The sequence below is a fragment of the Grammomys surdaster genome, unplaced genomic scaffold (genome assembly GCF_004785775.1).
Source record: "Grammomys surdaster isolate TR1022 unplaced genomic scaffold, NIH_TR_1.0 62, whole genome shotgun sequence".
Taxonomy (NCBI): domain Eukaryota; kingdom Metazoa; phylum Chordata; class Mammalia; order Rodentia; family Muridae; genus Grammomys; species Grammomys surdaster.
In genome coordinates this window covers 13,380,523-13,452,611 of record NW_021604564.1, presented here as the reverse complement: position 1 = coordinate 13,452,611, position 72,089 = coordinate 13,380,523, and the positions used below count along the sequence as shown (strand labels likewise).

Here is a 72,089-nt window from a genome sequence, read left to right as displayed (position 1 = left end):
CATCCCCTTTTCCACATTCCTCCCCCAGAAACCCCTTATTCTATCCCCCCTCCTCCTTCTTGCTTTTTTTCTTTATTAGTATTTTAAGTTAACATACAAAGTACTGGGTTTTATTACAGCATCCTCATATATGTGTCATTAGAGTTCTGATTTGTTTCCCTCTGCCCCTTCCCTTTCTTCCTCCAGCTAATTTTCTCATCTGATTTCTTGTCACATGTATTCCATCACCCTCCCTCCTCATCCTTTTTTTATTAGTAACTTTTTTTAAATGTTAATCAAAGACTTTATAAGTTTGGTAATGCTCAATAACAAGATGTCCGTACAATCAGAAGTGTAACCCAATACCCCAACCTAGTATACCAACTATCTTTGACTGACGGAGACACTCGAACATCCGCCTCCATGTTCCCTACCTCTCATCTCCTAGTTCCTCCTCTCATTCTCCTGCTCCTCTCCTTACTCCTCCCCTTCCTCTCTTTACTCCTCCCACCTTAGCTCCTCCTACATATCACCCTTCCTGTTAAAATAAAACTTTTCTCTCAAAATACAATTAGAGCATAACTATACCAATTTGTATCAGTAAGGTACAAGATAGACCTAATACCCAGTCCAACATTTTGTTGACTAACCAGAACCTCTGTCATCTCTCCTAACTAAAAGACTTAGTTCTGAACCTGGCTTTTTTCTTGGCTTTAGAATGAATGTCAGCTGAAAATCATCCTCTCAAATCTTTTCTCTCAAAGTAAATGGTTGGGATTGGCTATGAGACTATAAGTCTTCAACCCCGTCAGAAATCCAGAATGACTGAATTAACTGAAATTATGGGAAGCACAAAGCATAGCTTCTAAAACTTAGCCAATTTATAGAGACCACTGAACACCTGGACAGTCCCTATACTATAAAACGTCAGAGCATCCGATCTTCAGCCTTCTGGCCCAGGATCATCTGACAGACCTAGTGATGCAGAATTATTAAGGACTGATTACTCTGTCTTGGCAGATATAATCATTTAACTATTCTGCAAGTGTGCCCTTTTCTGGACAGTAATTTGTCTGTAGATGAAAAGAGGCAATTCTTGCCTAGTGGCTGTCTCACCACAACTGGAGTAATTCCAAAGATGCTCAGTTTCTTCTTAGAATCCAAGACAGGAAGCTGTCAGGAGCAGACAGGTCTCTAAGCAAAATGAACATTAATACAGAAATGAGTGTAACATTGATTCTGTGGACTTCTGACGTTTTGAAAACCAACTATCCATTTAAGGCACTGCTATATGTTAACTCCTCTCAGCTATTTCTAAATAAAATATAGAAAACACCCTAACAATAAACTCAGAGCCATGAATTTGCTATAGGCCCTTAACTCACAGGCTAACCATCTTAAATCAGTTAAGAGTTAAAGAAGGACTGTGTCTAAGCCTTGTATTCCTAAATGTGTTACATAGGCATAATGCCTATGAGAGTAACAATATTAATCTCAATAAGAAACTCATACCAATCCAAACTATTGGGTACCAAGGCCCTCTACTTCCACTGATGCCCAACAAGGCTACCCTCAACTACCTATACAGGTGGAGCCATGGGTCCCTCCCTTTGTGTTCTCTAGTCTATTTGGCATTCTGTAGGCTGCTTTTATGTTTATGGGCATCTCGTTCTTTAGGTTAGGGAAGTTTGCTTCTATAATTTTGTTGAAGATATTTATTGGGCCTTTAAATTGGGAATCTTCACTGTCATCTATACCTATTATCCTTAGGTTTGGATTTCTCATTGTGTTCTGGATTTCCTGGATGTTTTGTGTTAAGAACTTTTTGGATTTTGCATTTTCTTTGACAGTTGTGTCAATATTTTCTATGGTATCTTCTGCACCTGAGATTCTCTCTTCTATCTCTTGTATTCTGTTGGTGATGCTTGCATATATGACTCCTGATTTTTTTCCTAGGTTTTCTATCTCCAGGGTAGTCTCCCTTTGCGATGTCTTTGTTGTTTCTACTTCCATTTTTATGTCCTGGATGGATTTGTTCAATTCCTTCACCTGTTTGGTTGTGTTCTCTTATAATTCTTGAAGGGATTTTTGTGTTTCCTCTTTAAGGGCTTCTATCTGTTTACCTGTGTTCTCCTCAAATTCTTTGAAAGTGTTATTTATGTCCTTCTTAAAGTCCTCTATCATCATCATTAGAAGTGATTTTAAATCTGAATCTTGCTTTCCTGGTGATATGGGGGATTCAGAATATGTGGGAGAACTAGGTTCTAATGATGCCAAGCACCCTGGGTTGCTGATGCTTATGTTCTTGCGCTTGCCTTTTACCATCTGGATCACCATAGAGCTACCTGCCCTGTCTCTTACCGGAGCCTGTCTTTCCTATTATCTTGGTTGTTTCAGAACTGTGTGGGATGGGTGTTACTACTGGAGTTAGAGCTGGGGCATAAGATCTGCTCAGTGCTCGAGTCCAGACTGGAAGGAACCAGTACTCCAGGCTAGGAGTGAATTCCTGGGTCCCAGTGGCTCCCAGTTGCTCCCTGTTTGGGGCAGGTGTTGTTGTCTCCTTACCTAAGATAATGCCCAGGTTAGAGCTCCTGGGAGGCCTGCTTCCTCTGGGTTTTGTGAGATTGGGTGCAGAGCTGCTGCCCGGGATCTGCTCAGTGCTCAGGCCCAGACCAGAAGGACGTCCCGTGACTTTTATTCCACACCCTTAAAGTTCTGTTCCCTTACTAACAGCTTCTGTGTTATTGGTCTGTGTGTAGTCTGTTTCACAGATGAGGGAGAGGTTCTTCTGGTCTGACTTGTCTTGTTTAATATGACATTTTCCTGAGCATGATAGAATGTCATTTTTCTTTGTAAATGAACAAAATTCCTTTGTGTTTCTATCCTACATTTTCATTATAATTTCACCTGTTAATAGATGTCTGTGCTGGCTGTTGTGAATAGTGCTGTAACAGACGTAAGTGGACAAGTGTCTCTGGAGGATGCTGATGGAGGGTCATTTGAGGATATTCCCAGTAGTAGTACAGCTAACTCATATTCAGTTCTGTTAGCTTTTTAAGGAGTGGACGTTGGGGCAATCATCCCTTAGTTTTGTTTGTTTTGAGACAGGGTCTTATTATGTAGACTTAGAGGACTTAAAGAACATCTGGTATTTCCTGGAAGCTGGTTACGATAGTGGGATGGTCTTAGGCAATGATGCTTGCCTAAACTTCCTGTTTTGCTATGCCTTTATAACCTGAAATTAAAATTTGAGAGCTTGATCAAAACCCTTGACTTGCTCTCCTTTTTTGTGTCTCTTGTCCTTTCATTCGTCCGCTCCCTCACTAGGTCCTTGTTGAATTCCCCGCAGGTCGGGGCAAAATATTAAAATGATTTGTCCTTCCTGATTAGGTGGATCTCACCTAATTGAAGGCCTGAGTAGAGCAAAAATATTTCTGACCATCTTTGAGCTGAGCCATCTGTCTCTTCTGCCTTTAGACTTATAAAATTGGCTTTCCAACTTTTCAGGCCTATGGATTCTAATTAGCAATATCCCTTTGGTTGTATTTTTCTGGATAACCATTGTATATATACTTCCCAAATAAATTTACAAGGCTAGCATTAACTTAACATGCTACCTATAAAAAGCTATAGTCTCTTATAGAGTAAGAATTAGTCACAAACATCTATAATGAAATATTAACACATTAAATCCCGCATTATATAAAAGCATGTGTATATAAATGATATAAAACATATAATCTCATAAATACATGAGAAGTCATTTTTTATTTTAGAATTAATTAAAAGTTGGCTTAATATTTTAAAACCTATATAATTCACCATGTTAGGAGAAAAGTAGGACACTATGAAGCAAAAAACATATGTTGGCAGACTTCATTTGTTGTCAGTGAAAAACTATTAGAAGTTGCAAATGAAAAAAACTTTTCATGTTATTATTGACATATAAACATCTTGGAGCCAGCACCATCCTTAATTGTATAATATTAATGTTTTCCCTGGAGAGAGATAACTAGGCAGGTAGTATACCCACTGTCATTTCTAGTCTCTGAGGTTCTCACCATAGCAATAAGGCAAGAAACAAATGTTAATGCTAAAAGGTCAAGAGAAAACCTTTGTGTTTTCTTTCCTCTGTCTTTCCCTCTCTGCTTGCCCCACCTCTTTCTGTAGGACACATAACTATATAGACATTGTAGGGAATTTATAACACAACTATCATCAGGGTTTCAATATACAAAGTTTATGTGTGGTGGCTCAGCAGGTGATGGTACTTTCCATTAAGCCTGACTACCTGAAGTTTATTCCTCCCTCTGACCCAAATGGTGGAAGAGGAGAACCAACCCCTGCTAATTGTTCTCTGTCTACCACATGTATGTTGTGGCATGCACATGTATACATACACACACACAAATATGTATGCGTATGTGTATGTATATGGTGTATATGTATATGGTATGTATGTATATAATAAACAAATATAACTTAAAATGTATTCTTTATATAAGCAACATTTCTGGAAAATTAATTTAATTTGTAATAACATCAAAACATAAATACTTAGTAATTAGAATTAATTTAATAAAGTCATCCAAGACTTTGGGAAACAAAAAAAAATAGCTCAAGGTTATTTACATGGAAATACATCTCATGTTGGTGGATTAGAGGAATAAATATTGTTAAAATGTCAGTTCTGTCCACACTGATAATAGATTAAATATAATTCTAGTCTTAATTCCACCAAGCTTTGTGTAGAATTAGCAAATACTTTCAGAAATTTATTGAGGTTACAGAAGATCTAGAACATAAACTTGAAAAGGAACAAATTGGAAAGCTTTCTGCTTAGCTTTAGGACTTTTTTTTTATAAGATAATAGTAGAGTATGGTTGTGATATAGATTGACAGGTGACTTAAAAACCAAGGACCAGCTTTGGCTTGGAGAGGAATTCCTGAGAGAAGGGGTGTCTGCGAGTGGTGAAACAAACGGCTCAAAGTCAAATTGTGGGTTACAAGATGGCTATCTAGACTGACCCCTCCCTCCTTCCCTCTCTCCCTCCTTCCCTCCCTCCTTCCCTCCCTCACTCCCTCCTTCTCTCTCTCCCTCTCTTTCTGTTTGTTCTGCTCAAGTTAGCTTTCCAGACTTCTCTCTTTTTGTTCTGCTTGAGACAGATTTCTCTTACTATTCTAAAAACTCTTAGTAGCTCATTTCTTGCAGATCAAAAGCTCAGTCTTTTATTTACATACAATTCAGTCATCACCCCAGGTTCGATTTTGATTGTCCCTTGGATCAGCGTCCCACGACCCCAGCTTCTTGAATCTTAGAGACTGCGAGCACAAGCATAGACAACTAATATACCTGGGTGGGACCCCCACCCTGAAATTACCATGCCTATGCCACCTGGGCCTGCACTAAAACTCCTCTGTCCCAGGCTGACCTTGAACTCAGGAATCTGCCTGCCTTTGTAAGCATAAACAAAAAAAAAACCTTAGCTGAGTGGGATCTTGCCTTGCAATCACCACTCCCTAAATCGCTTTATCTTTTTTCTTAGTATTTTTCTGACCATCTGGCTCATAGTATAGCTGCCTCTGTTTCTTTAGACCTGTGAGCTCCTTCTACAATTCATATTGCATCCTTATACTTTGCATAGTTTAGAAATTATGTATTTTAGAACTCATGTTTTCAGCATTCTTTCCCACAGCCTTGAGGGCTGTCCTAAAGATCACAGTGTTTACCATTTTGCTGAGACATTAGACACACCCTCGATTCTCAGACTCATGCTATATTTGATTACCATGGAGTCATAATCTTAGTAATATATAAAATATGTACACTATTACACAAACAAGCCTTATATCCACAGCAACCAGTGACAGTTGTGGATGCCCACACACTGTTGGCTCTGTTCCATGTCCCTTACGTATGGCAAAGCAGGACTTGACACTGAAGCAATACAGAGAGAACTTGCCCCATCTCCTTATTTTGAACAAAGTTGCCAAAACAACATTTTTGTTAAGATTTACTTTTTTTTCTTTTTATGTATATGAGTACACTATAACTGTCTTCAGACACACCAGAAGAGGGCATTGGATCCCATTACAGATGGTTGTGAACCACCCATGTGGTTACTGGGAATTGAACTCAGGACCTGTGAAAGAGTAGGCAGAGCTCTTAACCACTAAACCATCTCTCCAGCCCTGCCAAAACAGTTTTTTAAAAACTATATTTCAAATTTACTTTTTATTTTACGTGTCTGAGTATTTTGTCTGAATGTATGTCTGTACATCACATCTGCACAGTGCCTGCAGAGGCCAGCAGGGGGCATGAGGATTCCTAGAACTGGAGTTAGAGGCATTGTGAGCCGCCATCTAGGTCTTTAGAACTGAACCTGGGTACCCTGCAAGAGCAGCATGTGCTTTTAACTCCTTAGCCATCTCTTCAGCCTCAGAGATTTTTTAATGGATATTCGTGTGTATCTGGGAGTGAGTTTGTGCCTGAGTATAAGAACTTTGAGAGAGGCATGGATTTCCCTGGAGCTGCAGTTACAGGGTTGTGAACTGCCTGACACATCTGCAGGAAACTGAACTTGCTTGGATCCTCTGCAAGGGCAGAGTACATTCTTAACTGTAGAGCCATTTTCCAACTCTCTTAGGGCAATGTTTTCAACTAATAATTTTGTAGTTACTGAATGTCCACAAAAGAACCTTAGTGCCTGTTTCACATCAAATAAAGAAATTGAGACCAACCATACACAAACCTTATACATAAACCTAGAAAAACTTAAATTTAAATATATATTGAAAATTAAATATATTTAAATTGTCTTTGGGGGTAGGCAAAAGCTTTTTGGGCAGGATATGGAAAAGTATTGCGATTAAAACAGATTAATTCAATTACATCATTATTAAATGTTTATCACTGAGAGTATAGAAGAAAGTAGTTGGTTTTAGATGAAAGAAAACAACCACACATATCTGATGATTAACTGTATCTTCCAAGATCTGATAAAGTGATCCCCTGTCCCAGAGGACACTGTGATCACCACTGTTTTCAAGTACAATGTGTCATAACATTTTTCTCTACATCATTTTGTGTGCACTTTAGAAGAATGTATTCATTTGTTTTGTTCTATAGTACATGTAAAATAATCTCAGGATTATAATATTGATGTGATTACACAGAGTGTACCAAGTTCTAATTTTTTCTTTTATCAGGAGAATAGATTTGCCAGGGATGTTTAGAGGATTATCAATACCATAGTTGTCTGCTCTGTTTTATCATCCTGGTTTACAATTAGGCTAATCTGTTTTGGTTTGACCGTATATCTTACCAGAAAATTGCCTATTGTTCTGCAACCCCCAGTGTTACAATTGACTTAAGCAAGACTCATCAACATATGGCCAAACCTTGTGTAAAAATGTGTTAGGTGTCATATTCTCTAAGGAACACACCTCTTACAACACTAGTTTACAAATTTTGAGGTCACACCTTAGCCAAATGACCAAGTAGCAGCACCCAAAGTAGAACAGTCTAGCACTGCATTCCCTGAGATGCTGCAGTAAGAAGTCCAAAACCTCAGTTGTGCAAGATTCTTGACAAAATATCCCATACTGATTTACTCAAGGGGTGATGACTGGACAGATCCAGAAAGTGAGCCATTTTACAAGCTGGCTGACCTCAAGAATTTACGTGTCATGGGAGGCCCAGAAAGTAGTGAGAATATTCTGGATTGACAGAGACCTCCAGAGTACATCAGCAAGTATGAAGGAGGAAGCTTTACTGGATCCTGGTTTACAGCTTACAAGCATAAAGACAGATACTCTGTGGCTGAGCACTCCACAGACACTTAATCTCTGTGAGTTTCTGTGTTAACCACCATCTACCACACAAGAAGCTTCTCTGAAAGGATCTGAAGTTCCACTTATCCTGGGTAAAGAGATACATATTTAGAGGGTGGTTTGGTACTACATCCATTAACAAAACAGCAGTGGTATCTTCATCCCTGGAGCCTATGAGCTCAGATTAAAAATGACCAGGCTTGGGTTTACTCCTTCAGAGCCTGCCTTTAATTAGAAAGTGCTTGGTTGCCCTATAATTGATATTCATGACATTTTAGCATCTGTAATCTTTTTGCAAATGTTTATTAGCACACATATGCCAATATATCAGAAGGAATATGGAAAAATAGCTGATAGCCATGGTTGAAGGCGTTAAAAGTGTTTATTGTAGCCATCTTCCCCATTTTATGCCTGTCTGAAACTTTCAAAGATCCTTGCTTCAGGACTGTGGGGTGGTTCTGTCATGTTGACACCAGGGGGTGCTAGTGGCTTTCAAATAGGGCTGAGCAGGCAAGCAGCTGACGCACATCCCTCAGGAGACACCTGGGTGGACACAGACTTCAAGCCTTAGTTTTGCAGCCTTCAGCTCTTGCTTGCATTAATATCTTCTATGAAATTTAAAGAATTGCAGGGATGCTGGGTTCTTTTATGTATTTTTATTTATTTATTAAAATTTCGGTGGGTCCCTTCTGACCCTTCTTATTCCTAGGCTTCTATTGGCATCCCATAAGGTCTAATAAAATAATTCCCTGTCCCAGATGCCATGGTGATTCATACTGGTCTAGAGCAACTTCCCTTCCCTGTCTGCTCTGTATTTCCCTAGGAGTAGTTTCTACTCTCAGCAGTGTTAGGGCTATAATAACCATTCCATGAATTTCCCATCATTCCTTTTCATTAACCCTGCTTCTCCTGAGACCTCAGACTGTCACTGTGGAGGGCAGAGGTCAACTGTTGAGAGATGCTTCTCTTCTTCCATCACGTGGGTTCTGGAAATTGATTCTTGCAGTCAGGCCTGGCGACGAGCACCTTTACCCGATGATCCTGACAGAAGAGATGCACACCTAAGGCTGTCCTCTGACCCTTACGTGCACAAATGTGAGCATGTGCGCATGCTCACACACAGATTAACAAAGAAAGAAAAACATTTGGCCCCCACAGCCCCTGACAATGAAGGTGCTGCTGTCCAGCACCCAGACTTTTTTTTCACACATGCTGGCCCACCATTTACAATTTTCCCTTTGTGAGATGTCTGTTGTCTGTTATGGTCTTTGGTATCTTCCTGACTTCTCTCTATCTCTGTGGAGGTAGAGAAGGCAGGCATTAGAGGAGTACTGAGGGTTCTGACTGGTGGAACTGTTTTCAGACAGTGGAACTCAAAAGTAACTTTTCAAATTATAATAACATGTTAAACTTTCTCACTGAATTATAGAGTATGGATTGTTCATATCAATCAAATACATTTCATTTTTAGAAAATTGTCATTTTATTAATAATTCATTTTTACTTTATCACAGTGGGGCCATACTCTGCGGTGCTCAGAATCATCTTGTGTTAACAACCAGGGACTCCCTTCCTTTTTGGAAAGGGAATCTGCAACAAATGAGTGACTGTTTATTAATGTGCCTGTGTATCTGGGGCTTTCTTATCACAGCAGCATCTATAGATAAGGAACCCAAGGCTGGGAGAGCAGGTCTCAGTTCCCAGAGCTTCGAGGATGTCATTCAGTTCTCTGGCTCCAGAACCGCACTCTTGGTAGCTAGTCCACCAAGGACACTGGACAAGCATTTGCTGAGTGAGAGAAGGAGGTGTGTGTGTGGGGTGAATGGTCCATGGACATGTTTGTGCTACAGCTGTTGTAATGGGACAGTAGATGTGCTCACCTGAAGGTGCTGACATGATAGATGTATTATAATTATTTAAAGAGATATATGATACAGGGGCCTGAGAGGTGCCTCAGTTGTAAGAGCACTTGCAGCAAGCCTGATGGCCTGAGCTCTATCCTCTGGTTCTAGATTTGATCCCCTCTTCCCACATGTGATATGGCCTGCTACTCCTCAATAAATGTAATAAGACTATATCTTAAAGGTTATCTGACACATAGCAAACAATTTATACACTGGTTGTCTTAAAAGTGAACTCAATGGCAGCCAAATGTATGGATTGTTAAGAGTCACCTTGGGGCTGAAGGGGTGGCTTGTGGTGGTCTTACAGAGGACCCAAGTTCAGTTCCCAACACCCATGTCAGGCAGCACACAGCCTTCAGCTCTAGAGCGACCCACCACTGCTGGTCTCTGGAGGGTACCATACACCCTGCACCCATACATATACGTAATGTAAGAAAAGCCACATCTTTAAAAAGTCTCTCTATTATAGGCTGAACTTGAGCCTCCATAGATTTTTATCTGGAATATATTCCCACCTGAAAATGGAAGCAAGGTAATTCCAGTTTCATTTAACGAAGTAGTAGCCAACATTTAGAACTGTCTATCTAAAAGAAGTAGACTCTTTTTATCAGGGATAGAGAGGTGGTTTTAAAAATAGCTTTTTTTTCTGCAGTTGCAGATGACTGTTAACTACAATATTGGTGCTAGGAACCAAACTTGAGCCCTCTGCAAAAGCAGTAGTTGCCTTTAGCAATTGACCCATCCATCCCTCCAGCCTGTAGACTTTATTCTTCAGTTATTTATTTGTTCACTTAATTTTGGTTTCAGAGCAAAGTTGAGAGGACCCTTAAAGGCGCCTATGCAGCCTTTGCCTCATATAAGCAAGGCCTCCCTCATTGCTAGCATCCCCCACTCCCTGCCCAGAGTGCAGTGCTTGCTGCAAAAGACCTTACAGACCTTACAGGTGCTAACTTACAGACAGGTCCTCATCACCCAAAGGCCATGGGTTACGCTGGGGTTCACTCTTGGTGTTGTGTAGTCCGTAGCTTTACAAATGTATCGATATGTATCTAACAGTAGAGTACAGTACAGGGTAGTTAGTTTTAATGTCCTATAATTCTTTGTGAGTGAGATCCAGTGGTTTCACAAGACAAACAATCCAGACACTTAGTTGCAAATGACCTGGGTAAAAATCCACAATGAGAGATTTCAGGCCTTATCTGGGCAGCAAGTGGACTCTGAGATGCACCAGGAGAGCACATGAGCAGCAGCACAAGCAACTTCGCTTTTGGCAGAGTGACACTGTTAATCAGCAGGCTTCAGATTAGCATCAGGGTGCATGCACGTTCCAGAGAAAGGAGCATCCCCACAACTCTCAGGCCAGACTCTGCTCCCCAGCAGGGAACTGGAGACCACTCTCCATTGCTGCTCTTGCGCCTACCAGAGAGATTAGATTTAGACTGTGATATTCCAGTCAGGACGAGCCATCTGGAGTGGGGAGACAGCACAGCGGTAGAGTACTTGCCTCTGAAGCATGAGGAACTGAGATAGGATCCCCAGTGCTCATGGAAAAGCCTTGGTGCAGTGGGCGCACATCTGTACCCCCAGCAGTGGGGCTGAGCAGTGATGGAGACAGGTGAGTGTCAGCACTTGCTGACAATTAGCCTAGCTGAAATGGTAGGCTTTAGGACTTGTGAGAGAGCATGTGTTAAAAAAACAAGGTGGAGTGTAATAAAGGGAGATCAGTGCCTTTGGTCTCCATGCGTGCATGCTCTGCTGTGCATGCACCCCCTCCCCCAACAGACATACCACCTTCTATCAAACATCCTTTAAAATATTTTCCTGCAACGAGGATACATTGAAAATAAGACAGAACCATGTGACATTTTATTAAGCTCATTTCCAAGGCTAAAGTGAATAAATGTGCTTGCTACTGAGTAAGATTGTCATGGTGGGTTTCCCAGTGACATTTTGGATTAATGGGAAACTATTCTGCTTTGGAATAGATTTTTAAGTGGAAGTTGATGTATTTTGATTGGTTTTGAATTGATTTACAATTCATGAAGCCCTTAAGATGCCAGAAAATAATGACTGCTGTGTGAGGCAGCTTGGTGAAAGTCACAGGCATCATCAATAGAGGTTAAAAGTGTATCAAGGCAGGGAATGGCTGTGGTAGAAGCTTCCAACTATGGCTGAGCAGGCCATTTGGTAACAGGGAAGGGCTGGCTCTGGAACAGGTCTCATTCCTGCATGATATTTTAATATTCAAGATGTAACTCATTTTGTGTAACTGCAGTTTATTTTTAGGGGATATTGTTTAAAATAAATTATTTGTAAAGTCAACATAATATAAAAGCTTTGACCTATGTGGTAATTTACACTGGACAATTGGAATTAGTGTGGTATAGGATATTATGTAGGATAAGAATGTAGTGTAGGAAGGGATACCATCGATTATAGTATTGGCTAGAATGCCATAAGAACATAGTGTCGTATAGACACCATTACAATATACTGTATTTTTTATTTTAATAAATAACCCTGGCCAGGTAGTTTGTCTAACTTTGACCAGGAAATGATTTTATTATCTTCCTCACTTCTTGGTGAGGGTCAGTTTAAGCTAGTCCAAGCTCAAATCTGAGTCTCAGCACCATGGTGCCCCCGAACTAAAATGGATCTTAGTGACCGTCTGTCATCTGATGCTTCCACCCTTTCCATTACAGAGCTCAGGATTCCCCAAAGTCTCAGAACCTAATTGATACTAGGCACTGTGCTCATTCTACGAAATGAACATGTTTGCAGGGTGCTGAGCACCGTCTAGGAAGAGAAGCTCTGTTTATGATGAAGTAATGCTTGCTCTAGTGTGAGATGCAGCTGAGGACATTTGTATGTGACATAGTGAGTGCTTTGTGTATGTAAAGGTGAGGACTGCTGGGAGAGATGGGGTGCTCTGGTTAAGGGACACTCCAGAAAGGAGAGGTTAGAGCCTGTTTTGAAAAAGGGGCACCATAGAACAGCCTTTAAGATTGAATAGGTGTGTAGCCAGTTGGTCTGGTGCTGCTTATATTCAAGTGCTAAATTCTGTATCCCAAGATCTGGTTTTTTCAAGATGAGTGAATCCTCACATATACCAGCTTTTGTTGTGTAAACCTTGTCCCCCCCCCCCCCCCCGCCAAGTTATCCCTAACTGGTTAATAAAGATGCCTACTGGCCTAGGCTGGGGAGGAGAGGTAGGCGGAGCTTCGAGTCCCAGGAGGGACAAGGAGGAGGAGGAGGAGGAGGAGGAGGAGGAGGAGGAGGAGGAGGAGGAGAGGCCACCATGGGGTAGGTGGATCATGAGCACGTGGCCATGAGGGCCAGCCTGTTGGAGTAGGAGCGGCCTAGTAAGAACATTGCAAGTGATATCTCAGGGTTATTGACAGGAAAGTAGACAAAATAGGGTTGATATCTGATTCTAAGCTTATAGTGTGTGTGTGTGTGTGTGTGTGTGTGTGTGTATAAAAGTTTTGTGTCTCTTATTTGGGAACTATATGTTCTAGGAGGAGAAAATCCTCCCAAAATAATAGTTACCATAACATAGGCGACTAGAAAATTTGTGTGTATCAGGCAAGGAAACTGTAAAGGAGCACAATGAAACTTGATAGGACACATTCATACATTCACACACACATACACATTCATACACATACTCACACATACAATATACTCACACACATATACACACACTCATACACATGTACACTCTCATACACATATACACACATATACACATATACACATACACACTCATACACATACACATGAACACTCACACATACCCACTCACACACACATGTTCACACATACATACATACATACATACTTACATACATACATACATACATACATACATACATACATATGTGTGTGCACACACACACACACACACACACACACACGACATGAAACCAAGTTGGGAGCTAGGCTGCTAAAAAGAAGGGGCTCAGAGGGAGAGAGCATAGGAGGGGTAAATAAGGGGAGAAACATGACTAAAAATTATTACATATGCATGAAACTGTCAAAGAATAAAAACAAATTCAATAAAGTTTAAAAACCTCAAGAGAGTCTATGTCTCTCTCTGTCTTGTTTATTTTTTTCATTTTTTCATGTGTAATAGTATCTGTAGACATGTTGTGAGAGGAATTTGAAGATATTTGTGTTTACAATGGACATTGTCAGTGATTATGTAGTTATTGCAGCTGCTGTAGTAGATCAGTGGGAAAAAGTTACACGGTGACCAGGTATCTACAGATACCACCAGATAAATGCACTAACCAATCTGTAAGAGAAATGTCTGATCTGAAAAGATCATAGAGCCTGCTGTAACCAGGTAATTAAATCACAACACCGACATTCCATGTTCTCCTAGAACCACGGTGATTGGTGATTGAATTTCCTGACTCAGGGCAACCTGAGCCTCCAGCCGCTCAGCAGCTTTTCTCTCCCCTCTTATCTCACAGACCTTAGCACCCCTCAGCCCCAACTCAACAATCCCAGAAAGCAGCTCCTGCTATCATCACCATTGACCCACACAGAAAGAGATCCAGGGTGGCTAAGTAACTTGCACTGTTACGGAACTCAGAATCAGCCTGAGCCATGGCTCCTGACTGCTGTTCTTATCTCTTCATGTACTGGATCCCCAAGCCAGGCAGATCTGGGGCTTATTGGGGAGTCCTGAGTAGCCTGCAGGCCAAGATTGGGTGGTATGGTTAATGAAGCAAGACAAAGAAAGACCCTTAGCTGCAGCTACTCCTGGTGGACTTGGGAACTCCTCTTCCATAGCTCCAATTCCACAGGACACCAGCCTTGCACTTGGAGACTAAAGAGCAGAACATCACCTCTTACTTTTAAGCAATTACTTGCCTTTGTGGTGATTTTAGCTGACCTACATTGGATCCCAAGTTTTCCCTAATCTAGACCAAAGGCCCAGATTTCTGATAAAGAAATCGGGGGCCCATATCGGAACAGATCTTCTACTATATTCTGAATGTGGGCCTTCATTTCTCAAGGTTGGAAGTGGTTATTGCCTTCATATAGAGAATCTTAGAATTTGAATTTATCTTTGATTAAAACATAGGTGGTGAGCTGTGTAGTGATAATTTTGGTTTCTTTTAAAACACGGAAATGTTATGTAACTGTGTTTTGTTTTACTCCAGGGTGTGGGATGTGGGGCTGCTTTGGATTGTCCAGCTGTTTGTCTTGTGCTCTGGTACTGGTGTGATTTTGCTAGCTGAAGATAGCTTACATTTGGAATTCTGGGGACTCTTCAGAGGGTATTAAAAATACCAGAACCCCAAGAGAGGTGGCAGCTGCTGTTCCTCCTGTTTGCTGTTTGCTGGCTGCTGGCTCTGGCTGCTGGCTGATGATTTCATGACAATGAAGATCAAAATTTCCCCAAGGAACTTGATGTCCCTAGTCAGCAGGAAGTAGTCTAACAGCGTTGACCCTCCCTTCCCCTCTAGCCTTCTTTCTCTCTTACCTAGTGTTGGCCATTGGAAGGGTGGAGAAAAGTGGTAGGGACAAGAACCCAATAGTAGCAAAATGTCTGGCTACAGAGCAGTCCATCAGTATGGTCTCTGAGAGAGGCGTCACAAAGACAACTCACACAACACAGCACATTGCTCCTTCTAACTCCTATGAGGCATTCTGTCTTTGCTACATGTGGCTAAGCTATGTGTTGGCTTGAATTTCTCTATGTTGAGGTCTTTCCAGGGATGAGGCAGAGCTCAGCGCTTCCTGAGAATGCCAAAATCCTCTTAAGAACAAAGCTGAAGAAGCTAAGAAGCAAAAGACTGGAGAGACAGCCTCACAGAGCCTCTCCCACTATGCATGTGTGTCTGTGCATTGTGTGTGCAATGTTCATAGAGGCCAGCAGAGGGCATCAGATCCCCTAGAACTGCAGTTACAGAGGGTTGATGAACTGGGACTCAGACCCTGGTCTTCTGGAAGGTCACCCAGGACACATAACTGCTGAGCCATCTCTTCAGGACACACTAAGGGCTTTTTTTTTAAAAAAAAAAAACCTACTTCTGACTTACTAAAAACTGCAACTGCAAAAATCCACATTGAGTGTTGTTAACACTGTTTCTTGAGGGGGGATATGGTTTTGAGTGATTATGAATGTGGGAAATGAGGGACAGGTGATGTTTGAGCACCTGTTTGAGCCAGGCAGCTGGCTCATGCTGCCTAATAAAGAATAAATAAAGTTCTTATTTGCCCTTAAAATTCATAAGACCAGTTGTGACATATTACAGGAGAAGGAGTAAGAGACCTGAGAGTCAAAGGACTCCAATTCAAATCCCGCTTGACTGTGTACCAGTTGAGAAAGCTTGTACAGTTTGCTTACATGCCAGTAACCTGGAGCCCTCATGTTAACATGGTAGTAATGGGAGGTGGGGAGAGAGGTCGGTGGTGGTAAAGAGCACCTGCTGCTTTCCTGAAGGACCAAGGGTTAGCATACACATCAGGCTGCTCACAACTGCCTGGAACTCCAGCACCTCAGCACCAGGGGGACCTGAACCTGCACCCCCTGCTCTCTCAAAAATAAAAATTAAACTTTTTTAAAAAAGAAAAATCTGACCTAGCTGAGTCCAGAATGGTGGACAAGGAAGGACCGTGTGTGACAGCGGCGCAGGCTATTTCATAAGGCAAACTCATTTCCATAGCTGGAGACTTCCACACTTCCATCAGTAATCTTCAGAACAAATAAGATCTCAGTCCTTTCAAAGCGTCAGTAAGGATGCCGGAGACTTGACCAACATTTTCCCAGGGAACAGTCAGCTCATGCTACTGAGTTCTCAGCAGTCTCTCTGCCAGGGCCAGAGTTAGTAGAGGTTTTCTTTGCATCTAATTGTAACACAATTAGAATGGACATTTTATACAATTGCAGAACGGTAGGAGAACTGTTCTTGTTTTACATTATATGCAGCCCATTTTCCCTTCCCACCTCGGTCTTGCCACGTTTGCACCACTTCGATATCTTTAAGAAGCTGTGCGAGGGCAGGTGCCTTCTTTATGTACTCGCTGTGCCTTTTCCTCCTGAAACATGAGATAAGAAAGGTGGCGCTGGAGGGAGGCCGCATGTTTGAGGACTGGCTTCCAGAAATATTTCCTTGATATCAATCAGATGAGAGAAGAGGCCTGTCACCAAGGGTCACAGGCAGGGACTGCCGCTGCCTCACCCAGCGATTCTCAGAAATTCTCACCACCAGTTTCATAGGCCAGCAAAGTGGTGTTAAGTGATGCAGTAGTTGATTGCTAAGGGTAACTCCCTGTGTGTGAGACCAGCTCCTTTCCAGTTAAGCCTAAGAATGAGACAATACAGAAAAACATATATCATATGTCAAAATACACAACATATTATCTGATATGCAGTACACATGTCTGCACATATGCATATGAATAAATGAGGAGAAGAAAGTGAACCATTGCCCTGGAACCCCTGGGCTTCTGCTTGCTGCAGCCCTCGTGGTGACACAGGCAGAGTTGGAGATGAGTAAATAAGGTTGGGGCCGTGTGCTTTAAACAGCACAGCACATGTCAGTTCAAGAAGCACCCATGAAAAGTGTTCGAGTTAGGAACTAAGTTACTTTCAGAATTAAAGAATCAGAAGAGCAGTAGCTTCGGTTACTTATTTGATGAAACAGGAGAGAGCTGATGGAGCTCGTCTTAATGCAGGAGGAAAACAACCTCTGGGCCCCCGCTGACAGGACACTTTCTCCAAGTGCTATTAATTAGAACGGGTTATTAGCTGACAGCAGGGAGCACACACCCTTTGCATGTTAACTAAAGTGCAATCGCCATTTAGCTAGTGGGGCTTTCTCAGTCTTCAAAAGAGTCTTAATCATTAGTGAGTTAGTTAAACTATAACGTGAGATAAAAATAATCACTGGTGTCACTTGGGAACAAGTTTGAACTGGACTGGTCAGATGTTCTCAGTATAGTCAGTGCTGACTCTGTTGATTGCTGGGTGACAGTCAGCAATGGTCACATCTGGAGTATCCAGCTCCAGATGTAGCCACTTCAACCTGCTCTCCCAAGAGTGCACAGTATCCTGAGATCAGAGATCATTTTTGCTTTGTGCTGAAGTTGGGTGTGAAGGGGTGGTGGTACTGGGAGTTCCATCTACAATTCTTAGTCACTCACGGTTTTACAACATGCAGTTCCAATTCACGTATTTCTGATGTTTTATTTTCTCATCAATTATTATCAACCCTACCTTGGCACCTGTTGAAATGATGGGAAAGCTCATTCAAGCCTCTTTGGTAGATCTTGGGACGATTGCTTCAATATTAGCCCAGAGGTTGTGAGGAGATGCTAACATTTTCTTTCATGGATATCTCTTTTTTATTTTTTATTTTTTTTAAAAATTATGGATCTGTGTAAGGTATATTCAGAGATGAGGAATAACATGTGTGTATGTAAGATAGACTGAATAATGTATGTGTGGTCTGCATATCAATATTTGTCACGTTTGCCTTCCTTTTTCCACTTAATAAGATGACTTTCCCCATTTCATTTACTTTCCAGCAAATGACATATGTTCATTCTCTTTTCTGGGGGAAATAATGTTCCTGTGCATGTGCTTGTGCACGCCACATTTGTTTATTCCTTTGCTTCTGATGGACACCTAGGGTCTTTCCGTATCTTGGCCATTGTGAATACTCCTGTATAAACATGGATATCTTTGTATCTCTGTGCTCTTCTGTCTTAGAGGCCATCTTGTGTATGCCCAGGCGTGGGATATCTGGATCATGGTAGCCTTCCCTCACAGTTTTTGGGGAACGTTGCTGGTCACAGTGCTTGCGTTGATGCACACGCTCACACGGAGTGTGTATGAGACAATTCTCCTTTCGTGCTTACAGAAGTGGTTGGTTCTGACGTGGGGAAGATGGAATCTCTCTGGAGTTTTGGTTAAATCCCTTTTTACATATGTATTTGTTGGGCATTTGTATTTTTTTCTTTTTAGCATTAGTTTTCTGGGGCTCAGTAATGAAGAGCACTTGCTGCTCTTGCTGAGTTTTCTTCCCAGCATACACATGGTGACTCGTAAGTGTCACTCTGATTCCAGGGGATCCAGTGCCTTCTTCTGGCCTTTGTGTGCACCAGGCACACACATGTACACATACATACATACAGGGAAAAGCTTATACATATAAAAGAAAATAAATAATGTTCAAAAGCTGAGCTTACAAAGCTTTACAGGTTTTCTTAGGGATGTTGCATACATCCTTCCTTCTCTTAACTTGCTACTTCCATTCCCCCACCCCCTCTCCCAACCTTCCCCCCTGCCTCCAGCACCCCCTTTACAGTTCCTATGCCATGTAGTCATCTTCCTCCTGGTGCTGTTCCCATCTCACAGGCTCCTTTCTAATTTCCTGGCCTTTCCACTCTGTCCCCCCACCTAGACACACATTAAATGGTTAAAGCTGTGAGCTACAGAGGAAAGAGAAAAGAGGGTATTTGTCTCTCTGAGCCCAGATTACTTTGCTGTACTTAGCCATGCTCCTACAGATTTTATGTGTATATAGTATCTATTGCACAAATAAAATTCTGTTGACCCAATACTTAAATAAGCCAGTTAAGTGTTTGAATGAAATAGATGAAGTTCTGGACCATTTGTTATGAACTGACCACTCACCTCTCTTCACATTCAACATTCCAAATTCAGTTAGTGGCTTTGGCACAGTAGATGATAAAGGTATAATGAGTTCATACGTGGGGACCCCTAATCTAAGAGGGGCAGTGTACTTGTTAGAAAGCCCACATGCTAGAAGTCTCTTGCTCTCCCCATGTGCACACTGTGAGAAGCTGGCTATGGACAGGATGGGCTGAGAGCCCACAGTTGGTCTTGGACCCTCCTGCCTGCACAACCGTGAGAAACAGTACATCGCTGGTCTGGGTGTTTTGTCACGGCAGCACAGGCTGGCTGATACACCATTTGGGGACAGAATTACTTGCACATCACACAGTCACATTTGAGCTAATCCATTCTTTGAGGATGATTACTTGGGTCTAAGCATGATTAATGCTGTCTTTATTTTCATTTCACACAGGTGTGAATGACTGAAACTTAAGACTTTGTGACTTGTCCAGAATGATTCTGCTGAGAACTATATGATGAGAGTGCAGCCCTGCAGTGTGTGGCCTCTGTGGAGAGGGAGGGCACAGCCCTGCAGTGTACGGGCTCTGTGGTGAGGGAGGGCGCAGCCCTACAGTGTGAGGGCCTCAGTGCTTAATCCAGGAGTTACTCACCTCTAGGAATCCTGTTCAGAACACAAGCCCATCTCATTCTTTGTGTGCTGAAGGCTGTCTATCCAATATGAATAACCTCAACTTTTCTATGTTGTTGCAAATTTTTATCCTTCTCTCATTTCTGGTTTCTTCCTAATAGCAAACTTTGCCCACTGTTGTTGTTGTTGTTGTTGTTGTTGTTGTTGTTGAAATGAGTCTTGGTTTGTAGACTAGTCTGGCCTTGAACCAGCAATCTTCTTTCCTTAGTCACTTGAGTACTGGGGTCTCAGGTGTGTATCATATACCCAGTTGTTGCTATCAAACTTTCTCATGCTCTCTTATTTGCCTTTCTCTAATTCACCCTGAAGTTCTTTATCCCTCTTTTCTCTCATCCTAGAAACATTCACACATGGTTAGGGTTGGTTTGTAATGCCGGCTTGTCACAGACTTCAATGGCCTGAATAGAGAGCCTCATCTGAAGTTCCCTCTTCATCTTGATTGACGTGGCAAGACCTGCCCCGATGGTGGGAGCATCTTCTGGTAGAAGTCGAGATAAAAATCAAAAAGAAGTTGGCCTCCTTACTTATTGCTTGCTCGGCCTTCCCTCTTGCCTCCAAGTTAACTTGCCCTGTTGCTGTTGCTGCTTCCTTTGCTGAGATCAGAATGAACATTTCACACTTTCTTTGTGGCACAGGGACCACACATGCCCATTGGTTCGGTTCCTCTACAGGACCCTGACTAAGCCATACTCTCTTTCATCATAATAAGGTCTTGGATTGCTCTTCGACTTGCAAATGCATTTTTTGTCCCAGCATGCATCTCCAGGAGAAGGTAACCTGTTTCTCATTTCTTTTATATTGTTAGAAGCAGGGTACATAATGAAGAAAACTGGGAGAACACATTCAAATGGAGAACAGACCACAGCACACAAGTTCTTTATTTCTTTACTTCCTAAAATTAAATTAAAAGCCAAGACTGTTGAAAATTATTTTAAAAATTTCCTCTCTCTCTCTCTCTCTCTCTCTCTCTCTCTCTCTCTCTCTCTCTGTGTGTGTGTGTGTGTACATACGGAGGTCAATGAACAACTTATGGGAGTCAACTCCCTCTTTCCACTATGTGGGTCTAGGGATGGAACTCAGTTCATCAGACTTGGTGGCAAGTGCCTTACCCCTGAAGATATCTCACTGGCCCTGAAAATGTTGACAATTAATTTTTTGTGTCCTTTTGGGGCTATGTGTCAGGGTTCTCCAGAGTAACAGAATTTATAGAATGAATCTATCTCTTTCTTTCCCTCCCCCCTCTGTCTCCCTCTGTCTCCCTCTCTCTCTATATATATTTACACACACACACACACACACACACACACACACATATATATATACATACACATATACACATATATTTGTTCAGATCATGAGGCTGGATGTTTCAGTTTGTCTTCAATATGTGTTGGCATCTTGAAGAAGTAAGCTCTGATGTTAATGAAGGAATGGACTTGCTAGTGAGATAAAAGCAAACAGACAAAGGGCAATGACTTTATACTTTCATGTCTTATAGAAGATTCCAGAAGAAGACGTGGTCCAGATTAAAACTGGATCTTACCACTTTAAATTAAGCAAAAAAATCTCACATGTGCGCCCCATTTGGGTATTTTAGTTAATTCAAGTTGTAGTCAAGTCGACAACCAAGAATGACCACCACAGGCTGTAACTTAGAAATGGCTTGTTGAATTAAATAACATTGTTCGTTTTATTCCTATTTGTCTATCTACGAAAACATTTTTTATAAACAATTTTTATATGCTTATTTTTAAGTGTATGTTTGTGTATGTATGTATGTATGTATGTATGTGTGTATGTATATGCTGTATGTATGCAATGTGTCTGTGTGTGGGTATGTGGACATGAGTTTCCTGCAGAGGGATCTCTTGGGCCTGGAGATTCAGACAGTTGAGGCTGCCATGTGGGTTCTGGGTACTGAACCTGGTTCCTCTTCAAGAACAGCAACTGCTCCTAATTGCTGAGCCATTTCTCAAATCCTTCACAGTTTTTTAAACAACTCTTTAATAGACTTATTTTGAATTATCTGTATTTGTATGTTGAATATTATTTCAAAATATTATTTTCAATACTTAATATTTAGAATAACAATAAGTTGCCATTGAATTTATACTGAATACTATTCTATCTTATCAGTAAGAACTATTCAACTATTAATAGGGAGAATATTAATTCGGCTATGAGATATTGTATTAATCACAAAAATACATTACCCCATACCTTTCCCTTGTATTTCTCTTCTTATAATGCTAGGCTTATGCATACAAAATTGGTAGTATACAACTGGGCCACACCTCTAATTCCCCCCATACTTCTTGTTGAGATAAATTTATAAAATAGCTGATTATCTGATGAATTTTATTTTGTCATAAGTATAGGTGTTTCATCAACTGTATTTGTTAACAACCATACATTCTAGCACAGTCCAGAAAAATGGCTTAACATTTTGTGTTTGTGAACACAATAGGTTTTTATAGTTAAAATTAGACATTTGTGTTGCAGTGATTTATAATAATATGTAAAATATTAAAATATATATTATTTTAAGACAAAATTCCCTAGGAGAAGTAGAATAAAAATGATGATTAGAAATACAATAAATTTACAATTTAAAGAGAAGTTTGTGCACATTCCTTACAATGATAGCGTATGTATGAAGAAAGAGACATGGAGGAAAGGCTTATCTGTGTGTATTTCAGCCATTTATAGTAATACATTACTAATAATAATGAGTTGAATTATTGGATTTTATTAAATAGTACATTATTTGCTTTTATATATAATTGTTGTACACGTAAACTGCATATGTATGCATGTGTGTGTGTGTGTCTTTGTGCATATAGTGTGTGCACACGAGCGTGTGCACCATGGTGCAAGTGGGAGTCAAGGCACAACTCTGTCCATTGGTTCTCCCTGACAATAGAATCTATATCTTTAGGCTGATGGGGCAAGAACTTTAATCCACGAGATGTCAGCCCCAACAACAGTAACTTTAATGGCGATCTATACCACATTCTGAAAAGCTCTATCATTGTCACTTAGTGAGATGAGAAATTTTAACTGTCACATTAGAAGTGTGAGAAGGTTCTGAGGTGCAGTTCTGTCTTTTCCTCTGGTTGTACTTATTTACAGCACTGAAACCTTTGGCTCTCAGTCCTGTGATGAGTGTGCAGCTGACGGAGAATAGGAGTCAAGTTCTCCACTCTGTACTGTGCACAGGGCTCTACAACACTCTGCCCATGGCAGGTGTTGGAATAAAATGCTATAGAGTTGAGTCTGTTTCATCCCTCCTCCACCATGCCTAGCCTTTAAGATGAAAATAAAACAACTGCAGGTCGACATAAAATTCAAGCTTAAAGATAGCTCATCTTTTATCCCTAAGATAAGAATAAGGAAAAATACATACATTGAGAAAAAAAAACATGCACAGTAAACTAATATAACTATTTTTTTTATTAATGTGGGCACTTTCCATATAAAGTCAGCAGCACCAAGCATTCAGAAATGTATTTGTGGGCAAAAGAATAGTAGTTGTATGTGAGTTTCTAACTTAAGACCAGTTTCATATATATATTTAGAAATCACTACAGATGCCAGCAGAGTGAGCAACGTGGCGGCCAGCAGACTTTCCTTCTTGTATTCCTAATATAGAATTTTATCAGAAATCACATGTACATGTGTCTGCAGTTTATGCACTATCTCTATTTAGGACACTGGAAGCACAGATGTTGCCTAACAATTTTTTATTTTCTACATGTGCTGGCAAAAAAAAAGCATATTTGGTACATACACATGGGTTAGTAACATTTTTACAATTTTTAAGAATTATAAATATGGTTTGATTTTTGCCCTGTTATTGTAATCCCTTTATATACATTAAATTTAAATGCATGTTTTATTTTGTATGTAATATTATCCAAAGAAATAATATTAAACATAGGTCCCTTAATATAACATAACATAGGCAAAAGCACGTTTAAAAACAAAATAAAAACTCTGCCAGACTAACTTGGAAACACTGTACTTAGATTTAGGAGTTAGAATAGGATCTTCTGTGGCATTTTATCATTGACTTGTTTTGCAATATTTTATTCCTTGAAGTAAGAAAATATCACTTTGAACTTACAAACTCCTGTTATTTGAAAGGATTACTGGAGTCTTCCTTGCCACTACCTTTTTCTTGACAGCATTTCTGTGAACACAGTTCTAGGTACCATTGTGGAATATCCTTTATGCTTGGCCCTGTGGTTAGCACTCAGGATGTTTGCTGAGATAGGAAAGGATGTCCTTTCCATCTTCTACAAATGCTGCTGAAGGAAAGCAAAAGGATTCATGCACTCATGAATCCCCTTGTCTGTCTTAACTTGCTGTTAGACCATAAGCTCCCTGAAGTGTGTGTGAACAGTGTCTCTCTACAGCTCAGAATGTATTATAGAGCAGTTCATGCCCAGGAAGGCTGGGGATGGAAACTTAGACCAAACCCTTCCCCAAGTGCAGACAATAGCCAGGTGTAGCAGTCTGGTTGTACTTCAGACAAGGAGAGAGAAAAGTCAGGCTTGGATGGAAGTACTTCTACAAAAACAATACCAGGAAATTGACCTTCCATCTAATTTTTCTGGAAATTAATGTAGTAGAGCTGGTCTTGTTATTTACCACTAAAGGCCAATAGTTTGATGATGATGGTGGTGGTGGTGGTGAGATCAACTAGTATATTTGTCTTTATTCACTTTTTGTTTTCCTTTAATATTTCCCCAGCAAACACAGAGAGCTGCTTATTGATACTCGTGGTTCTGCATCCTCAGAGGGAGTTTTAAATTGCATCTGCAGTAAGCATGCACTCATGTTTTCCCCTGCATTAGTCTCTAAATAATAGAGCACAATGACTATTTGCATAGTGTTTGCATTGTCTTTTCAGTGATCTAGAGATGACTTTTGACTACAGAGGATACACCACTCTATCCAAGGCCTTGAGCATCTGTTGATCTCGGTAGGTGGAGTGGGGAATGAGGAATGCCCATCCCAGCCAGGAGCACAGTAGGCTACTTACATTTCTCTGAGACAGAAAACATCAAGATTGGAATATCTTGAATTTGGGGTCGGTTAAAAATAAATAGACACGTCTTAAAAGTGATCTTTGGGGGTTATTCTTTTGGAAAACTTTACTACTTTATTCTTTCAGAGATTGAGCCAGGGACCATGATTTGATAGAAAGCACAGTCATTCATGTAGAAACATTAAGTCTCTGAATCATTTGTTGGAATCTAAACTTCTCAGAAGCTGTCAGAATTCTTTAGTAGAGGATAAGAGCCCCTGCCATACTTAAGAGATTTGCATTTTTGCTCTGAATCCACAGCCTAGCACAAACATTTGCTGAACTACTTTAGCTTACTTTTGTTTGACTCCTGAAATGTCAAATTAAAAAAAAAATCTCCCAAACTGTCCCCAAAGAAGAAGAAAATCATCTCTCTCTCTCTCTCTCTCTCTCTCTCTCTCTCTATATATATATATATATATTTATTTCATGCTGGTTTAAACTGAATGTATATATGTGGATAAGTTTGACCAAGCAAAACGCCAAAAAGCACTAGAAAGTGTCAAGCACGGTGGCACATGCCTGTGTCTCCGCACCTTGGAGGCAGAGGCAGGAGGATCAAATGTTTGAGGCTAGCCTTGATTTCACTGCAGGTCCAGATCACAGAAGACTACAGAAGTTCTTTCTTAAATTAACAGAGCAAGAGGGACAGAGGAGGAGAGAAGAAAAGAAGGAAGAGACAGAAAGGAGAAAGGTCTTCACATTTAGAATTTTCACATTTCAAGAGTAATTTTTTTGAAAATGTGTTTTTCAGTGGGTGGGTTTGGTGGCGCATGCCAGCACTGGCCCTTGGGAGGTCAGTGTAAGAGTTTAAGAGCCCAGGCTAGAGTACATCAGACCCTGACCTGACCCCTACCCCAGATGAAAAGATTAAGCAGTTTCTTCAATATATATCTGTCTGTCCGTCTGCCTGTCCATCCTTCCATCCATCCATCCATCCATCCATCCACCCACCCATCCATCCATCCATGCATACATGAATAATTGATCTTCTGCTCTACTTTGTAAGGAAAACAGCTTGGAGACATTTTAGTTGCCTGATAAGCATTATACCCGTGTGTCCTTAACTAGAATTGGGGACAGTACTGCCACTCTGCCTGCACAGATCAGTGCTAGCTAGAGGGTCGTTTACATAGGACCTTCGTGTGGTAAAGATAAAGAGAACCAGGTGAAAGGGGTGACTGTGACACACCAGGGAACCCACGTGGTGTTTCCAGAGAAATTAAAGAGGAGGCTTAGGCCCAAGAGTTCAACTTCTTTTGAGATCAGAATTTAAAAAAAATTTTTTTTTTTTAACAAATAGAGCAACTTTTTATTCCAGATTTCCCTGTGATTGATCCAGTTTATTAGATTTTGGAGGCAATATGCAAAATGCCTGACTCCTAATGGTTTAAGTGTGTGCCATGGGTAGTTAAAAAAGCCAAGTAAAAGTACAACACAAAGGCTGAAGTGGCGAGAAACTAACATGCTTTAGAATGCTAATATTAATGGATAAGCTAGGCTCTACGGCTAGGAACAGCTCAAGCATTTAACCTTGCAAAATACATCAAAGAAACTGAGATGTTTTCTCCCACTATAGGAAGATTTTGGTAGCTATAAAAAAAGAGCTTTTCATTACAAATATAGTTGAACATACTCAGGAGTTCTATATAAAAATGCAGAAAAATAGTTTTAAGCAAAACACCAAGTCCGATCCACGTGAGAGAAGCCGAAGAAGGGTAACAGAAAAGTCAGTTTGAATGTGAGCCTTGCTGACACCAGCCATATTGTTCTTTAGCATCAGATCTGTGGCTAAGAAAACTCCAATGTAATTATATTTAAATATATAGATATCAGTTGTAGCTTCAGGTTTCTTAGTCACGTGCTTTAAAATTCATCGATAAGTTGAAAGCTCTTCAATTTAAGTAGAACAGGGCTAGGAAGATATAACATACTTTCCCTGTAGAGTAGCAAAATAACCTCTTTGGTTTACTTAAGAGTTTTACGATCAAAAATATAGTCTCTAAGTTTAAAAAAAATACTTTCTTTGGTAATAATATATGTTGACGTTTCTAATCGGAGTCTGTACACATTCTTCAGAAGGAATAAGCAATACTCCCGGGTATAGTTCTACTCCCATGAAGGAATCGCCTTAAGAGGGAGCACGTTGCTCCCTTCGGGTCTGTTCCTTGGTTTTAGACAGGTCATCCTCACACAGTCTCTGAAGACGCCAGAAATTCCATTTGTACAGCCGCTTTGCGTGGTGGGGCCGAACCACTCTTTTTCCGGAATTCTGCAGCGATTTCCTCAAAAGACTTTCCCTTGGTTTCTGGAACTTTAAAAAATGTGAACAGGGTGAAGGCTAGGACCACCCCAGCAAAAAGGAAGAACACGTAAGGCCCGAGGAAGTCCTGCAAGAGAGGAAACAATGGAGTCAGCAGCTGCATGGCCGGCCCTGTCCTTGTGGGCTCGCACAGTGTGTGCGCTTACCGCAATGTACTGGAAGCAGAGGGCGATGATGAAATTGCAGACCCAGTTGCTGAAGGCAGCCAGTGCCAGAGCAGTGGGACGGGGTCCTTGGCTGAAAAATTCAGCAACCATGAACCAAGGGATTGGACCTGGCCCAATCTCAAAGAAACTGACGAAGAGGAAGATGGCTGTCATGCTCACGTAACTCATCCAGGCGAACTTATCCTGAAGACAAAGAGAAAATCTTAAGTGAGACGGGCAGAGTTTAGCAGCTTCTGTGTTCTCTCAGGCTAAGTTCTGAGGTGGGCCAAGTTCTCATGTGTTCGTTTTCATCAAGTTTAAATGACTCTGGTTTGAGACAACTTAGTCCAACCCAAATCTTGCTTCTGTGTTAAGAGGTCCTGCCTGTCCAATCTCTTATTTTAGGGCATTTTGGTTTTTCTGTATTAGGTTCTGCCCAGACAGTCTCTTGCTTTAGGGTCTTTGGGAGTTTTTTCCATGGTCACTCTTTCTTTTCCTGTGACAAGCAAGAAGATCCAGAACCCTAAAGTCCCCTACCAAGATGGCCAGAAAAGGTTTGTGACTCGCTCTGAAGCTGGATGAGGGTACAGAGCTGAGAGGGAGGTTCAGGTACCTGCCCATGGTTATCCCAGCAGGTACACATGGAGCCTGTGCCCTGACCATGCAGCAATGGATAGTGGGTTGCTGGTACCCTACTCTGCAACTCCAAGAACATAGTTAGTTCCCTTTTCCTTTACCTGTCTCCTCTTTATTTCATAAGCCAGTCTCAAGCGCTTGTTATCACACAGAGCTCTTTAACATGGAGGCCAGAGATGCCTGCTTGCGATTTAAAACACCAGTCCAGGTACCAAACTCACCAGCAACACAAGTCCCACTGACATGAAGATGGTGCAGAAAAACATGCCAATCATCCCGGTTAGGAATAGGGTCCGCCGCCCTGCCTTCTCCACAAGCAGTACCTAGGAAGGTTTACAAAACATGATGTCAGCATCCTGAGCCAAGCAACAACACTTTCCCACCAAGGAGCTTGTTGTCTTGTATGTAGGGGGCCAAGGCAGTGTTGCGACCCCATTTTACAGATGCACAACTGAGGTGAGCTGTGATGCTTGTGGATGACTGTGGTGCTAGTCTCAGTACACAGTGGAAATTAAGCATTGGCTTAATTTGGCCATATTGTTTTGAGAAGTTCAGACTTGACATGGACTAGGGTGCTATGAGCACAGTAGTGAGAGGCTCTATGCCCTGGTGTCTCCTAAGATTACCTCTACAATGAAGCTGTGAACGAGTCATCAGGCCGAGGTGGTAGCCCACACCCTGGCCTCACATAATGAGGCCCTGGATTCAGTCCCCAACATTACAGAAGAAAGGAAAAGCCTTGTTATGCTAAAACCAGAAAGGTGGCCCTGGTTTCTCAGCTGCTGATTTTAATCATTGCAAGAGTCTGTGTGCCACAGACAGGGGAGACAGTGTGACAGTTCAGGTGTCAGCCAATCTTACCCAACTCCTCAGTGCTTAAGAAAGTCAAATGATGATCACTTATCTAGTGACATTTAGAGTCTGATCACTGTATTAAAATAGTGAGGCCTGTGTTTTCCCGTCGTGCTGATATATGGGGGTTGTGGGAGTGAACTGTGTATTTGTAAACAGACGACATCACAGTGAGACATTAGAGTGCTTCTTCATCCTGAGGGCACCTGGCATTGACTTATGAACTCTTGCATCAATGGGTGAGATTTTCTATTAACCAAGATCAATATTTGTTGACTAGAGTCTGACCCATGGAATCTTGTCAGTACTAGACACACACACACACACACACACACACACACACACTCTATAATTTCCCATCTCAGTGAGTAAACTGGCTATGTTCATCAATCTAAGTAAGTCCACAGCAAACCGACACCCCAGCATGCTGAGCTTTGTCTGCAGGCATCTGTGGCACATTTGTCTTTACCTGCAGTGAAAGCCTTTCTCATCTCGGGCATACTCATGCCAGGGTTTCAGATCACTCTAGAAAGGACAGTCAAGAGCCTACATTTAATTACTGAGAAGTAAGCAAGAAAAGGGTTCCTATATATTTCTTTAAAATTATATTTTATTTTCTGTGTGAGGTACTGTATCTACATGTAGGTCTGTATATCATATTCCTGCAGTCCTTGCAGACCTAGGAAGAGGACATCAGATGCCCTGGAACTGGAGGGTAAAGAAGGCTGTGAGCCACTATGTGGATGCTGGGAATTGAACTCGGGTCTGGTGGAAGAGCACTCAGTTCTTTTAGCCATTGAGCCACCTCTCTAGCCCTTTTATACATTTAAACAAATTATTTTACTTTTATGTGCATTGGAGAGAGGGTGTCAGATTCCCTAGAACTGTAGTTACAGACAGTTTTGAGCTGCTGTGTAGGTGCTGGGAATTGAACCTGGGTCTTCTGGAAGAGCAGCCAGTGCTCTTAACCACTGAACTATCTTTCCAGCCCCTATAATTTTTTTTATTCTTCTCTCATATATTACATCTCTTCTGTAGTTTTTTCTCTGTCCAGTCCCCTCAGGCCCCCTTCCCCACATTCACCCCCTTCCCCACGTCCACCCCCTTCCCCACATTCACCCCCTTCCCCACGTTCGTTCACCCCCTTGGGCTCCCCTCTTCTGAGCAGGCCTCCAAGGGACATCAACCAGACATGACATAACAAGCTACAATATGACCAGGCATGTTCCATTACATCAAGGCTGGACGAGGCAACCCAGCAGGAGGAAATGGGCTCCTCAAGTAGGCAAGAGAGTCAGGGTTAGCTCTGACTCCCACTGTTAGTGTCTCACAAGAACACCAGCTACTCAGGCATAACAAAATGCAGAGGACCTAGGTCAGACCCTTACAGGCTCCTTGATCTCTCTGATTCCCCACGAGTTCCTGTCACTTGATTCTGGCATGTGTTCTTGTGGTGTCCTTGAACTCTCTGATTGCTCTGACCTTCCTCCCACTCTCCCCACAGGACTCCCAGAGCACTCTAAGGTTTGGCCCCTTATACACTTTTTATTCTTTCAAAGCTGGTGGGATGATACATGGTATTGCCATAGGATCGTCAAAGTATGAGAAAACAGGTATGTTTTTGCAGGAACAGAGGCTCCTTTACATCTTTTTCCTCTGTCTATGAAAAATATTAACTAGATAATAGATGCTAAAAATGCAAGTTTTGAAAATTGAGTCGCATTCTCTCCTGAACATTGCTTTCAAGTACACACACACACACACACACACACACACACACTCTTTTGTTGTATTTTGATATGGTTTGGTTTGCTACAGTGTCTTGCTGTGGAGCCTTGAGATCCTCCTGCCTCTGCCTCCTGAGTGCTAGGTGTAGCCTGCCACTATTCATAAAACCTAAATTAAAAAACCTTCTGTGATTTCTCTAATTGTGGAGTGCTAATGAACTGCTTTTGTGTGTGTGTCAATCATCTACTTTAAGACTTTGTAAAAGAAAAGAATGAGCTCAAAAAATTCCATATTCAAAACAGTTAAGATGCTGAGTATAATTACAGTTTATAATATTTACCAATTAAACTGTTCCTCCATTTAAATGAGCCTGAGTACAGGGGGATGAAATAAAATTCTCCACAATTTTTTTCCTTTTTTCCTTAGAATTTGGTTACCCAATATTAACAACTTGATGTTGTATATAGAAAATGCTATTATAAGCATTTTTTATAATAGCATCCATTTTGTAAAAAAAATATCATTTCCAGGAGATAAAAAGGACAATGAGTTTCTTGGATTATGTCCCAGCAAGGGGCATTATTGATGGAAGCAGCTGTTGGCTTGGGCAGGTACTGTCTCTAAAGTCTAGTTGTGGAGCTGCAGCATTGTGATTTGTTTGTGTTTCTCTACTCCCTGAGATCTGGCACTATTTAATAAGATCTGGGGAGCCAGGCTGTAATTTATTGACCATCCCAAGGTAAACGTTAAAGTCCATGTACAGAGAAAAATCACAGGTGACCTAAAGAAGTGGAGTGTAGTATTATGGCCAACAAGAAAACTCAAAAGCATTTTGAACATGTTATACTCAAAGATAAAAATAAGACAAATTAGTCTCATTTTGAGTGAATTTCATTAGTTGAGAAATCTTTGTACTTTTTTTTTATTATGTCAAAATATCAAGCTACTCATAGGCTTTAAGAAAGTAAATAACTTCTTTTTTCTGTTGGAATTGGGGAAACAATGATAATTCACAGTTTATACGATTTCTAACCAGACTTCACATATTTGTATGTATCACCAGAGACTTGTGAGCTGCCTGGAAGTTCTGCTCCATGAGCTAACATCATAGGAATTTGCTGTTTGTTTAATTTCATGTAAAGGTTTAGTTATCTATTAGCTTTTTAAATATTTCTCCCCAAGATGCCAGAATGAGATATCTCTACCAGTCAGAGACAGGCTAGGGAATGTGCCCTATGTCACTACAATGGTAGCCTGTGTGCAGGCTCGAAGTGTTTAAATAGAGAAGAAGGACAAGAACCCAGAGTCTCCTACAGAGAGAAAGTCTTGCCAGTGAGTTATTAATTCACCGAATGAGTAAGTGACTGGCGCAATGCACATGGCTCTCCAGTGACTCACCACCTTGGTCAGTGGCTGGGGTGTGCACAGACCGTTCCCACCATTCACTTATCTCACACATCTCTTATGTGATACACACACAGTGCACGTGGACAGAGTTGCTGATCACTGTTTGACATAAGCCACCATCCCCCCTCCACTCCTGGACAAGTACTCTTCGAGACTTACAGAGACAGCCGTGAAGATCATGTTAATGGCACCAACACCAATGGTTGCGTACACAGGCTGGCTGATGCCAGCTGTCTGAAAAATGCTGGTTGAGTAGTAAAATATCTGCAAAAGAAGAACAGGCCAGCCTTAGGCAGGGAACCTCCCACTGAAGTCCTGGAAGCGAGACATATGGCTGCTTGTTTTTAGTGTTTGTGGAATCACGGTCCCTAGAATCTCCTAAGTTTGACCTCACCCTTTTCTCAGACAAGTCTTCCACCAGTGTTTAAAGCTCCTGGTTTCTTAAAAGTTCTTGGCTTAACCTGAAAATTCCATTACTTCATTTCCTTTATTTGTTTAATTTCTAAACCTTTTGTTAAAGTATAGCGTGCCTATAACGGTACCCATAAGTGACCAGCTCAATCATCTTAAAAACTGATTTCACCCATGTAAAGAGAACTCGGGTGAAGGAATAACTCACCGACAACTCGGACGAACCCTTCTCTCCCTTTGTTCATTTCCTAAGAGAATCACTTTCCTAACATCTCTCTTGATGGATGAATTTTGTCAAGTTCTATACTTGATATAAATGACAATGTATCCTACATGATGTCTTGTTCTGGCTTCTTTTGCTAACCATCATCTCCATGAGAATCCTCGCTGTCTTGTGCATTTGGACTGTTCATTGGCACCACTGTGTGCCATTCTGACATAACTGCATACTACAACTCAGTTACCTATTCTACTGATGGCTTTTTACGGATCTACTCCTTTAGGGTGTTTATAAATAGTGCTTCTGGGTATATACTTTTTTAATTTTTGGGGTTTTTGAGAAAAAGTCTCTGTGTAGTCCTGGCTGTCCTGAACTTGCTATGTAGACCAGGCTAGCCTTGAACTCATGGAGCTCTGCCTGCCTTTGCCCCCCAAGTGCTGGGATTAAAGGCATGCACCACCATTCCTGGCAGGCATACACTCTTACCAATTATTTTAGTGGAGTATGTGAGTATTTACAACCAGGATTAGAATTACTGGGTCATGGCGTTTGTTATAAATTCACCTTTGATACAGATGCTGCCTAACAGTTACAAAAAGGTAACGATGTTTTATATACTCACTCATGTAGATAGCATTTCTGGTTGCTATTGCATCTATCTGTCTGTCTATCATCTATCTATCTATCTATCTATCTATCTATCTATCTATCACCTATCTATCTATCTGACTATATATCTATCTGACTATCTGAAGTATACCATCCAAATGGAACCACATACTCCTTTTTGTGTAGATTACTAGAAATCTGAGATTTTATATTCTAAGAACCTTCTAATTTAGGCTGGAGGTCAGAAGTAACTTAACTAGTGTTCTTTCCTCTCTTTTCATTCATTATAGCGTTTGTCTTATACTCATACACTTACACCCCCAACCCTTGTGTTGGGTATATGCATGTGGACTTGCTTGTGTTTATTCATGTGTGCATTTGAATGTGCGTGCATATGTGTGTGGAAGTAATCCGTCAGTACTGGGTGTCTTCTTCAGTGGTTCTCCATCTTATTTTTTGAGACAGGGTCTTTCAAAATCTGAAGCTCATCAGTTGTCTAGACTATCATGTTCATGATCCAGGGATCAGCACATCTCCCACCCTTCAGTACTGGGATTTTATATACAGTTACAGCTAACCTCTGATTTGTATGTGGGTACTAGACTCTGAATTCAGATCCTCTCATTTGCAGTGGCAAGCAGTATACCAACTGGGCCCCAGTGTCTCCATCAAACATGTAAAAATACTTGATGTCAGTATTTACAAATGTTTTGTGGCTTAAGCCTGAGTCTCTGTCTCAGCTCCCTTTGCTCCTTAGTGGTAGGCATTCTTAAGCTTACCCCATTGATTCCAGAGAACTGCTGAGCCACGTGCAACATCAGCGCCACAAGGATTGGCTGTCGGTAATTCGAATCCGTGAAGAGCTGGATCACAGAGACCTTCTGCTCAGTTGACGCCTCTTCCTTTTCTTTCTTCATCTCATTAATATCTTTGGTAACATCCTCAGTTCCTCGTAGTCTCTTCAAACCTGTTTCCCCCAAAACAGTCAGGTTGAAACAACCCAGATCAAACAGAAGTAAGTATTTTTATTCTGGCCGCAAAGCACTATAGTTGTGCGTGCCTCCCCCCACCTTTTTTTTGACCTAACAGCACAGATACTATAGATTGTTGTTGTTGTTGAATTAAATTCTGTTTTTTGATTAAAGAAAGAAAAAAAAACCAGAATATCTGACTTTGGAAAGAGAGAGAGAGAGAGAGAGAGATCTGGTAGGCTACATAGGAGCTCCTGGTGTGGGTGAATACACAGCTCACCAGTCACTTCTAAGTAAAAACACAATTCTGTAGCCATAGCTAAGTTCTTTGTATTCTTCTGAGCAATTACAAGGTCCCATGTTAATTTTATGAGCACTCATTCACACATACTATTTGTATTAGCTGATAATCCCTCAATAACAGAAAGAGGCAATTCCCTACTGCAGACTTACTTTTTTTTGCCCTGACTTCCTCTTCCAATTTTATATAAAGGTATCTGGGGCTTTCTGGACAGAAGAGCAGTAGCAGACACTGCAGGAGAGCTGGTACAGCAGATAGACCAAGTAGGATGTGCCAGTAGTCCTGATTGCCCAGAATAAAGCTAAGGCCAGCAATCTGAAAAGACAAGGAAAGAGCATATGAGCTGCTTTGGGTCTGCCTTATACAGAAATTCATTAAAAGATGCATTGGCTTTTTAGTAGTGATCTTTGAATAGTATGACTATTAGTTCATACTGGCACAAAGGGGAGGCTGACATTAGTGAGTCCCATTCAAACCAAGTCAAGAACAGTTTGCTAGTAAAGAATTCATCTATGGTTGTCTTCATTCACTCTAGTTGGATATTTATTCTGGAGATCAACTCAACTTTTACAAGAATATTTGATATCAGTTTCCTGTTCTTGCAGGCAACCAGGTAGAATTGTACTGTTAGAATCACTACCATGTGTGGCGATGTGTGTCTGTAACAAACCAGCCCTGAGAAAACACAGAGACAAGCAGATCCCCGGAGCTCACTGGCCAGTCAGTGTACCCAGAATGACATGCTCAGATTCAGAGACCCTGTCCAAACCAAGATGGAGACTGACAGACTCCTGACATCACTCTCTGGCGGCTACATACACTCTTCATGCATGCACATGAACATGTGCATCATACACACAGAGGGGGCAGGGGAATATGTGAGTTCGGGCTTTGCTTTCAAAATCCCATCTTAGATTATGCAGAATGTAACTATTTCACAGAAGAACAATTACATAAGGACAACCAGCTTTATGATACCCACGTGGTGGTTTACAGACTTCCTTTTAGATATTTAAGTACAGGATTCCAAAGATCCTTCTGAGGTCAGAGGGTAGAATGGAGAGAGGGAGCACCAGCTGAAGAGGAGATTATCACCAGATAACTCACTCAAGGCAAGGAAAACTCAAGCAGTCAAAACTCTGGAGTTGACTGTTTCTTGACATTCACATGTTAATTCTAGGATACCATTGAGACTTTCATGTGTATTGCCAATCCCACCAGCAGCTCCAAGTTGGATGTGAAGAGTGGAAATAATTCACCTTTGAGCTAAAAGCCTGCCTTTTTACACTGCCTCCTTTGCCACTGTGGGAAACAATGGTCTCCTCCCTCCCTGGCCATGGCTGTCTGCAGTCAGTGTGAGATGGGAGAGGGAAGAGGGGCAAAGTTGAAGGTGGTAAAGTGAGGGACGAGGAGGGTTTACCTGACTAATAAGAATGCCTGTGACAAGGGCCAGTTGGTGAAGAGTGCCCAGGGCACCCCTGAGTGTGGTTGGAGCAATCTCGCCAATGTACATTGGAACCAGGCCTGAAATTAGCCCTGTATGAGATACAAACATACAAATGTTAAAATACAACCTGAGGCATTTCAATCACGTTGCATAGTTCAATTATGATCAGTATCCTTACCGAAACTCACTCCCCAGATGGCTTGGAGGAGCCCTTGTCCCCAAACATAGGCACAGTTTATGCAGAAAACTGGTTGCTATTAGTTCATGCAGAAATCCTTGGTTGATATTGTACTAAATGAAGGTGTTGTTGGAAGTATTAATGGAAAGAAATGCTTAGTTGTATTTTGAGCAGTTTCCATGATTTTAAAAATTTTTCCATGTTAGAGTTTAGTTTACATCATAGCAGCGTAGGTTATCTTGAGAAAAGAGCCTAGAGGATATTTTAATAGCTATTCAGACTTAGAGGATTAAAGGAAGTTAACATCAAAGAAGCCAACTTCGGGAGAAAGGCAAGAAATACCTCATGCTGGAGAAGAGCTCTACACATAGGTTCCGTGCCTAGGTGAGTCCACACCACATGGGGCTACCTTAAGATCTCTGTTGCATGGTATTGAGGTGCAGAAGGGGGAAGAGGATAAGGAACTCAAGGGCTCTTTCCCAGCTGCCCAGTAAAGACAACCTAGCTTCTTCATTGCACCAAAAATCTTAGGCTTCAAAGGCTTGCCAACAAAATCTAAGAACACATCAAAAAAGATCACCACGATTGAGTAGGCTTCATTTCTGAACTGCAACGGTAGTTTAATATACAAAAATCTATCAATGTAATTCACCATATCAACAAATTGAAAGAAAAAACTCACATGATCATCTCATTAGATGCTAAGAAAGCCTTTGACAAAATCCAACACCCCTTCATGATAAAAGTCATGGAGAGATTAGGAATAACAGACACATATCTAAACATAAAATGGACAATTTACAGCAAGCCTCTAGCCAACATCAAATTAAATGGAGAGAAACTCAAAGAAATGCCACTAAAATCAGGAGCAAGACAACGCTGATCATTCTCTCTACATCTATTCAATATAGTACTTGGAGTTTAAGCTAGAGCACTAAGACAACTGAAGAAGACACGGGGATACAAATGAGAAAGGAAGACGTCAAAGTACTGCTATTTGCATATGATATGATAGTATACATAAATGATCCCAAAATGTCTACCAGGGAACTTTTACAGCTGATAAACACCTTCAGTGAAGTGGCTGGATACTCAAAATAAAATAAAATTAAAATTAAATAAAATGATCAGTAGTCCTTCTATATGCAAATGACAAATGGGCTGAGAAACAAATCAGGGAAACAATGCCCTTCACAGTAGCCTCAAATAATATAAACTGTCTTAGGTAGCTTCAACCAAGCAAGTGTAAGACCTGTATGACAAATGCATCAAACCTTTGAAGAAAGAAACAAAAGAAGATCTCAGAAGATGGAAATATCTCCCATGCTTGTGAATCGGTAGGATTAATATAATAAAGATAGCCATCTTACCAAAAGCAATCTACAGATATTATTTGAAAAAAGACTTAAACACAAAGATTTTGAAAAGTACTGAGCCATTATGCTTTCTATATCCTTTTTATTACATTTATTTGTTTAGACTGTGTGTGTGTGTGTGTGTGCGTGCGTGCGTGTCCCTCTGTCTATGTGAAAGTCAGAGGAAAACTCAGAGGAGTCTGTAATCTCTTTCCCTGTGGGGCTCAGCAATTGAACTCAGGTTGGCAGTCTTTGTGGCTTTGACTTGCTGGGTTATCTATCTTGCATTGTCTATAGTTTTATTTTGTAAAACTTGAACTCAGATTGTGAGCTGCCATCTCAGTGCAGGGAATGGAACCTAGGACCCCTGGAAGAGCAGCCAGTGATCTTAACCACAGAGCCATCTCTCCAGCCCTCCTGTAGATCTCTAACACACACACATAATTAGGTATGTTATAAATAGTGACATATGCAGGCATCTGCTAATTGCAGAGTTTGGTTTCCTTAAAAATTTAAAAATAAGATTTACTGTAGGCTTCCTATTTGAGAACACCCATCTTTTAAATTATAATAAATTGCCTTTTGTCAAAAGGTACTTTTTGTCAACTATTTTAAATATATAATTTAACACTAAAAATTGTTTCAAATGCCTCAAATGTAGATTCACATGGTTGATATGGCATTTGCACTTCTGTAGAATTTTCCATGTGACTCTGACCTGTGGCCTTGGAGCCTGACGAAGAGAGAGCTCTGTGGTTGGCCCTTTCTCTAGTAGCCAGGACAGAATGACATAGATAAGCATCCTGGTCTGAGGTCATAGTAACTGCAGTTTTAATTCTATTTCTTGTAATCTTTCTTTCTTTCTTTCTTCCTTCCTTCCTTCCTTCCTTCCTTTCTTTCTTTCTTTCTTTCTTTCTTTCTTTCTTTCTTTCTTTCTTTCTCTTTTCTTTTTAGCAACTTTTAATACTCAGAATGCAGGGAGACATCCCTTTAAATGACTGTGGAGAGTACAAGACACTTAGCGATGCTAGATCTATGCTACCACACTGCATGGTTTTCAATTTGGAAAAAATATAATGTTTTCTACATTATATTAAAAGGAGAGAGGAGGGATAGAGCATGACTTGGACCGATTTCCTAGTTCTATTATTCATCTTTTATAGGAGAGACTGAGGTTGAGTTTTAACTAATCTATAATTAATATAATAATATAATTATTATAATAATTAATATAATATAATCTTTAGAGATGGTGGCAGAGTTGATTCTGTTGGAGTCCTCAGTGTTTTCCACATTAACCTGACTCTCCTCTTTTAGTTGTTTGTATTAACATTGAAAATAATGAGAAGAGATATTACCCTTTTGCTTCAACTGATGATCTGAAGGACACACAGAGTTGTAGTCTTTTTTTTTTTTTTGTAAGAGGATTGGAGGTTATCAGAGAATTTTTGTACCTTCACCATTTCTTCCCTATCCCTCATGAATATCTGTGACTTTGAGGTCAATTCCAATTGTGAAAACAGGTTAAAATGCCAGCCCAGAGCCATCAGTTCATTGACGCTGAGGAGCCATTGGTTCATTGACACCAAGGAGTCCAATATCTGTCCATTTGTTTGTGGTTGACTTTTCCTATCTCTATTCAGACTCCTGCTTCTAAAGGTTGGAAACCCTGTCTCCCAAAACTAGTGTGTTTTCTAGATACAAAGTTCAAGGGAGGATGGGGTCCACTATCTGTTTCTGTCCAATTCCCTCTCCCAGTGGACATCACAGTTTTCCTGCTCCAGGCAGCCAGGTCCAGGATGAAACAGGGTTAGGTTGCTGGGCCTAACCATAACAACAAAAGACAGAGACACCATAGCATAGGCCAGCAGTGCAGGGTTATGGTCTCAAGAGAACCAGCTGTAGGTTGCAACATAGGGGAAGTAGCAACAACTAGTGTTTATATAAAGTTCACTTCCACCAGATGCTATGCTTGACAATTTACGTATATTCTCCCAGTTCCACTAGAGGCCAATGTTATTGTCCTCTTCATTTCATAGATAAGGACAGAGAATCAGTTACATAATTTGTCCAAGACCAAAAAACTACAAATGATGTTCCTGGGTTGGGCAGACACAGATGGTGACACAACTCAATCTTACTCTACCACAGACACAGATAGTGTCACTACTCATTCTTACTGTGTCCCATTGCCTTCCTTCTGTGATACCATGTTAAGTTTCACAGATCTCTGCCCTTTAGACAATGGCGTTTGTGTGTGTGTGTGCGCGCGTGCGCGAGCGCACGCGTGTGTCACTCACCACAGTACAGTCCTGATACGCTTCTTCCAGCAATGATGAGGGCGTGTGCTGGTCCGAATTTGGAACACCCCATTAAGAGAGCTCCAGTCAATGAGAGGCTGTTTGCGGCCAACATGGCTTTGATCCTGAAATTTTAAAAGCATTTTTAAATTCAGCACCAAAATGTGAAGAAATTCTTTTCAGACCATGTTGAGAATTCTACCTATGAATAATTATTTTTATTTTTACTGAAAAGCTAGTTCCTGAAGCATGCTTGCTACCTCCTTATCTATGAGCTGACACATGGCCGTGAGCACTGTTCATCATAGAGACACATGGCCGTGAGCACTGTTCATGATGGAGACACATGGTCGTGAGCACTGTTCATGACGGAGACACATGAGCTGTGAGCACTGTTCATGATGGAGACACATGACCGTGAGCACTGTTCATGACGGAGACACATGGCCGTGAGCACTGTTCATGATGGAGACTTTCATCCACCTGGCTCATATTTTCATGAGAGGATTCCTTTGTTTTTGATTTTTAAAAATTTTTGGTTTTTTTTTTTTTTTTGGTGGTTAGGGTCTCATTCTAGCCTGGGCTAACTGGACCTTACTCTGTAGTCCAGGTTATCCTTGAGCTCTCAGAGCTCTTCCTGCCTCAGTGTCCAGAATGCTGAGATTATAGGCCCAAGTTTAAGGTGATACTTCTGATACTTACTCATTATTTGATTTTTCTACAACTTGTTTCTTTTAAGGAACAGTGTTTTTGATGACAGAAAAACTGATTTCAATAGTTGCTATTCATCATTTGCCTCTTTATCATTTTATTGATAGTAAAGGTCTTTAGTTGCTACTTTGAACTCAAATTTCCTTTGGTGGGAATTGCTTGGATAAATTAATACGTCCTTCTAAAGCTTGCCACAGTTATAACTATCCTCATTTTCACCCAAAGCCAAGATATTTCTTTGTAAAATCTATGAATTAATATTAGCCAAGTGAAAAGAATTACATTATTTTATAGATAGGCTCTTATTCCAGAGTCTAGGCTAGTTCACAATTCACTCTTTGGCCTAACCTGTGGCAATTCTTAAGTCTTGACCTCTTCAGTGTTTCAAGTATAGACATGGGCCACCCCATGCATCTGCTGTAAAATACATTTAAATCTTACAATAGCAATAAAAACATCACTAAGAAAAGTATCAAAACCACACATGAGCTTTCTTGAAAGTTAAGTAAAAAGTAATGAAGCCAGTACAAGAATCTGAGCAGAGAAGTTGATGGTGTTGGTGCCACAGTGACATGTGATATGTAAGCCCCTGCTGAGTCCACTTTGTCATTCTGTCTACCAGTGTCTCACACACTGATGTCAAGTGGGCTTTTTTTTTTTATAAGCAAACATCTTAAAGTCAAAACATACCTTTTCCTAGAAACAAAATCTAGGTGTCTACCTGTAGCAATTGTCTAATAGCCATGTGGTAGGCTGAATGGTGTCCTCAAAACGCCTAAGTCCTAATCCTCAAGCTCTGTAAATATCACCATATCTACAGAAGAGGTCTTGCAGATTTGATTACAATAACAGTCCTGGACAGGAAGAGTGTCTCGGGATATTCAGGTAAACTCTATGAAATTGCAGGTGCAGATGAGAAAGAGAAGCCATCATAGAAGCAGAGAATGAAGTGAGGCCCTTCTTAGATGGTGTGCTGGATGGTTCTAACATCAATTTGACACACACTAAAGTCATCTGGGAGGTGGGAGCCTCAACTAAAAAAATACCCCCATAAGACTGGACTGTAGGTGAGTCCATGGGGCATTTTCTTAATTAACGATTAATAGAGGAAGGCAGAGACCATTGTGGGAGTTGCCATCCTGAGCTGGATTCTGTAAGAAAGCAGGCTCAGCAAACCAGGAGGAACAAGCCAGTAAGTAGCATCCCTCTATGGTCGCTAAATCAGCTCCAGATTCTTGCTGTGTTTGCGTGTGTGTCCTGATTTCCTTTGATTATGAACAGTGTTGTGGAAGTGTAAGCTGAATAAACTCTTTCCTCCCCAAGTTTCTTTGGTCATGGAGTCTCATCACAGTAATAGTAACCCCAACCAAGACAGAAGTGGGTATCACGAGTGGGGTATTGCTGTGACACATTTGAACACATTTTTGGAAGGATTATGGAAGGACTTTGAAATTTTGTAGTAGAAAAGTCATTGAGTATTCAGAGTTCAGTAAGCTGCTCTGTAGGAGCGTGAGAGATAAGAATGAGGAGGGCAATGCAGAAGATGGAGGCCTGACCTGTGACGTTTTAGAGGAAAGGATAAAGACTCTACTGGGGTCATTTGTTATTCTGTGGTTCTGGGTAATGGGAGCTTAAGAATCAGCTGTAATTAACAAGACACCAGAAGTACTTGAGTGAAACCTTTGCTTTGCTGGGATACTTGATGCTGGTCAGTCAGCTGGAGCTGGAAATTAGTGGTGATTGAGGAGACTAGCATGGTTGAGATGAAATCTTCTGGGAAATGTTTCCTGAGATTACAAAGAAGCTGTGTTCCAGAGGCATTCAAGGTTGTACCTCGTGCTAGCAGCTGAACTATTAAGAGTCACGCAGGTAGTACTGGATTTGGAGGTATGAAAGGGTCTTAAAAAGGTGAGGCTTGATTTTTAGGAGATCTGAAGTATAACATCTCAGAGATAGGGCTCTGGTCTGGCATGCATTCACACCCTACTACCATAAAAAGAAGAAAAAATTATCATACTGTATGTCAGAAATATAAACAAGTATCACCTTAAGAAGGATTGAGGGAGGGAAATTAAACATCAAATTCTCAGAATTGATATAAAGATTAGATAAGACCCTGTACAAAATACAGCTTGGACATTGCAGGAACCCTCCCCACAAATGATTGTTTTCTTCCTTCTAAAACTTAAGAGTGATAGAAGATGTTCCTTAAAACTCGTAAGCTTCTAATTCATATACATTTACTAGAAAATGCTTATAAGCCATTAAACACAAGGGCAATCCTAGGATGAACTTCACGTAGTGTTTGTAAAACTTTCCGTAAAAAGGAAACTAGAAGTTCACTGTTGGTTTCTTTATGTACTTGTGAAACACACTTGTATTCTACATGACAGAAAACATTAGTAAACAAAAGATACTAAAAAAAAAAAAAAAAAAAAAAGGTGAGGCTTGGCACCATGAGAGACCAGGAGGGGCCATTGGTGAAGGTGCAACCATAATGGCAGTTGAAGGCTCGGGAGTGACAGAGTAATGCAGAGAACTTGAAGCTTGGTACCACAAAGAGAGTCTATGTGAGGCTATTGGTGGACGTGCACCCATGGGCAGCAGAAGTTTCTAGCATTATGTAGATGCAGGTAGCTTGGATGACCACCAAAAGCAGCAGCAGAAATACAGTGTTTGTATCTTTTCCTTTCTTAGTGAACCAATGAGCTTAATCAAGGTAACTTGCACAAGCATGGGGAGGAGTTACTTTGAGGAGCATGCACAACCTAACAGTAGCTATTCCACTGAGAAGAAAATCTCTCTCCTTCTTCCAACAGCTCTTTGCTGCCTATAGACCCTTAGGGTGGGATGAGGTCTCATGGGACCCTTGCCTCACTTTGACAGACTGTTGACAAGTACAGAAGTACTATGCCTGGGCTTAGAAGACAAGCTGTGTGTGCTTCAGGGAGTGGAGTCCAAGAAGTGACCCAAGCCATTTGGAGGGGAAGACAGTGAGTGAATCCCAGGCACTGGACATGGTATTACTTACATAGTTGGAGTTTGGTTTTGCTGTGTTCAGGTTGTGACTCTGCCCTTGTTCTTCCCTCTTAAAGTAAGAAAGTATTTAACTTTTTATTTTATTACAAAAGCCCACAGTGAAGAACTTTTCAACTTTTAAAAGAAATTTTGGATTTTTAAAGAGAATGGATGTGTTGAAGAGATTGAACTTTTAATGTATTTGACTTTGTAAAGACTATGGGACTTTTAAAGATGGGACAAGGCCATGAGCAAGGAACAGGACAGGGCAGTATTAACTGGAGAGGACAAAGCAGGGATTTGCCTCTCAGAGCTTCTAGAAGGGAGCAACCCTGTGGACACCTTGGCTTTAGTCAAGTATAATGGATGATAGAGTTCTAACTTCCAAAATTGAAAGAAAATGAATTTGTGCTGTTGGGTGACTAGGCTGGTGATAATTCTAGTAGCGTGAGGGTGTTTGGACATCACCAGCTACCTTAATGTAGGCGGTGTTCTGGTGCTGGATAGCCCTGAGGTTGCAGTGCAGAGAGAGATCCAGTTAAAGGCCCACTCTCTGCTCAGAGTACTAGGAAATGCTTTTTCTCTTGGCAAGAACAGATGACACACAAATCCAATGGTTCACCCCAAGAACTTATGAGCTGGATGGAGTCTATTCTGTCAGGCTGGGCAAAGTCAAAAAGCAGAAGATTGGGCCAGTCAACAGTCTGTCATAGTGAAGCAAGGGTCCCATGTGACCTCATCCCGCCCTAAGGGTCTATAGGCAGCAAAGAGCTGTTGGAAGAAGGAGAGAGATTTTCTTCTCAGTGGAATAGCTACTGTTAGGTTGCGCATGCTCCTCAAAGTAACTCCTCCCCATGCTTGTGTGAGTTACCTTAATTAAGCTCATTGGTTCACTAAGAAAGGAAAAGAAACAAAGAAAAAGAGAAAGAAACTAGGTTAAGAGGAGGGGGTCTGAGAGAGTAAAGGAACGAGAGGTGGGGCAGGGAGACTATGGAGTGGGGGTACAAACATGATGAAATACACTGGGTACATGTGTTGAAACCCACTACTCTGTACACTTTAAGCCGTCAGATCAGGTGTGGTAACACACTTCTTTTACTTCCAGTACTCAGGAGGCAGAGGTAGGCAAACCTCTTTGAGTTCACAAGTAAAACTACAAATTTTCTTAACTAAGGATATTACAATAACCTGAGCTTTGTTATATATTTGAAAAGGTGTTTCTTTTATGAATAGTCAGTCTTTTACTGTTTTTTGAATTTTATATGATTTCGGTAGAGGTATTGGAGTTATAAATAATGAGTCCAAGACTACAATTTATAGTAGGAAATGAAAAAATAAAATGAATTAAAATCCAGTGTTATTATGCTAATTACCAAACTGCTGCTTTTCTCTTTTGATTTTTTTTGCATTTCCCAAATTTCCCATGGTTTGTATGTGTTAATTGTATTATGAAAATAAAAGGTAATTAACACACAAAAGTTGGATTTAATTAACAGGAAATCAACATAAAAATAACAACATGCTATTCTAACTTTATCAGAAGCCCTAATGACTTAGGTACATCCATTGGCAAGTGTATAATGCAGCTGACTCCACTGATGTTTGCTTGTTTTGTTTTAAAGTTTGAATACCTATGTTTGTACGTCTCGGGATGGGTATATGCAAGTGTGAGTGTAGGTTCTCTTGGAGGCCATGAATGGGGACTGGATCACCTGTAGCTACAGTTACAGGCAGAGGATTCTGGGAACCAAATTCAGGTCCGCTACAAGTACGGTATTGCCTCTTAGCTACTGAGCCAAGCCTTCTGACACTGATGTTGTTAATCCAAAGCATGGTGTAGGGACTGGAGTTAGGGGGTGTTTCATTAGCTTCACCTCTGGTTGGGACTTTGGGATACAGCAGGGTACAGTGGGAAGTGAAAGCCATGTTCCTTGTGTGCAGCGAGTTGCCAGGATGTTACAGTGACCATAAGACTTCACTAATAAAAGCGTCAAATTTTAATTTAAAAATGAAAATAATGTTTGAGAACTGGTGGAACTTGGTAGAGCCTCCCTCATGGGTTTTAAAACTTACAAAGCTAGAGGATCAAAATCTCTGGAAATATACACAGAATTCACTTTTCTTCAACCACTTCCATAGTAACTAGGACTTACCAGATGATTATGACAGCATATTCTATTAATTTGGCCCAATAGTGACCTTGCTCAGAGGATTTTAAGTTGAAAACTTTAAATACTACCCCACAAATGGGAAGATGCTTTCTGTTTATAAAATTTCCAGCAATAACAAATATCAAAGCTGTGTTCATATTCATTTATAAAACTTACCTTCCAAGTTTGTCCCCGAGCCACCCACCAAAGAATGAGGCGACCATTCCGCCCACTGCGAAGCTGGACACAGACAAAGACCAGAGCATAGTGACTATGTGAGCAGATCCTTCAGTCTCCTCTTCATCCAAGGGGGCTGGTGTTGTGTATGCTGGCGTGACGAGGAGTGGGGTGTCAGTGCCATTGACGTCATAGTTAATGGTAGATCTTCGGTCATCCAGTGGAATACCCAAAACATGTCGATAATGGGATATTATCACCTGAGGAAATAAAACCATGACTTCAGAATTCCCCATAAGCATTCGATCTGCCCTTAAATGTCTGTGAGCTGTGTAAATGGGGCATCCTAATTGTGTGATCTGCCTAATACAGATGTGGGTAGACCGGTTTGATCATGTCCTATAAAATATGACACACTCAGCCAAGTGGAGCGAGGTGGGAAGAGATGCCTGAAAGAAGTGCAGAGTATCTAGGAACAGCACACTGAAATACATTTTCAACTAGCAGGGAGATAGAAGCGGGCACGTGCTTTGTGGCATGGTAGTCTCTGCTCCAGCCAAGCAAGAAAACTGCATAGGAAAGTATCATCAGGGCTGGAGAGATTGCTCGGTGGTTAAGAGCACTGACTGCTCTTCCAGAGGTCCTGTGTTCAATTCCCAGAAATCACATGGTAGCTCAAACCATTTGTACTGGGATCTGATGCCCTCTTCTGGTGTGTCTGAAGAGAACTACAGTGTATTCACATACATAAAATTAATAAATAAATCTTTAAAAAAGTAAGAATGTCATTAGTGAGTAACCTTGGATTCTATAATACCTGCCAGAAATGTTGGCTTTTATGAAAAACTTTCTAAGATTTAAATGTTGACAACTATTTACACTGAGGACACTCTTTAGGTAGAGAAGGTATACCAGTGTTAGTTTTGCACAAAAGATTTAATGATAACATAAAAGGAAAAAAAACTACAGCTAAGTTCAGAGTAAAAACTAAAGACTATATAGAATTGTAGTGTTGGTAGACGTGAGCTATAAACTTAGTCATAGAGTTCCTAGCAGTTAGTGCAAAGAGATGCAAATGGTCAAGTCTGGAGTTAATGAGTTTTCAAGACAGAAACGCCTTATATAGAACTAAGGAGGTACTTCTATGGATCCTCAGAGAGGTCAGTTTGTCCCAGAAGGAACGGTCCTCAAAGCTAAATTTCTAGCCACATTTTATATGGTGTTTCTATAGCCATGAGTAAACATAAACTCGACTAGCAGCATGTCCCTCACATGTCCCTCCTCCATCCTATTCCCAGGAGTGCCCTGGCCAGTGTGTAGCCACAGTAAGCTGAATAGATCTCCAGCAAAGACCTGGACCTCAACTGTTCCCCGTTCCATTATGAATACAGTCCTATCTGGTAAAACAAGCTCAGCAGCAGGGAGATGTGACATCCTCTTATGAAGGTCTGACCAACAGACCAAGACTTCTGTGTAATTGATAGTATGCATAGAGAAAAGGCTGAAAGGAATTATGCAAACCATTCTTAGCAGTTTAATATATGGTGCAGAAATAATTGCAGGTGATTTTGTCTTCTGTTTTCTCAAGGGGCAAGTGTAATTTTTATTCTCATGAAAAATTGTGATTTAAAAATACCTTCAGATGTTATTCAACCAGGAGAAAATGCCAACAGGGGTCCCTGGTTTCAGTTCTGACTCAGGGGCTTGGATTAAAGGAGGGGCGATCTCAGCCTAACCTTCCTGATGAGACGAGTGAAGGTAGTTTAGTAGGGATGTAAAAAGGGACTTCGAGAAGGGAAGGGTTTCTAGTTTGATCCAGATTTTAGGCACATTCTTTCATTATAAGATGCCTGACCCTGGTCCCCTGACCCCTGACCCTTATCTCCTAACCTCCTGCATTATCCTCTTGTAGCCAGAACAGGAGGTTTGACACACTTAGGATGATGCACACTTAATGAGAAAATGTCTCCTTGTCAGCCAAGGAGCTTGAGGAGCGGTTCCTGTCAGCTAATGGACTGTGGTCAATACACATTCTAGATGTTCACACTCCATGGTGTCTGATGTTTTCCTTAGAACTAGAAGACAGTCTGATAAAATGATAAAGTGTGACGGGTGTGCCTGTCACCCCAGCACACCTCCAGGCTCCCTTTCCGTACTGCACTTCTCCCAGGTGTGTTTGCTCCCAGTCTGACTTGGAGCACAAGGGTTGGAGTCCTGGTCTCCTAACTAAGGGTTGTGGCAGCTGGGAAGAGTGAGATCTCTGTCTGTCTGTCTTTCTCTGTCTCTGTTTCTGTCTGTCTCTGTCTCTTTCCTTCTCTCTCTCTCTCTCTGTCTCTGTCTCTGCCTGTTTCTCTGTCTTTCTCTCTGAGAATCTAATGCATAACAGAGACTAGATACATAGAATACACACAGAAATGGCAGGAGCTGTATGTTTCCTTACAAAGCTCCATGTACTTTCTCCATCTCAACAGAGACAATCTAAACTTCGTGGACCCCTTGGTTGCTGATCTCATGCTTGTATTACTTTGTACTGAAGGTCTGTGGGTGACAGGTAGAGGGAAGGACAGCCACTGTTTTAGTGGAGGTGCTTATGACTGCATTGAGTGGAATACATCTTTCTGTTGTTTGTCCTTATTCCCTGACATATTTTCATTCATGCTGGGGGACAGCTGTAACTGAATGCTGTACGGAATTTTTGTCTTTAGACTTCATGAGCAGGAGCTATTGAGTTAGTATTTTCTCTGAGCTCAGAGCACAGCAGTGTCAGAGATCAAAACTTACACGCTGCCCTTTTTTGATTCAGAGGGTTGTTAACCCAGGAGTCAAGGCCAAATTATCAGCTGTGGACCAATGCACATTGTACCCGGCTGGCCAGGATCACCCCGTGTCTCTCACGTGGATAGATTATCTCACTGAGGAATGTATGATACAGCAGGCAGTAGGAACGGAGAGAAGGCTTGGCCCCAAACGAACTCTGTGTGTCTCACTTGCCTCTTGAGGAGCATTGATCACACCGATGTCGTATCCGAACTGGAAGGAACTCAGCACAGCAGTGAAGACAGTGAAAGCCAAGGTCCTGGTGATCTGAGGGATAAACAGAAAGCTGTAAGCACAGTCTCTGCCACCCGGACCTCTAGCTCCTCTGCTGCAGCAACTCCCTGCCAGCTCCTTGCAGGCTCTCCTTTCTCTCCCACAGTCATTCCCAGTGGAGCCGTGTTCAGCAGGCAGTTCATAGGGAGAATGTGAAAGCTGTTTGTCATTTTCTTTATATTACTAAAACTGAAAACAAAACTCACAAAACAAACAACAACAATAGCAACAACAACCCCCACCCCAGCAGAACAGCTTTTGCAGGGTACTAACTTAACTTTATTTTTGTTTCTTATACTTATGTGCATGTGTACACACACACACACACACACACACACACATTGGAGACGGGAAAAGGAGTACAGAGAGGTAGAGAAGAGAGGCAGAACTGTAGACCAGGCAGATTTGAACTCCCCAGTTTGTAGTTGAGGAAGGCCTTGAACTTCTCCTCTTGCTGTCTTCGTCTCAAGATTGGCCTTCTTCCTGTTAGGTGAACACTTCAGCAACTGAGTTTAATCCCCAGCCCCACATCAATATTTTTTTCAATATTCAAAATCAGAGCTGAGAAATAGAATTGTTGCTAAAGGAAGAACTGTCAATGCAGAAACAGTTGGCAAAAAATGTGAAGCTAGAGAAGTGGAGGTAAAAGGAATTTTTTAAAATATTATATTGTTAGGTATTTCATAAGGAAATGTGTATGCCATCATAAAATTTAAAATTTCAATCAGACAGCACAGGGAATGAATGAATCACATCAGCATGGATTTTGTTTCCTTGAATTTTTGTTAGTTTTTTTGTTTTTAACCTTGATTGACTCTGCCTATTTTTTTTTATAGGATCTTTAGTTTTTGCCAGAGTTGTAAGATTTTAAATCTTTGTACTTGGGCATAAAGAATTAATAATTATCCCAGACCCAGATTCTCTAATAAACCTTCAGCTCAGTGTTATCATCAATGAAGAATCACAGGACATTCTTTGGGAACCTAGAAGTTCTTCAGCCCACTGACTCAGAAACAAAACTCCACTCTGGGGACTTAGCACATGATCAGCTCTTAGAGCCCTTCTGTCCACTCCTAAATCCCTCTGTTTGCTCAGAATCTCACGTGGGGGTATGGAATCTGTGGGTTACACAGCACCCTTCTGTTTTCCTAGCTTTAGGTGGCTTTTTTACACCCTGGTCCTGTCAGTAACTTTGTTCCCTGAAAGGACTACAGAACAGGTGTTCTCCCTCCCTCCATTTGTTCCTGCTTCCCTCTCCTTCTCTTTTTTACATTCTAAAGATACATACATGCACTTATGTCACATATGTTATGTATTTATTACAAGTAAAGAAATATATACATTTACACATAATAATATCTTATGTACAAGAAAGTAATATTTAAAATATGCATACACATACATACTATATGACATATAATGTATAGGATCATGTAAAGTTTTCAGTGACTTTCTAAACTGTAGTGACACATCTAAAATTCAGAAAATAAAAGATAAAATGGGATTCTATTTCCTGGGTGAGTGGTTTGTCCCTAAGTCATCTTTCCTTTAAGTTGTTTCCAAGGGTCAGGATTCCTTTTTGTTTATAGAAAGTAATTATCATCAGCAGCAAGGGACCAGATGCACTGGGCAGGCTCTAACATACACTCCATCACAGCAGTGCAGACACTGATGTGAGGTGCAGCACAAACACAGCTTCAGAGCCCAATGTTGAGGATGCTTCCTGCATACCCAGTTGCTCCTTTATATGGATTGTCTCATTTATTCCTGGCATTAATTTTCCACTGATGCTACAAAAATTTCTAACAACTCAGTGGCTTAAACAATGCAACCCAATTTATCTTATAGACCAGGCTAGAGGTCTGACCTGAGTTTCTGCAGACAAAAATCAGTATGTTAGCTGGCTATGTTCCTTTCTGGAAACTGTAGAATAAAAATTTTAGCTGATCATAAACTTCACTTCCTTGTGGTGGTAGGACTCTGAGGTATAAAGACTCTTCGTTGACTGGCTGTGAAGCAAGGCCTTTCAGTTGCAGAGGCCAGCATGCTCCTTGGCTAAGGATGGTCTTCCTCTATCATCTCAGTCAACAGTGGCTGCAGTGTCCTTGGTGTATTGCAGCCCTCAGGTCCTGACAATCTGTCATTCTCAGGAATGCATGATGTTAGACTTGACACCTCTGGATGAACCTAGAACATGCTGCCCCACCTCAAGGTCCTTAGAGATCCTATACCTGCAAAGTTGAGGTGGTATGGCTGTCTACTTAGTCTGAAAAGATTTTGTTCATGACAGGAAAATTTTATGAAAACCACTTAGCACAAAAAAGTCCCAACTACCCCCATTCACCCATTTTAATAGCAAAGAGCTTGGCATGAGCACGTAGACAGAGCTAAGAAAAGTATTGAGAATTCAGAGGGGATCTCACTCAGTCGAGGCCTTGGGCTCCTAAAGGCTTTGCCTATTCTCTCAAAGACCCCACTGTTTGTCATTGTTTGAACAAGAGGGAAATGTGGAAAAGGACAGAAATTGCACAGAAAGCAAGTGGAAGAAAACCTGCAAGTCTTTTTCCTAAATTTCTTCACAGGCCATGAGATAACTAAGCTGGAAGCATTTTTAAAAGTCAACTTTTACTTGGGCCTTAATAAAGTTTGGTTAGAGAAACTGGTTCCTGTGTTCAATTTTAAATATACTGCAGATCGACATGGAAGGATAGAGTAAGAAGAAACATGGGAAAATGCTCAGTGCAACGGCTCAGCAGCTAAGGCAGGTGCAACCAAACTTGATGACAACTTGTGTTCAATTCCTGGGACTGACATGGTAGAAAGAGAATGGATTCCTGAAAGCAGTCTTGTGTGCACATGTGCACTGTGACAGGAGCATATACACACCAGATACACACATTCACCATACAATATACCACACACAGACACACACATGACACAGACAGACATGGACACACACTCACACACATATACCACACCACACACACAGCACAATGCACACATACCATATACAGACACACACACAACATACACAGACACATACCACACACATTACACACATCATACATACACCACACACATCACACATACACACAGACTCACAGACACTCTCACATCCGAATCCACATTCACACACCACACACACATACACACACCTCTCACACACACAAAGAATAAAAATGTTAAACTGAAAAAGGATGTAGCTGAGCTTTAACATGAGAGAAAATGTGGTATTTATTTTGTGGCTTAGAAGTCGTATGTTATCTGTTGGCATGGACAAGTAGTTGAGAAAGTCAGAAGACTGAGAAAGGAGTTCTAGATGGCCTCCAGTATCCCTGTGCCCCGGTTCCTTTAGCTATGGAAGAACAGTAGCAGAAGATAACGAGGGAATTACAAGACTGGCATACCGTGACTGTTGTCTGGAAGTGCTTTGTTCTTTAAGTAGAGGACACACAAGGAAGGCCTGTTAGTCATATGACTGTCATGCCATGACCTAGGCTTATCAACAACCATCTATCAACTTGCCATACATCATCCATCAATAAGATCCAGAACCACGTGCAAAGCCTGAGAGATGATCTGCACTCTGTGGCCGAGGAAGCCATGCTCAGGGAGGCTTTACCAGTCTGGGGCAGATAGCCCAGTAGGGAACATATAAACTCCTACTGCGAAACAAAAGAACAGACTTTCCAGTGATGACTGATTGACTAGGAAAGCGTACGATTTGCCTCCACATGCTTCCAAAGGCCAGGCCAAAGGCGAGCCCACATCCTACTTTGAACAGGCTAGTTACTTCTCATACCGTAGGGTTTTCAGTCTGAAAGGAATTTAAGAAGTGGCATGTTTATCTGGCACCTCCATTTTACAACAGAAGAAATGGAGAATGTAGAGACCACCCTTCATCAGAATTTTCTGTGCATCATGGGCTTGTTCACACGGACACTCTAACTCTCCTGAGCACCACCCCCTGCCCATGCCCTTAAACTCCAGTGCAGCCACAAAGCTGAAATGTGCTGTTTCTTATGACGGTCCCCACACCATCTGTGTTCTCTTCTTAGGCAGTTTCTTAGCTCTTGAAGAAAGCTCTTCTTTAGTCTCTAAAGCACAAGAAGTTACCAGAGCCTGAACATCTGTCCTGGGCTGGTGCTGTTAAGCACAGTACCTTCCTCTTGACAACATCCTCTAGATGTCAGGCCTATGACTGCTGCCTTTCCATAGTTGCTGAATCCGTACAGCATCCCTGTAGTTACTAATTTCATATTCATCGTTAGTGAATCGTCATTACAGTTCTCCCTGCTATAGATGTATCCTGAGCTATAGTACTCACAGAATCTCTATTTCGGGGTCATTCTTTAAATATGCATTGTACAAATACATAACTGACATTTAAACATTTGCCCTCTAAGCCTTCCTCATGTTGTCTTTTACTTACTCTGAGCTCTGAAGAGATCACTTCATTCACAGATCACTAAAATAAAACCCGGATCACCCATGTCATACCCCAGGAGTCCTTACGTTAGAAAACACAAAGGTCAGTTGATCCAGACTGAGTCTCAGCAGCACACGCAGCATTAGAACCCACACCTGAGCCTGGCTGATTCTACAACATATGGTGTTCCCAAGGAGCACTCAGTGCAGTCCTCAGCAGGTCAGTATATTACTGTCTTAACAGGGGTAAATACTTATCAGCTTCTATTACTATTACCCCGTTACCATTTGCAGGAGTCGGGGAAAGCTTGTAAGCTCAGAATAAAGACACACCCTTGGAAGGTTTTATTTGAAAAAGGATTCTATCTGCTGAGACATTGAAATCCCAGAGAAATGCCGTTCACTTTGCTCCCCAATGATCACCGAACATTCACCACATTGATTTCTTATGTGTATTGGTTCAGCTGAAGCATTTAAAAATAAGCTGCAGACTGCTGTGTCACCTCACTCCTAATGACATCACCAGGTACTCTCCTAAGAACAACGGCATCTCCCAGTCTCACTGCAATGCTGTCACACCCATGAATATAACACAGGCTACGCTAATATTACTAGAGTCAGCCCGAAGTCATAATCCCTCAGATGGTGCATCATCGGATTTTTTTCTTCTTCCCAAAGTCCAAAGGTAACCTGCAACATTCAGTTCTCAGTCTCCTAATCTAGAATTGTCTTTCAATTCTGGCATTTTTTAAACATTCCGTATCCATGTTCATGATTAGATTCCTGTTAACTTGGCCCAGATCGTGGGGATGGTAGGCACGTTCTTTCAGTAGCAGGCTATTCAAAAGAGCAAATATCCTTAAAAGTTCGATTACTGAATAAGAATGTGGGATTTGCTTAGCAGCCAGAAGGATTAGTAACTGACCAAGAAAAGAGGTAGCTTGGATCTGTGGCAACTGCACCCAGTGTCAGTGTATAAGCTCACTGCCTTGAATAAATTCCCAACCTCCTCAAAACCAAAGCCAAAGGAATCCAAGGTTGCTGTACCTTGTCTTCTGACATTATGTGTGTGTGGAGTTGTCTTCTTAATCCAGGTCCTGCACTGAATGTGGATGAGGAGCTGACCAGCCAGAGTCCTCAGCTCTGCCTGGTTATACATTGTAGGAGGAGGAGCAAGCAGCGGTGAATTCTGACCTTCTTAACAGAGGCTGAGTATTGATGGTAATCCAATCGATACACCCTTCACCTCAGTGATCTGTGGCTTGAGAACAATGGTAGGTCTTGTAGGTATAAGTTACAAGCCAGAGGCAGACACATTTTAAGGGTTCATGAGTGTGGCAGAAATGGGACAGGGACACGGGAGGAGAGCAACCTGTGGGGCCTTTTCTAGAAGCCGAGGCATGCTGTGATGTGGGGAAGACAAAGTCGGGCATGGAGGGTGCAGGGCAGTGTGCTCTCTAGTGCTGTGGGCTCTGGGCCACAGACTGTGGAGGCATCGGTTAGCTGTACAAACTATGGAAGGGTCTGCACTGGGGTTTGGGTCCCAGCATTTTACTGAGGGTGAACGTAAGCCAGGGAAACCCTGTAACTTTTCCCTGTCTTAGGTTTATATCATTTGTTTTTTGGCCTGATAAAATAGAGATAATAGAACACGAATTTCATTTTGTTGAGGGGGGTTAAAGGAAATAACATGAGAAATGTTTGACACACACAAAATAGTTCTCAGTAGATGGTGGTGACATGCTTTCTATTATTAATTCAGTGTATTTCAGGATGAGATAGGGGACCAGATGTAGTGGCATACATATGCTCACACTGGAAGGCTAGGACTATGAGTTGCAGGCTCATTGGATCACATAAGAGTTGCAGGATAGCCTTGGCTACATATGGAGACCTTGATTTGCAGAGGGAGTGTGCTTGTTCTAGCCTTGGGTTTCCGGTGAATTCTGCTTACTTGTCTTAACTCTATTTCTTTCTAGGAATCCCCAATGGGATCTGATCCAAAAAAAAAAAAAAATGGGGGAGACAACAAAGTTAGTGTAGCTTTGCTGTACTGCCAGCCGTGGTTACTAGCATCCAGAGTCCTTACGGAGCCGGTTCACAGCAGAGGAAGTGTTAGAAGCAATGGCAAAGGGACAGGACTATGAAGGTTGGAAGGAAACTGGGTTTGATTGGCCTGACATTTTCCCCACCTCTCTGCATTCTCTCTCTCTCTCTCTCTCTCTCTCTCTCTCTCTCTCTCTCTCTCTCTCTCTCATATGCACATGTGTGTGTACTCCTCTGTGTGGAGGTTAGGGATTGGTGTTGAGAATCTTCCTCTATTACCCTATACCTGTCTCTATTTGAGACAGGACCTCAGAGAATCTGAAAGCCACACGTCCGGGCAAGGTTGACAGATTCACTCCAGTGCAGGCATTATAGGCACTGCCAGGCCATGCCTAGTTTCTGTTGTTTTTAATTTGTGTTGGGGACTTGAACCCAGGCCCTTTTGCTTACCCGTTGAGCTCCCTCTTCAGCCCCTCATTTCTGTAAGGTGATAACATGGGAAGCAAACAATTCTGTTCAAAGCCCAAACTTCAGCGGAGCTCAGCATGGTTGTATGCTCTCTGTTGTCACTCATGAGACCGAGTCACCTCCTGCCAGGACTTTACGCTGAAGTGGGGACACAACGTGCAGCGTCTTAGAAGGCAGGCACCGAGAGCACTAATAGCAGCGACATTAATCTTTATAGCGTCCCTTTCAGTGCCAACAGCTGCTCAGCAGTTCTCAGGGCTTGACTGGCTTACTTGTCACAGAGTGCTGGTGTGGTGATTTGAGAAAGAGAGTCACTGCGCTCCACTTTGGCACCAGGCTTTCCAGCGCCCCAAGATGCGCCAGGGGCTCCTGCGTCCAGTCCTACACAGCACCACTGACGATCCAGAGGGGAGGTGCTCTGGCAACTGTTTTCCACTGACTTAGCTCTGCCCAAAACACACTTGTGCTACAGTCAGGAATGACATCTGCCCTGGGTTGTTTTTCTACCTCTGTCATTTGAAGTCTGCTTTGAAGTAGTGGCATTTGTCTTCATCCCGGCTGTGCCTGGGAGATCCCGAATGCTGTGCTTCTCTCCAGCCGGTGAGACACTGGCCTCCAGAGGCCAGGGACACTGCTCCTCCCCATTGCAGGCACGACTCATTTAGACTATGCAGCTTCTAGGGATGGGGTAAGCATACCTGCAGGATGAGGGTGGAGGGAGCATATTGCATAGGTTGATTTTGGCAGGTGAACTCAGCCTACAGACTGACCTCATGCAAAACTACAGCTGTAGCTTCAGGGAGCATAGAGGAGCTGCGAGTTTCTGTGGGATAAAGTCTGGTAATGAAACCTGGCTTTTTGTACTTTGCCCTGGGATGGCAGCTACCTACTGAGTTCTCAGAAGCATTCCCTGCTACACCTCAAAACCAGCTCTGCTCATGATCCGTCCGTCTCGGTACCCCTGTGCCCACATTATATGCAGGCACAACCAGTACTGGGTACTAGAGATTGAGTTCAGGTCCTTCCATTTGCAGAGCAAATGCTCGACCCAGTAGGTGGCCTCCCTAGAGGCTTTGTACTTTTAAATCTTTCAGGTCCCATCCTGGTTACATCATTAATTAAGAGAGGAAATGCCTAGAATTGTAAATGGTAATCTCACCTCCTTTTCTCCACTTTATTATCTTTTCTTTCAGTAAAGTGGAATTAGTTTTTGGTTTTGTTTTCTGTATAAAGGAAATGAGAAGAGACAGCTCAGAGAAGACTGCTCCTTTCCTCTTCTGTCGAGTCAGGTGTAGATAAGGGCAAAAGGCAAGAGTGGAAACCAAGTGGGTAAGTTCTTCACCGGAAGAGCTCTGTCCTGAAGGTCAGGTTCCCCTGCCTGGCCTCCCTGGTCCTCTTGTCCAATTGCAAGTTTTTGATGTGGAAATCAAGATCGATTTTAAAAGTTAACTCACACTATGAAACCTGTTTGTAAGTCTCCACAGGCCTAGCATCCCTGACCAAGCAGAGAACTCTCACTGTGCACCTTGGCCTAAGGGAACCACTTGAGGTAGGTCTGCCTCTGAGGCTGTCTTTCTTATTCAGGTTTCAGCCATGTCTATCTGAAGTTGGTGTCACAGTACTGGGGAGACAGACAGCAGCCATAGAAATGCAGGGCCTCATAGACTACCAGGGCAGGTAGAATTCATGTGAAAGGCCATGGGAAATCACCAGAGAGAACAGACAGCAGAATAGAATGGTCTATTATTTGTTTTAAGATTGCCTCTAGTGGCTGGCATGCAGGAAACCTCAGCTGAATCTGATCCCCAGCACGCAGAAAACCCAGTGCAGTGATACATATGTGTATCCTGGGGCAGAAGCAGGAGGGTTAGGAATTCAAAGTCATCCCCAGTTACTTATGGAGTTCTAGAACACTTAGGGTATAGGGATCCCTGTCTCAAAGAACAGTGCTGATCCCCAAATAGAACAAAAAGATAATCCCTGCTGTTGTCTGAGGACTGGATTGGGTGGGAACATCAGCCAGAAAAGGAGAAGGAAATTGCAAGAACTCATGACTATTCATGCTTGCTGCTGACTGTCAGAACTAATGGGAGGGAAGAAGAAGAGGAACAAACTCAAGGTATGTTTTGGTCCACAAAGAAAATGGTAGTGTGTTTAGGAGAGGGGGATGGGAGATGACAGGCCATTTTCCTGCTTGCTAACCTGGAGTAACAGACACACCATTTACAAGGGGAGATGCTAGGGTTTTTATCTGGAGTAGCCAGGACCCCACAGAAATGACTCAGATGCACTCTTCACGTTTTTACAAGACTAAATTTTTTGAGGCATTTGTCAGTCTATGTGCAGTTTTTTTATTGGATATTTTATTTATTTATATTTCAAATGTTATCCCCTTTCCTGGTTTCCTCTCCACAAACCCTCTATCCCATCCCCCCTTCCCTGCTTCTATGAGGATGCTCCCCTTGCCCCGGGGGGGGGGGGGGGCACCCCACCCCCCCCCCCCCCCCCCTTACTGGGGCACCAAGCCTTCAGAGGACCAAGTGTTCTCCTCTCATTGATGCCCGACAAGGCCATCCTCTGCTACATATGCAGCTGGAGCCATGGGTCCCTCTTTGGTTGGTGGTTTAGTACCTGGGAGACAACAAGGAGAGCCTATGTGCACTTTGCCTTGGTTCCCCTAGTGATAACATCTTGTAAGACCATGGCTGTATGTAGCCGTGACCAGATTATTAGTATGAGTGCTCAGGTACAGGTCGCCCCTGGTAGGTCTAGGCAAGTCTTCCTATAAAATTAATCATAGTCATATGTTGTGTGGCCTGAATGAACATGGGTTTGTGACCATTCCTGGAAAATGGGGAGCCTCCTAGGGTCCAAGTCCCTAAAAAAACTCGACTCTCTCTGCCAACAGCTATCAACTGCCCATAGCTCTCCAGATGTAGGTGAGACTCGATAAGCCCTCCCCTGATCCATTGATCTTGTGTGAGTCTTATGCATACAGTCACAGCCGTGGCTGCCGTGAGTTCCTGGGTACAACAGCACTGAACTGTCTAGCAAATGCTGTTTCTTTATAAACATCTATCTCTTCTGGCTCTTACAATCTTTCTGCTCTTTCTTTGGAAATGATCTGCAAGCTTCAGGGGAAGGTGTGTGATACAGATGTATCAGGGGTCCCTCTTATTTAGGGGTAAGCACTCATAGTCTCCTACTCTCTGCATGTGACCAGTTGTGGATGTTTGTATTATCATTATCATCACCACCACCACCACCATCATCTTCTTGTTGTAGCCTCATGAGTAGACGTGTCTAGGCACAGGTTGGGCCCACTGTGTTGTATTATATATTATTTTTTGGTGGCAGTTGGCCAGAGTAAAGCAGTTATTATATTAAAGATACTCAAAATTGTATTCCTTAGTCTTCTTGTCTTTGTCTTACATTGGTGTCCTGGGTATTGTACTTAGCAGAAGAGGCGGGTCAAGGATATCTGTTCTAACTTCCCAAGAATAGAAATCCTATTGTACTTTCTAAACACCTTTGGGGAGGAAACTTAATTATCTACACACACATGAACAAATAAAAGACTAAGTGGGAAACAAAAATTAACCAAGTTTTAGAAAGCTTTATGTTGGGCCAAAGATGGATCAGCAGTTAAGAATACTTACTTGCTGCTCTTCCAGAGGACCTGAACTCTGTTCCCAGTGCCAAGTCGTCCAGCTCCAGGGGGTCTGATGCTTTCTTCTAACTCCCACCAGCCATTACACATGTATCATTACATACACAGGTACATATTTAAATCCACAAAACTAAAAAAATAGACACACACATAAGCATTCATATCGTTTAACCCAACGTTACCATGTTGCAACTTTAGGTTTCCCTATTACCCCTTCCCCCATCTCATCCATACATCAATTAAGAAACCAGTGCAACATGTAAGGGAAACAAATGGTCAAAGTAGTTAGACAAATGTAAGCCCAGAGCTACTCCTTGAGTACTCAGGATGGTTAGGTGTCAATAGCCAACTCAACATCCTGACTTTAGTTTCTACAAGGTACCATCTTACTGCTATCTTAATGGGACAGAGAGCTCTTGATACTATCTTGTAAGATAGAAAGAGCCTGTTGTAAGTGACAGGCAGTAACAGAAGCAGTAACGTTCTTGTATGGACACAGATAGAAGTCTGGGCCTTCTATTGTGTGTGCTATTTTGTTTTATTTTGTTCTGCTTTGTTTCATTTTAAGACAGAGTCTCACTCTGTAGCTCTGGTCTTCCTAGAACTCATTATGTAGACCAGGCTGTCCTTGAACTCATAGATCTTGACTCTGCCTTCCAAGTGCTGCATTAAAAACTATGCCCAGCAGTATTTATAGGTTTTTATTAATTTTCTTAAAAAAATAACACTTTCCCTAATAAATAGCAAAGTTGCTCATAGACAAGGCATTTACATTTATTTTGTAAATGTCCTGGCAAGGCTACTAGAAATTATTTATTCTACTTTTAAATCAATGGGAGGTAGAATTAGTCTCAGGAATCAGTTCAAAGTATCACTTTGCCCATTGATAAAGAAAGGCTCAGTGACTTTTGAATCATGTAACTTAAGTAGACTTGATTAACACAGACTTCTTACTGGAGGCTCCTGAGTAGTACCTTCAACCCTGTAGGGCAGACATATCTTCTCTCTGTAGTATTTGTCTGATAGTGAGAGTTCCTGATAATTGTTCATTAAGGTGAAAGAGAGATTCATAAACAAACCAGTAAGCAACACTGAGAATCCTACCATTTCTAAACCACTGAAAGCATACATTATAGTTCACAACTTCAATGTGCTGTGTTGAATTACATAAATAAATCTCAGGGGAAGGTTTGCTACCCACTTCAATGGTTTACATTCCTGAATGAAAGACACACATACAGCCTTTATATTTTTCTATTGGTTATTTTATTTATTCACATTTCAAAATGTTATCCCGCTTCCTGGTTTCCCCTCTGCAAACCCCCATCCTCTCCCCCTCCCCCTGCTTCTACGAGGGGGCTCTTCCACCCACACTGGCATTCCCCTATGGTGGGGCATCAAGCTTTCACAGGACCAAGGGCCTCCCCTCCCATTGATGCCAGATAAGGCCTATATGCAGCTGGAGCCATGTGTCCTTCCAGGTGTATTCTTTATATTTTAATAAGCCTTAATCATCACAATAGCCGAACCACTGTGTAACTTCCATGCAGTTAATACACCTCCCACTGATAATTCTGAGTTATCACTTACTAAATTTTATATTCTACCTTGGCTGCCCTGGACCCAGTTGGGCAGCCCTCTGGGCAGCCCTATCCTGGCTCCTTCACATGGCAGCCCTGACTCCCTGTCCTCCATTCTTCTCAGGCATGGTGTTTCCTCCCCTCCACATTCTCCCAGCATGGCAGATCTTCTCCTCACTCTCATTCCCAAGCCCTGGAGTCCTCAAGTCCTGCCTCTGACTGCCCTGCCCAGCCATTGACTGCCAGCATCTTTACAGGCAGGGTCTCTCAGTGTCTTACGTGTAGACACTCATCTAAGCAGTTTTGGAGATCCACATTAACCTTAGAATACAAGCAGCATTAGGCCAAACCTACTATAGTGCTGTGGCTTCATCTTCACCATGCCCAGACTGAGGATGAGTGAGATTTTAGTCTTCTTAGCAGAGGGAAATCCAAAGCTTTCCAATATAAGGATCAGCACTCAAGCTCTGGGTCTAACCAATTGTAGATCATGGTTCTTCAGTTGGTTCTTTAACAAATACATGCAGATTATCAACTATGTGTCAAATCTGGGGACAGCAGTGACCTGGCCAGGCTGCTATCCTCTAGGAATTCACGTTCTATAGGATCTGAAGTCAACATTTTAGATCCTGTCTGGAGAGTATTTTGAATTTGACTAAGTGACCAACTGTCAGAGGCTGAGGTAGGTTCTCACAGGAACACATCAGAACAGTGAACAACAACCTTGAGGACCACAAATGTTTACTGAACACTGCCTGAGTACAAGAGCTTGCATGGTATTGACATCTGTAAAGAAGATAAATACAACCCTCAAGCTCAAAGAAATTTTAAAAATTGTTGGCAAATTAAGTGTGCTTAAGTATGTGTCAGGGCCAGGCATATGATATAGAGGATGAAACTAGCTACACACTCTCTTCTTCAGATTAGATATGCTGTGTGTATTATTCAGTTGCACACACCTACCACTTTTTCCATGAGTGGCTTTTTAAAATGCAAGGTCCTCTTTGCTTTATATTTCCTTTTCTTGATTTTATTGGAGACAGTTAACTTCAAACTTCATTTTCTTCTTTACTGAGGAAAAGTCTACAGTATCTATGTAGCAGTAATGGCAGCTGAGTGTCAGAGAGTAAGAGATATGTATGGGTCTTGTGACCAGTGAAGAGGGTGCTCCAAGACGGGAGAGGTAGAGGAGTCCAGATGGTTTCACCAGTGGATTTATGTGGCCAGAGCAAAGATATGCAATACATAAATGGTAAGCTAATCTTTTAGTTCTTTCAAAACTGATGAATCCATAATGAAAGGAAAGAACAGGAAATCAGTGGGCCCAGAGGCAGCAGTTTTCTGCACATGCGCATGTGCATGTTCTCTGTCTTTTCTCCAACTTCTGAGGCTGACACTAACACGATTGATTCAGATAATAAAACCCTGAGCTATACTATGTAACTCAAGACAACTTAATTGCTTTTTACTTGACCTGTGTCCATTTCCTTGGGCTATCTCAGTGCTCTAAAAAAGCTTTCTAGGGAGGTAATAGTTCTCACACTCCTTGGCTCCAAGAAGGAGCTGATGGTCCACTCTCAGGATGGTATGTTTAGGGGATTCCACTTAGTGCTGTAGGTTCCAACCATGTGACCAGTTTGGGGAATGTGAACTTACTTTGAAGAGAGCCCAAAGACTTATTTCAAAGAAAGTAGGCAGTCTTGAGGCAAAGCACTGAAGAATAATTAATGTATTATACACAAATTCCACCTACACAGATGCTTTTCCCACTCACATCCACTTACCCCCATATACTAAATGATTCCCTCCTGAGTTCCAGCTCCTTCAGATATAGCTAACTGAGCTAAAATACCCATTAGAATCTCACTGTTTTTGGTTCTATTTGTGTTAATGATGATTCACCCAAAAGGTAATCCTGCCATCTCCTGAGGACATTACTCTGACATGGGCTATATTATAGTTCTGACTTCACAGATGGTATTTGGAACAGTTAATGATCTGTTCAAAGTCACAGGATTAGGTAATTTCTAAGATGCAACTAAATTGAATTTTTTTTCTTTTTTTTTTTTGCTGTGGCCTTTTCTGCTTTGTGTTTGCTGGAAAACATACATCTTATCATTCGTGTGAGCCACAGCATGGACTGTTTTGTCCTTTCTACATTTGTATGCTGTAGAACGCTTATTGAAGAGTTAATTACTAATCTTGACCACCGTGAAGAGCCATTTACACTGTCAAGGGTCTTAGGATCCTTCTATCTTTTCCTATCTCCTCCTATCTAGTCCTACTTACAATCAAATAGGAATTTTTCTGTTAAGATCATCCACACAATAAAAATGGCTACATTCTCTTTGTTAAGGGGAGATACGGTAAGTATGTTATTGCGGTTGTTGGAATTGAATCATTGAGATGATTCAGTTTTAGAAGTCTTTTTGAGCAAATGTTAGAAATAAGTTACTGGCCACAAAACAGTGTTTGAATTTCAGCTGAATGTGGCGGTGAACACGTTTAACCCTGAACTCAGAGAGTTTAAGGCCTGCCTGATCTACACAGAGAAGAGGTCGAGGCTACTGAGAGCTACACCAAGACCTTGTTTCAAAAAAGAAAGGTTTAAATTTCAAGCCTTAATTAATGTTTGTATCTTTAAAAAGCATACAAAATCAGTTATGCTAATAATAGGTCACTATTTCTTAGAGCATATCTTAGAGGTAGATAAGCTCATAAGAACTAAAGCCTGAGTTTTGATGTCATAGATTTTGAGAAAGAATATCTCATAAGCTGTTTTTCTGGCAGGCAATATGATAAGTGTGGATTGTGTGAATAAAGAGATGGAGAAGGATGAAATAATAATAATAACAACAACAACAGCAACCCAGAGTTTGAGTCTCCAGGGGATCCTGATCAGGCTGACATTGATTCCCTTTAGTGGATACTCCGGGACATAAATTGACTATTTGGACTTCCCCTGGAAATGAGCCTTAGCAGGGCACAAAGGAGGGCATTTGTGATCTGGGTACATTCTTATAAGCCTGTTACACCAAGAAGGAAAACCAATAAGCATACCGTTTCTTTTATTTTTTAAATCTCTTTGTCTTTCTCTTCCTCCTCCTCCACCTGCTGTTTCTTTTATCTTGAGACAAGATCTCAAGTATCTCAGGCTGGCTTTGAACCCTGGTCTTCCTGCTTCCATGTGCCTAATGCTTAGGTTACAGAGGTGTGTCATCACACCTGGCTTCTTTTCCTTCTCTTATAGTTATCTAGAATTTGGTCCAGCAGTTCTTTGTGGATAGGTTAATGAAGAATTAGTGACTTCTGATGGATAACTATAGGATAACCTGGAAGGACTCACATGATTCAAAGTGAAAAACCAGATGTATATCAGTCTCGGGGACCACTCTTTTTTACAGCAATCTGATGACTTTAATGTAGATAATAATGTACTAAAACAATCTAGAATGTTTCAAGGGCTGAAATGAGAGACTATATCTATGAAACAGACAAGAGTTAAATAGATATGAAGGAAGAGGAGAAGGAGGGGTATCCAAAAGTCATAATAATCTAATAATACAGTAGATCCAGAAAAACCCAGAATGTATAAAGAAGTAATGAATATAACAAAAGAAGAATGAAAAGACTGAACTCATTCCTCTAAAGAATGGCATGAACTTTCAGCTATAAAGCACTTTCTTAGTATTATGTTTTATGAGGAATGAATGTGTATATGGATATATGCATAAATGCATTTACATGCATGAATGGGAGCACAGCATCATGATATCAGAAATGACACAAGAGAAAATAAAAGCACATTAATAAATCATATCATGTTCCCTGTGGAAGAAACCTGTTACAGTTGGGGGGGGGGGGAACCAAGAATGTTTCTTTTATACTGTCATGTTCTCAAAACTGCTCTATTTACAACTAAATCACCAGTTACAACATTGTCTGGACCTTTGTTTTTTTCCTAATGAGATTTAATAATTAAAAAAAACCCTTAATATAGCTATGGCTTGCACTGTTCTTGAAGGCCATCGTGATGTGCATAATGTGGTAGCTGATCTTGTTTCTTAACTGGAGTCGATAAAGAGAAACTCCACTCTGAACAGCTTCAAGGACAAACCTAATCAGGAAGATGAAGGATGAAGAAAGGACAGGCGCCTACAGAAAATCTAGGATCAGGTGGGCTGTGCTCTCACTGATGACGGGCACCAACTGTAACACCAACTCAGAAGCTCAGTGTAGGGACTCTAGTAGGCAAAAGCAAGGCAAACATGGCTCTCACAGGCTTTGCCACTTCTCTATTCATTCTACCTTACTAAAAACCATTAGGTTACATTCCTAAAGCTAACCAGTAAGGTCTATTCCCTTATTGGTGACAGTCTTCTCTTGAGGCTGTAGTGGTCTAGCTATCAAAGTATTTAAGACCAGAAATCAAAAGCTCCCTAATTCACATGTTCAAATGAAGTTAAACACTTCATCCTAACACAGGGTTTGAACCTTTAAAAACTGCCACTAATCTATGGGCCATGGCTGTATCCGCTCTATCTACAGACAGTACTTTGGTCCTCTGGGACACATATCCCTTCCCCCTCTCCCTTGTTCCCTTCCTCTTCTCCCTAGCACTCTATCTCCTGTTTTTGTCTCTTTCTTCCTCTGGGGCAAGGGAGCAGGCTTAGCTAGTGTCACTAAGAGGTCTCTGCAGAGGGGCAGCCTCAGGCTGTAAACATCCTAGAGGAGGAAGCTGTGGTGATAGCTTCTGTATACACTGGTCAGTCATTGATAAACATTCGTACTTTGACCAAAGTAAGACTTTGCCTTCCTTCTGAGCCTCACACAGAGAAGGCTTTCCTACTTCCCAGGGTCCGAGACATCAGGGTCCTTTGTATTGTTGCACCCATGTCAAACTCAGGACTTCATTCACTCTCCATAGAAACCCAGGAAATTATAAAGTGCACCTCATTGTGAGTCTTATGGTCATTTTCAAAGAGGAGAAACCATGGAGAACAACTTGACTTGAGTCAACTGACAGCATCCTGCAGGGTAGAGTCCCAAAAGAAATAAAAGGAAAGGAGGAAGTAGCCCGTGGTTGTGATTGTCATGAGGTGCTTCATCTTGCAGCCTTCTCCAATAACAGATCAAAACTGCTGTAATTATGGGAATATAAATAAATCTCCTGTCTTGTGAGTTATTTTGCTCAAACACTCTGTCACTGTTGTCAAAGTCTGTCACATACACACTGCTCAGCCTTCATTTCTACTCATGGATGATAATGGGAAAACTAGGACTCAGAACTATCAGAATCCTGCTCTTCTTGTGTTTAAACTCTTGAGTCGTAACTTAGTTAGGAAGCACACATGTAAAGAATGGTAGTGCACATTGTAGAGCTGCTCCAAGCCATAAATCTCCTCACACATGTAATTATGTTGAAAAGGACACAATATGTTCACTTTTATAGCTTATTAATCTCAATCTATTTCAGCTAAACAGAAGTTATCACATGAGTAGTACTAGGTGTTGGTATTTTATTTAAAAATGAGACAAGAATAGTTAACATAAAATCTATACTCCTTAAAATATGTATTTTAAGATTTAGCATGCAAAATATTAGGTAGTATCATTAGGACATTTCGAATAGCTGGTTTTAGTAGATTTTCCTTCCCCCTCATCTCTTTAAAACCCTTGCTTCCCAATCCCTTCTTGTAACTCCACCCCCATTTCTCTTCTTTTGTATTCCATGGGTTCTTTTGCCATTTTTATTCATCAGCTATATATTTCCCTCTCTTGATCTCCTCCCTTCTAGCCTATCACCCACCAGAGGTAGTAGAAAGGAAAGGTTAATACAGCAAAGGAGGATGTGGACCTTTTTAGGAACAGTTCTTTAGGGCAATTCCAATCTACATTGTCAGGATATCAGCCATTCAGTTCACATGAATCTGCAGCTGCAGCTCCACCCACTCACAAACACCATTCATGAGTCAGCAACAGCAGGTTGATCCAGAAGAAACTGAAAGGCTCTGCCAATTGGCTGGAGTCTGTGGAAGCAGCAAGAAGCTGCTCAAAGACCACAAGAAGTTCTTTGTCATGACAAATGATGACCAACAAAGAATGGCAAGGTGTACCAATACCATCCAGTGTCATCCACTGTCCTTTAGACTATATTTATATTCTTTCCAAACATCATGTGTTCTCTCAAGCAGCCTCTCTAGCAAAACATCACATGCCCCTTTCCCAGGCTGCCTCCAGAAAAAACACCACCTGTTTGTTCTTAGCATAACATCTTCCCACATGTCTGCTTCAGCAAAAACATCCTTTCATAAGATAGTTTACAGAGAAACATCACATAATACAACTGAATTTCCATAGAAACCAAAATTTTCCACTTCACAAACACCACATATATGTATACACAACAAATTAAGATCTACACATAAGAGAAAATATATTTTTGGTTTTCTAAGTTTGAGTCACTTGCTTCTTTCTAGATCCATCCATATCCTGAAATTTTTATAGTTTTATTTTTCTTTACAGTTGAGCACAATTCCATTGTGTCAATGTATCAAATGTTCATTATCCTAGGTTTCTGTTGGCTATTGGACCTTTAGGACTTCACACCCCAATGGTAGGTCTGCGGCACTAGGTAAGAGGAATTCGTTACTAGGATAAGGACTTTCAAGCCTTCCCACACTGGAACTACAGGTGCCAGATGAAAGATATCAACTAGTGTGTACCATTGTCGGACCTATCTGTACTTTCCATCTATTCTTTCATTTCAAAAAATATGTGTTTTATTTGACTTTCAAGCTAAATATAAACATATGAAGCTATTCTCTTTTGGAAAGATTTATAAATCCTGTGATGAGCTACAGACGTCCCTGCCTCTACCTGGGCACAAACATCTTTAAAGTTACTTTTGTGCTTTCAATTTGGTTATTGTTGTTCCTGTCTACCCTCCCCTTTGAATTTGTTTCCTTCAGTATGGCACAGAAATCTACAGACAAATTTTACACAGTGCCTCCATGCATGCTCAAGTACCTGGCTGGACACCTTTGCTCAACACTTCAGGGTTCCACATATCTAAGATCCAGCACAAGGGAAAACCAGATGCCTTACCACCCTAGCCATGTCAGATGATCCCCTGGTATCCCTTGAATGTGCTAAATATGGCTTTGGAAAGAAGGGAAGTTAACCCCTGTAGAATGCTTCTTCAGAACCCAAGGTATCTAAGAAAGAGAATTCACATTCAACTTTGGAGCACTACACGGGGTATTGGGGCAGGGAAGGAGAGGCCTGGCTTTGTCCTTTATCTGCAAGGGTTGAATCCTTGTGTGTGGGCAAGTCTTGCTTCATTTTTTAAGATACCATTTGTAAGACAAGCCAGACGGGCTTTCATTATTGTCTTCTGCAAGATGAGAAGTGCGTCAGCTTTGTGGGATTGCTGTAGAACAAAATAGCCTAGTTTGGCTGTGGTGCTCAGAACAAAGCAGAACAAAACGTTATCTGAACACAATGTGATCACTTGCTGGTGTTGGCTGTTAATATTTCTATGCTCTCAGTTTCTGTAACTCTCTCTTCTCAACAAAACACCCTCTCCAACAGCTATCATGGATTCCTGGGGACCTCTGAGATGGCTAGCTAGAGAAACAGTGCTCTGTTTTTCCATCTACAGTTTGTGATATTTGGCCATCATGGAATTTTTAATTGGAAGAGCAAGGAGCCACTTACTGAATGAGTGTCCCCCAGATTTGTACTGTTCATACCCCAGAGGTGCGACAGTCTGTGGAAAATTGGTTTGACAGATATGTATTGATGGCAATTTTCTCAGTGAGCGCTGTCCTAAATTAATTAATCACCAGGCAATTTAATCTAAATTGAATGCTAGTGCTGCACACAGAAAATTTTTGTTTATAATCCTTGAATCATCCTGGTTTAAATGAAGTCAATTAAAATGCTCTGTTCCTAACCAATTTTTCCAATTGGATGTACCTAAATGGACACGATACTCTGCAGGACATCTTTCCCTTATGAGTTGGTATCTCGTTAATGTCCTTGGGTTAATCATTTTCAGATACCCTTTGAGCTATTTTCTGCCATTGCCTTGAAAAGTATTTGCAGTTCATTTGCAGGCTGCTGAGGGAAGCTGATGAGGTGGACATAAAAAATGGGAGCGAAGATCATGAGGTCCTTGTTGAGGGTTAACAAACAATGGCTCGGTGTTATTGATCAACAGGTCACCAGTGAAAGGAGCAGTGTCAGGGCCAGAGGAGTCGAATGTCAGCTGTTTATGAGACAGGAGTTCCAGGAATGTCCGGAAACAAACAGATGGTGCAACCCCATGTGGACAAGTTGTTGACCCAAGGGCTCCTTTGTCTCATGGATCTCTGAAAAATGACCAACTTCATCAGCCTTGTCCTCCCCGGAAAGCCGTAAATGCTTGTGTAAACACTGAATGCAACTCTTGAGGTACCCTGAGAGTCAGGGATAAGATTAGCATGATAAGCCCAAATGATATGTTCCCTTTCTTCCCAATTTGAAGTCACCTCCTGCCTTGGAGCAGGGCGAGTGGATTTGGTCAAGCACTATGAGGTATTTGGGGTGGGAAGGTAGCATTTTGGCTGTTCAGAGATCCAAAGCAAGGCTTGAATCAGAGTCCAAGGTCACTGCATTCAATGATGTAGCTTCGTGGTCCTCAGAGCAGTACTATGAGCTGCTCTGGATGTTCAGGACTGCACCAGAGTGGAACCATATGAGCTATCCTCTCTTCACACAGTTTGCAGTCTAGCCTGTGACTACACTGTCTTTCCCCTTGCTTCTTTCTGTCTTTTAAAACTCTCCTTAGGAGAGTCTTTCTGTAATCAAAGCAGGGCACATGTTTCTTTCTCTCTGAGCTGTCTGCAAGGATCCATCCAACACATTAAGAACATTGCCTTTGTTTTGCCACTGACAGGGACAAATTGTTCCATGTTTTGCCGTAGAGCTGGGTGTCTAGGAAGAATCAGAAGAAGTGGAAGGAGTACAGGCCTGGGTGGTCTTGCACCAAGCCTACATTCTTCTCCTGTTATAGCCTCTGGGCCACTTGGGCTACTGGGCTCACTTGGGCTACTGGGCTCACTAGGGTGGGTTCTGAGAGGTGAGGCACTAAGTTCCCAGGAGCGAGGGAACTTTGATGCTGTGAGGGTATGCATGGATAAGGCTGTGTCTCCTGTTGATGCTCCATTCTCAAAAGCACAGAGTCTCAAGTGCCCCACTGGGGTTAGTGTCCTGAGTGACAGATTCTCATCTAGTTCATCTCTAGTGATGATAACCCTGGCAAGAGTCCCCTTCTAACCCTCCTGTTCTTATTACAGACTCACCAACCCGACTCGCCCACCAGTTTTTCAGATTTCTTGCCAGAGGACAGCCTGCTTAGCATTTTAATCCTTTAGCTTGCTGAGCTGAGTCAGCTCCACCCAAGATAATGTGAGAGCCTGGAAGACTGATATTTCAAATGTCTATTGAGTAAGGGAAGGAAGCAGCATCTCAGCGGCTGATTCGAGGCAAAGCTTTGTCTGCTGCCACTGTGAATGTTCACAAAGATTGCTGCTGCAGTGGATGGCAGACAGAAGAAAGAGCGGGAGAAGCTGGGTTTGCAGTGAAAGTTCCTGCAAGGGAAAACAAAATGGAATCTGAGGCTTGAACTTTTTCTTTTTTGTTCCTTTTTATTGAAGTAGAGTTATATAAAAAGAAAGAAAAGAAAAAAGAGAAACAAACAAACAAACCCCCTTAAAGCTTGAAAGGTAAAGCAGACTCCTATGGCGCCAGACGGAGTGTGCACCAAACAAAGGGAGTTGGAGGTTTTGTTTGTTTGCTTGCTTTTGTTTTTGTTTTTCTGAGACAGGGTCTTTCTATGTAGTCCTGACTGTTATGGAACTCATTATGTAGATCAGGGTGGCCTTGAACTCACAAAGAGTCACCTGCCTTTCCCTCCCTAGTGCTGGGATTAAAAGTGTGCTCCACCCCTGCCTGGCTGTGACTTGTTGTTTAAAAAGTGTATGTAAGAAGACAGGGAAATATTTGCTCTTATTACTTAGAACAGCACAGAGAATAACATGTATACGCACACATACATACACACTCATATGCACACAGACACATACATACATCCTCACACATATACACTAACATACAGACACATTCACACACACATACATATATATGCACCCACAAAATTTTAACACTCATACACAGGAACACACAGATTTCTTTTTAGATATGTAGATATATAATATAATTTAATAATTATTTTATATACCTACTCTTCCATCTTTTCTCTTGTGACCTATTGTACATTGTAAGAACAACACCTGAGCAGGTTCACACAGACCTTATCCAGATGTAGGCAGGATGGTCTGACCCCTGTGTTAGGAACTGGAAACAGGTAGGCAGAAGGTGATTCCCCAACTTCAGCCCCTGACAGGCTCTCACTGTCCTGACTTCAGAAGTCTGTCCTTCTGTCAGTCTCTCTGTGTGTCCCTTTCTCTGTGCTCCTCTCTTTTGTTTTATTTTTACACACACTCTTAGACAAAGGCCAAGGAACAAGCTGCCCCGGGTGCTGTCACTGACATCTGTAACATTGACTCTGATGGACTGGTCTTCAGTGAGCTATTGTGGAGGTTCTCTTGTTTCATAGAACAGGGTGCTCTGCCCCTCCACCCCCACCCTGTGGTGTGGTGGTAATGATAGAGATGGCTTCTTACTCAGAGCTCTTAGGCAAGA

The 72,089-nt window shown here is 41.6% G+C and overlaps 1 protein-coding gene and 1 long non-coding RNA gene across 4 annotated transcripts; one reads left to right on the top strand and one right to left on the bottom strand.

Annotated features, from left to right (window-relative positions):
* Window positions 1-26,440: 26,440 nt before the first annotated feature.
* On the bottom strand, window positions 26,441-54,755 carry Slc2a2 (solute carrier family 2 member 2). Its single transcript, XM_028763099.1, has 11 exons — window positions 54,624-54,755; window positions 49,050-49,142; window positions 46,059-46,318; window positions 40,003-40,127; window positions 36,143-36,258; window positions 34,875-35,037; window positions 34,230-34,417; window positions 32,370-32,474; window positions 28,445-28,546; window positions 27,588-27,791; window positions 26,441-27,508 (listed from the first exon to the last, which is right to left on the bottom strand). Exons 1-11 carry the CDS (start codon window positions 54,636-54,638, stop codon window positions 27,308-27,310), a joined length of 1,572 nt encoding a protein of 523 aa, XP_028618932.1. The 5' UTR covers window positions 54,639-54,755; the 3' UTR covers window positions 26,441-27,307.
* Window positions 54,756-56,476: 1,721 nt separating this feature from the next.
* On the top strand, window positions 56,477-71,256 carry LOC114617714. Of its 3 annotated transcripts, none has more exons than XR_003710854.1 (4): window positions 56,477-57,419; window positions 57,566-57,639; window positions 67,914-67,956; window positions 70,682-71,256. It is a non-coding gene; the product is annotated as an uncharacterized LOC114617714 (long non-coding RNA). The 3 variants fall into 3 exon arrangements; XR_003710859.1 differs by having other exon boundaries at window positions 67,914-67,974; XR_003710860.1 differs by lacking the exon at window positions 67,914-67,956.
* Window positions 71,257-72,089: the final 833 nt, after the last annotated feature.

Coding starts and splice junctions, on each gene's coding strand:
- Slc2a2 (XM_028763099.1), bottom strand. Junction 34,418..34,874: donor GGAAGTCAGGGCAAAAAAAA/GTAAGTCTGCAG, acceptor TGGGGGAAACAG/GTTTGAAGAGACTACGAGGA. Junction 27,509..27,587: donor TCTGCTTCCAGTACATTGCG/GTAAGCGCACAC, acceptor CCTCTCTTGCAG/GACTTCCTCGGGCCTTACGT.